The 72089-nt window shown below is 38.5% G+C and overlaps 2 protein-coding genes across 2 annotated transcripts; one reads left to right on the top strand and one right to left on the bottom strand.

The window, feature by feature from the left end:
• Nucleotides 1-25011: 25011 nt before the first annotated feature.
• Nucleotides 25012-28885, bottom strand: zic4 (zic family member 4). The gene is made up of 2 exons (XM_053630538.1): nt 27577-28885; nt 25012-25409 (listed from the first exon to the last, which is right to left on the bottom strand). Exons 1-2 carry the CDS (start codon nt 28742-28744, stop codon nt 25012-25014), a joined length of 1566 nt encoding a protein of 521 aa, XP_053486513.1. The 5' UTR covers nt 28745-28885.
• A 4509-nt stretch (nt 28886-33394) lies between these two features.
• Nucleotides 33395-37065, top strand: zic1 (zic family member 1 (odd-paired homolog, Drosophila)). Its single transcript, XM_053636713.1, has 3 exons — nt 33395-34517; nt 35097-35260; nt 35847-37065. Exons 1-3 carry the CDS (start codon nt 33515-33517, stop codon nt 36042-36044), a joined length of 1365 nt encoding a protein of 454 aa, XP_053492688.1. The 5' UTR covers nt 33395-33514; the 3' UTR covers nt 36045-37065.
• The last annotated feature ends 35024 nt before the right edge of the window (nt 37066-72089 follow it).

The following is a 72089-nucleotide window of genomic DNA, read 5'->3' as shown; positions in this document are numbered from 1 at the left end:
CTAAAGCTAATATATATTAAAAAAAAACAAACAAAAAAAAAAACCTTTTTGCTTATTAACGTCAAGATAGAAAGTCAAAAAGAGAGGATAGTACTGAAGTGACTGTTTGTAGCTGCTTTAACATAAGTTATAACTTGTCTTGCGGATATTCCAGAATATTAAACGTAACTATAAACGGATAAAAGACATAACGTGTCATTCATTTCTAAATGTAAAAATTGTAATCTTTGCTAAATGGTGCTGTATAAGTGGATTAAAACATGGGTCTGTTATTGGATATTATATTATTTTCCTATAATCTGATTGGTGGAAAAGCAGGCAAATGTAGCATAGTTTTTATACAGATGTGAAATTTCTGACTTTTTATCATTACCTGTGCTTAAATACAGATGTTAAAAAAGTGACCCTGAAAGTCTGAAACATCCTTAGCAGAATTTAATTATCATCATCATCTCTTCCAGATTATCACCGTGTCACTGAGGCTTGAGTTGTCTATTGCTGTAAGCCATTTCTAACCAAATAAACAATCAAACTCGGTGCATGACTTACAGTAACACACTGTGATGTAAAAAGTCTAAAAAAAGAACGTGCCTCTTTAAAACCCAAACATGTGCAACGGCATGCATCTGCTACTGTCTGATAACGACCGGCGGGATTTTTGCCTTCTCTCCTTTCCTCGTTGTGGCATTTTGAAGAGCACAGCGAATCTCTGGGTGCCAAATTAAGCGGCGTGCTGATCCACGCTGGCTGCACGGGGTAACGAGCAGGCCCAGAGGATATTTGCAGGGTCACACAAAGGAGGTGCTGGGGAAGTGCAGAGGAAATCGGGGCTCCAGCAGGAAGCCTCACCAAGTCACTAAATTCTGCAAGCCATCCTCGGTCGCTTATCAGCGCTTAGAACGAGATCTCATTGGCATGAGCCAAGCCTGCTTCCTGCTACCTCAGACCGATGGCGAAAGTGTGTTTCAGTCATTTGTGAGAAAAAGGTTAGGGAAGGCTGAGGAACTGTGAGGATGCTGGATTTCAACAGAGTGATGCTTTGCTTCAATCCTTGCGGCCCAGTGTAGCTCAGCACCGCTTTTCATCATGCTGTATGAGCGTTTAGCACAAGAAAATGTCACAAACTGCATACATTTTGTCTATTATCTCAACAAAGAGCCATTTTACGACTCCACCATGACACTGAATCGAGTCCCACTGTTTTGTCAGTGTGGGGTATAATGGAATTAATAACATCAACTGTGCGTTGCCGTGAGCCCTTGCAGCTTTTTTTTCCCCCTGTTTTATCTCTGAAGCATATACTATGTGCTCACAGGGGAAGATTTACTGTTGGCAAGAAGCTAATGATGCTTCTCTGGTGCCAAACACTGCATCAGTGAAGCCTGCATTCTCTCCAGCAATGATTGTTTTGGCATTAAGAGTCTGGACTTATTGTGACTGCCTTTTGTTCTGTTCCTTTAATAAATGGTGTTGTTGCCTCATACTTCCAATTTGGAATAAACACATCCTTCCTTTACAAATATTTGACACCTAAGTCATTTATGGAAGCTGTAATTAATGCAGTGTTTGTTATACAGTCTATAAAGACTTATACATGCTACTGTTCCCTTTGTTTTGTTAAAGTAATTATGGGTTCAGCTATCTGTATACTTGATGAGTTTTTTTTTTTTCTCTTCTCGTTTCCTCAGTGCTGCCTGATAAATAACAAAATAAGTCAAAGCCTGCTTTGTATTCGGTAATTAAAGTGAAAAATATAGCAATGCAAATCTTTAATTGGACTCCAAGAGAGAGATTCAGATTTTCTCTTTAATGATAAGAGATGACTGGGGACAGAAAAACAAAGTGAGTTGAAATGTGATGGTGGAAGTTCAATTAATCATAATACAGAAAACAAGCAATTTACCATACAGCGTTCTTCTCATTCAGGGAATCTCACAACCCAGGTAATGTTCTTTTAATCATCTCAGTGCGACATTAGCCATCTCGTAGAACAACAGATGGATTTTTTAAAAAATCATGCCCTCACATAGAGCAAGAGTAATGTTTAACCGGCTGCACTGAAGCAATCAGGAATGATAATCCTCAAGAATTTCCTGATGTGCTTTTTGTTATCAAAGTGAGTCTTGATACAAAATACCAGCTTTGGCTCAGAGTAATGGCATTCCCTTAATGCTTCGGTTGGGTTAATTAAATGTTTTGGGCCTGTGTGTATATGTAGTAAATTAAATGTAAATGATTATTAAATGACCTCACCAAACACGTTCATCCTTTTCATCTGCACTTGCTCGTCTTGTTGTCTCTCTTGCCGTCCATCAGAGATAAAAGTTCATTTGAAGTGTTGTCTTTCCACTCATTAAAGCTGAATTCCACACCATCTGTGAAGTGACACAAACACACCTGCTCTGCTCCCTGCCGCCTCTAATGGCTTTTCACAATGTGCAGGCTAGCTCACAGAGTCAACGGAGCTCCATCAAACAGCCACTTCACTCCATAATTACACTTTTCAGATAAACAATCGGGTCTTATTCTTAATAGAGAGTTAATAGCTGAAGTAATAGTATACCCGCATTAAGTATGACAGGACGGCGCAGCTGTGTAAAGAAGACCACTGAATAATAGTCATGGATAATCTCTCAGTGCTAAACCTCTTAAGACCATGGCTGAGGAAGTCTTGACTGGAATTGATGAACTTGCGGGAACCCTGGGTGTGTGCTGAGAGCAGAGGAATCAGTGCTGGACAGCGGATGAAGGGATGTGCAGCAGACTTTGCCCTTTGCCCGCTCGATCTGTTCCCGAGTCGGGGGGAGACAGCCGTACCCTGCTGGGGTCGTCTGAAACCAGAGACTCTTGAAGTGATCGTGTGCACACATCCTTGCATCTTTGCATAAAGCATTGCATAAAGACGTTTGGGACAGTCTGGTCACTGCCTTCCTTGCTTGCGCCCTCCCTCTGGGCATGAACTCCTCCAGGCCAGGGCTCAGACCACCCTGGGCTGGTCAGCAAACCCTGCTTACACCTGCCATAAAACTTGAAAGCCTTTGCTTTGAAGTGTTCAAAGCCTAGCTGCCTGACCTTTGATGCAACTTTGGCCACAACACATGTTTAGCGCAGTGCGTATAAAGCAGCCTGCTCTGACCAAAGACTGTTTGGCTACATGTGTGAGATGTAAGGGTCCATGCATGGCAGCCATGCATGGCCTTCACGCTGTTCCCAGCAGCGTGGGGGTGGGATGGAGGTCAGCAGAAGGAAAGAAAAAGGCCAATAGGGATTGATCTCTACCGAGTCCCTCATATGTTCAGGAGTAACCCATAGAGCCAAAACTACACTCACAGTCAACCAAACGTTTTCTGTCCTCAGCAAGGACTGTTCATAACTGTAGTGGGATTAAAACTACAGGGTGTCCCAAAAGTCTCCATACATAGGGGACTATGTTTGCCAACACCACGGTGGCTGTGCCTTCATCGGTGGATGTTCATGGACGTCCAATTCTCGGGTTGGTCCACAACACGTCCAGGCACGTCCAGTTTAACAGCAGTGTCGTGTGTGATGTGCTTGCCATGTTTCCTGTTAAAGTCCATCGCAACCTTGCGACAGCTTCCCAATCCAGCCATAAGTTCTTCTTTTGTCAAAGGCATTCTTGAAAGCTAGGTGAAAAAAAATGATGTATATAACATTATACATGGGGCAGCCTCTATTATAGTAAGAATGTTAGTATTTGATATTACCTAAAGATCAACATGAGCTTCCTTTTTTTTTTTTTTTTTTTTTTTGCAATCATAGTATGTGTATAGTAATAGTATACATAGCATGTGGTAGGATTGAGATAGCTAAAGATTATTTAAAATAAATGCAAGTAAATTGTCACCGTTTGTTTTCTGTTTCTTTTTTTTCTTCTGTTGCTGCTTTGGTTGTTGACCTGCACAAGGCGATGAATATTAAAAATCCATAAGCAGTTAAAAACACCATTAGGCATAATGAGGGTCATCGGAAAGTTCTAAAGATCTGAAACAGTTGAAAATCTGCCGGAAATTCTACCACATATTGAGGATAAAAATGAAGGAGGCAACGAGAACACAAAAGATCAGAATTGTACGGTTCTAGGGCTTGTCAAATTCACAAATCAGCTCTATTACAACATCCAGCTTTCCTTAGAGAAATCCACTAAAAGCATCACTGGAACTACTTATTTGACTGTGTATTGTGATAAAATGTGACTGGTGTGTAATTTTTTTTTTTTTGCCTCTAGATTATACACAGTGCCCTCCAATAATATTGGCACCCTTGGTAAATATGAGCAAAGAAGGCTGTGAAAAAAAAATTCTTTATTCTTTAACCTTTTTGGGCGCACGGTGGCTTAGTGGTTAGCACGTTCGCCTCACACCTCCAGGGTCTGGGGTTCGAGTCCCGCCGGGACCCTGTGTGTGTGGAGTTTGCATGTTCTCCCTGTGCTACGGGGGTTTCCTCGGGGTAATCCGGTTTCCTCCCCCAGTCCAAAGACATGCATGGTAGGCTGATTGGCGTGTCTAAAGTGTCTGTAGTGTATGAATGGGTGTGTGTGTGTGTGTGTATGTGATTGTGCCCTGCGATGGACTGGCACCTTGTCCAGGGTGTACTCCGCCTTGTGCCCGATGCTCCCTGGGATAGGCTCCAGTTTCCCCATGACCCTGAAAAGGTGTAAGCAGACCTTTTGTTTAAAAAAATACTCTGCTCTCATATATATCAAACAATTGCAAGCAAAACACAGGTTTATCACTAAAATATATTTGTTAAATATAGGTGTGCAACAATTATTGGCTCCCTTTTAGTCAGTACTTTGTGCTACCTCCCTTTGCCAATATAACCACTCTGAGGCTTCTCCTATAATGCCTGATGAGGTTGGAGAATACATGGCGAGGGATCTGAGACCGTTCCTCCATACAGAATCTCTCCAGATCCTTCACATTTCAAGGTGCACACTGGTGGACTCTCCTCTTCAGTTCACCCAACAGGTTTTCTGTGGGGTTCAGGTCAGGGGACTGGGATGGTCATGGCAGGAGCTTGATTTTGTGGTCAGTAAACTGTTTTTGTGTTGATTTTGATGTATGTTTTGGATCATTGTCCTGCTGGAAGATCTGACCACGGCCCATTTGAAGCTTTCTGTCAGAGGCAGTCAGGTTTTCATTTAATATCTGTTGATATTTGATAGAGTCCATGATGCCATGTATCCTAACAAAATGTCCAGGTCCTCTGGCAGAAAAACAGCCCAAAACATTAAAGATCCACCTCCATATTTAACTGTGGACATGAGGTACTTTTCCATATGGCTACCTCTCAGTGTGCTCCAAAACCACCTCTGGTGTTCATTACCAAAAAGCTCTATTCTGGTTTCATCTGACCATAGAACCCGATCCCATTTGAAGTTCCAGTAGTGTCTGGCAAACTGAAGACGCTCGAGTTTGTTTTTGGATTAGAGTAGAGGCTTTTTTCTTGAAACCCTTCCAAACAACTTGTGGTGATGTCGGTGACTTCAGATTGTAGTTTTGGAGACTTTCTGACCCCAAGACGCAACTAACTTCTGTAATTCTCCAGCTGTGATCCTTAGAGATTTTCTGGCCACTCAAACCATCCTCTTCACAGTGTGTTGAGACAATATACACACACGTCCAATTCCAGGTTGATTCATAACATTTCTGGTTGACTGGAACTTCTTTTGTATTGCCCTGATGGTGGAAATGGGCATTTTGTTTGCAGTTGTTTGATATCCATGAGTGCAGAGTATTTGTGTGATTTATTTTAACAAAAGATCAAAAGGTTAAACAATAAAGACAATTGTTCACAGTCTTCTTTGCTCATATTTACTAAGGGTGCCAATATAAGTGGAGGGTATTGTATCTAGCGAAAAAAAACATGGACTACATACAAGGAAAACTCTTGAACTTACTACAAAATATTATGTATTAATAATGCATTTTGTGGCTAGTCATGTGGGCGCTCTTGTTAAGACTGGCGTCATCATGAATTTCCCAAAGTAGCATGGTATTTTTTGCCTGAGTGCCTCTGCCAGGAGGTTAAACTTTGATTAAAACTGTACCTGCCTGCATAAAAGCTATACAAACCTACAGTACAAGTATCTAAAATATTTAAAAATATTCTACATGAAATCATGAGTGCTGTTCCAAGAGACAAGTCTTTTTATTTTTGTTTATTCTCTCCAAGGATAGAGATTTCACCAAACATTAATCATAAAGAGCTGATCATTTTGAAACCAGTGTTTTGGAGAGAAGGTTGTGCTACTTAGGAAAACATTTTATATTTATGTTAAAAGAAAGAGAGACAGCGTGCGAGTGTGTTTATCATCTGTATATGTCCATATATTATTTTGGATTTGATTGTGAAAGGCAACAACGATTACAAATTCTGTTCATGTAGCAGTCCCATACAGGATTTTGCTGAATGTTTTGTGATTGCTGCAGACAAAAATGCTTGATGTTGTTGCGGCTTTACAAAAAATAAAAGAGTTTTTAAAAGTGTGATTTTTTTTGCAGAAAACTACTTGAATTGGCAAAATTTCCACTTGCACAAAATTGTCTTTCGCAGTGATGCTTGTTGGTAAATGACACCTTTTAGCTGTACTCATGTTCAGTGTATGTAAAACGGAGATTGCTTTGGCTGAATGCATGTTGTGATGATGTCACATGTCGTGTCTCGGCCCAAATCTGCAGAAAATCTGCAGTAATTTTGAAAAATTGCAAGCTCCTCAGAATATTGCGATGTTTGCTTGATTTCTCGTTCATTTCTGCGATGGTCAAGTCGTGAAATCCTGATACATGGACTGATATAGATTTTCATTTCCAGGGTCAGTCTTAACGTAGGTCTAAAATATATTTCCAATTCATCACAGATTCAAAAAGTTTTGTCCATTTGTACATGCAGATTTGATGACTTGATCAAAGAGCATCAATTCATTGGCATTTTCTAACTCTTTAAAAGGAAGCTATATGCTAAGCCGGCAGCTCGTTGAAATTTTCCATGCCACCTCTTCCTCACTAAACAGTAAAGCATTATTTGTGAGCCTGGCTTGACTATTTTATATGAGGCATTATATCTCTTTATAAATACCTTGGACCATAACCGCGTAAGGCCCATAATGCTGTGAGTGCTGATCATTGGTCTGTAAATGTCAAACAGGGGATGTTGATATACTGCCCACCTCAGGGTGCTTTATCCTACTGCCGCAGTGACAGCGCCCGAGTGACATAATCCCTACATGAGCCATGCTATAAAGACTGTGCGGTTATATAACACAACGTTCCCTGCAGCACACATGCTCTCTCACTTTCTTCCTCTCTCTTTCTCTATTAACTTTACAGGCCAGCTGCTTGACAATGTTGTACATATTCTGCTTTATATAAAATGAACAAGGCTAGTATTTAGAATGCACAAAAACACACTGTGAGCATTGGCTTAACAGGCATTTTGATTTTTTTATTTTTTTTTTGGCTCAGACATTATTTGGTTATTAGACAGTTTTGTCTGAAAGTAACTTCAGATTGAGGGTAAGTTCAACTTAATGGACTTGCAGAGTGCTTTGAGCCAACATTTATGTCACACATTGATTACAGCACATACCGCTATAGGCCCATCTTAAAATATTGTTTAGGAAAATGACCATTTAACTACCCCACAATTCTCAGTGGAAATGAAGTGGTGCTTCTAAAAAAGCGAGGACATTTATGCTTTTTACTGTACATGCTTACAAATGTGACATGCCCTCGTCTTTATAAAATAGATCTGGAGATCTGTGACTGTAATTGATTGAGTGCCTTGTGCTAAGTTTAGGTATGTAGATTACACCAGAGCTGGCGGCACGGCTCAGACAAATGTTGACTGGGAGGAGGCGTTGAGTCTCTATTCGGTTTGCACTATGACCTTCGAAATGCACGGTCGACAAAGCTTCCCTGCATGTGGAAATTCACTACCATTCATCTGTGTGAACGGCTCGACTACCGTATCACACAGCTCTTATATTTACACTTAACACTTGCCGCTCTGTGAGCATGAAATATTGAATATATCTTGCACTTTGTCTGTAAATAAATAAATAAATAAATAAATAAAGACTACATTTCCAGTAATCACTAGCACATCTAATTAGCAGTGAAGTTACATTATTATTGTCACAAGTGGCCCAGTGTAAAATACAAAACAGCCGGTCTGCCAGAGGTGACCCCAGGGTGCCTAGAGAGTCGACAGTTTGGAAATCTGACTGGGCATGAGCGGAAGAGCAGCGGTGGAATTGTTTGGGTGCGAGGCAGTCCAGTATGGCTGTCAACACCTACGTGTCTGGAGACATGACGACCCCTTTCCGCTGTGACGAGCGTAAATCAAGTGGCGATTCTGAAACAACAGTGTCGTGTAGTTCCCCTGTCGAGCGTGGACCCTCACTCTCGGCATGGGGCTCCATTCCAAGCTTGACAGGAGAAGGGCCCCCGCCTGAAGGGTGCCATACGGAACCAGGCTTCACACATCACCAGCACCAGTGGAAATCCTGAAACACACACACACACACACACCAGCGTTCAGCTGTAGTTGCTTCTCCAAGCTTTTGTATGCCTGACACTCATATTACAGATGTTTAGTTCCAGCAGTTGCCCATGTTTAACCCTTACATGCACATTTTTGGATATTGTGTACACTGTAAAACATGATAGCCCCATTACGTTATGTGAACATATTTCTTTTCTATAACGCTACCTGTCATGACAAGTTTTAGATATTGAACTCAAGTTTATGAGTTTTCAAAAATTAAACTTAAAGTAATCCTTTGTCTTTACTTGTAAAACGTACCTTTTTGACTTGAAACAAAGGTTATCATCAAGTTGAGTTTACTGGCGTCTTTAAGGAAGCAGGTGAACTTTCATTTCTGAATTGAATCACCTGAAATGTTTTACAGTGTATACATTATATGGTGGAATGCTGGAAATGAAATATAAAATGAAATGTTATATGACATACTGTATATATTATGCAGTAGGTGTTGTATACGTATATATTAGCCTGCTATTTATACGGTATTCATTTTAATTGTATTTGTTAATAAGACTTCCAAAGAGTACATGTAAATAATCATGTGTTTATTGGCATATTTCCAAGCCACTGATAATATACAGTATGATATAATGTAGAATAGTATTAATATTCCTGGATGAAATTTGTATTTCTCATGCAATCTGCCAGCGTGTTTACGTCTTAAACCTGAACATACTTGCTTCTCTCTGTTGTCAGTGTCAGACTCTTAAACCAAGTACATTCCAACTCTTGTGTTTGTGTTTGTTTAGGGTTGAAGGTGAGAACTTACACAGGTTTCTTAAGTGACCTGAAATGTTCTGACACCTCATCAAGGACTAACTTCAGTGTTTAATGCAGTGCTTCAAGTGGCTTTAATGATCTACTCTCACAGGTCCCAAACCAGTCTTCTTCTTCTTCTTTTTTTTTTTTTTAAATGCAGAGGAACAGCATGTTAATAACAAGAAAGAAGATGAAGAAGATGATGGAAAAAGAAGAAAAAGAAGATTGTTGTTATTGTTGTTGTATGTAGGTATAAGAAGATTTTTAAAAATCCATTCGATCTATAAACTACATTTTGGAGGAATAATGTCTTGTTGTTTTTTTTTTTGTTGTTGTTGTTTTGTTTTGTTTTCTTGCTTGCTTGTTGTTTGCTATTATAAACAAGCTAAATGTTTTTGTCACTATATCCTTATGCTAGTTCACTAGATCAGTGGCTAAAAGTATCATAAGTCTAAAATCATTTAATTTGATTGAAAAAATTAATTTGATTGAAAATTTAAAATAAATGTTAATTAATTAGGTAAAATATTGCTACATCAGCAATTCGTTAATGTGGAGGACAATAAACATGACATTTGAGATCCTTCTTTTTATGAACATATTAATTTCTGTGGGGTTTTTTTTTTGTCTGTTTGTTTGTTTGTTTGTTTTTGTTTGTCTCTTTATTGCTATACTTTTTTTTTTTTATCTATTCGAATAACAAAACTACAGTATTGCACGTATTGTACATTGGACACAAATGAACACTGCACGCCTTAATTCAGTATTAAAACACGGTGGAAGTGTGTAAGAGTTTGTGTGTCGTGTATAGAAACACTGTGTATCTGCCAGGCACTGAGGCTGCTTGCATGCATACTTTGCCCGTGTTCTGGTGCACTGAGCTGGTTAAACAGGGCAGGAGGGCAGACTCGGGTCACTGTGTAGCACTACAATAGAGGGCCGGACAGCTGTTGTGTCCCGACAAAAAGCGCCGCTCTTATCCTCCGTGCTGTTTACTTAGCGCATTAAAACGCATGTTAGCGGGCTTGTAGGATGGGTAACCCAGTCCACACACACACACACACACACACACCAGATTGAAAATTAGAAGAAGCCTTATTTATAATTAGCGGAATTTCAGAATACCCAAAAAGTAGAAGGAGAAGTATATAAATAAACCTGTATATATATAGCCTAGCTAATATAGCCTGTTATATATATATATATATATATATATATATATATATATATATATATATATATATATATATATATATATGTGTGTGTGTATTTATATACTGATTTTATTTATTTACTTGCGTATTTATTATTTGATTGATTGATTGATTGATTGATTTTCCCCATTTCTTTCTTTCTTTCTTTTTTTTTCTTTCCTCGTGTATTTATTCAGCTTCCTGGGGATAACGCACGAGTTGCTTTATGTCTGAGTTTGCAAAACAGTGAGGCGCTACCGAGGTGGAAAGAACTACTAAATTTGATCTAAGTGTAAATTTATTAACATTATATGCAGACCTTTTAGCCAGTGCAGGTTGCCAAATCATTACACAACCCCCTGTCTTTGACATATCGCCCAGAACATAAAAAAAAGAGGAAAAACATACTGTTGAGAGCAGACCCCGGTCTGTTAGTAAGTCGCTTTCTCTTGCTGAGGCACTGAGGCTTCAGGCTTTGGCTTTCTACCCTGCCGTGGAAAAGGGGACTGACAGTCTTGCCAAAGTGCTTCTAAAAGTCAACACCGCCGTCCATCTTTGATTCACAGAGCCATCCACACTCCCAAGAGCGCTCACTTTGATCTCTTTCATTTTTCCCCTCTTTCTTCTCTCCCTCTTATTTCTCCTCCAGATCTGTTATGCACTAAAATGTCTTTGCTTTGCCATAGAAACTTCTCCTTTCCCTCTGAATATTGATGTTTTCTTCTTCGTGGGGGTTATGACATGCTGAATCAGAGCCTAAAAGCCATGAACAATAGCCACTATTCATGGGCGCTTTTTCGCCCGGCTTTGTTTGGTTTTGTCTTGTTGTCCAAACCATTCCTTTCTCCAAATGAATACAAATATTGTTGATTCTGCTGATGTCCGCGCCTCTAGTTAACTTCAGCTGCTTTTCGCAGCTTTTAAACTCTTTGGTGGAGCAGCAGGTCGCTACTGTAGAAATCATACAATGAATTAAAGCTGGAGGAAGAGGAGGCGGAGGCCCATTTCTTCCACTCTCTTCATCCCTCTATCCCACCAAATCTTCCTCCCTTATCTCTTTCTCCTACTCCATTCTCCAAATGTCCATCTTCCTCTTTCGTTCTTTATTGTCTTATTCTCTTTCTCTGTCTCCTACAATTCAACTACCACAAATAATAATAATAATAATAATAATAATAATAATAATTATTATTATTATTATTATTATTATTATTATTATTATTATTTCACATCCCTGCTTTCAGCTCAAGCTCTCATAACAAAGGTTAACAATTGGTATTTTTCCTTGTCTCTGGGGTCGTACCTGTTTTGTATTTATCACGTGGACGTCTAGTACCTATAATGCGGCAATTTTTGACCTGGGAAGGTCCAAGTGGTATCTTTTTGAGTAAAGTTTTAAAGGTACAATTATGTACCGTAAATTAGTTTGAAAGATAGGCAATAAATGTAAAGAAAAAATGATACAAAAGTACCCTTCATTGTACAGTTTGGTACACTTAGGCTATCTGGTTTACTGGAATAGGCTCCAGGTCCACAGCGACCCTGATCAGGATAAAGAAGTTACTGGAAATGAATGAATCTTTTCTTTTCACTCTCCTCTTTCGTGCACTCTCACTCTGTTGCCAACAATTGATGACACCTGTCATTGGAAATCATTCCTGCACATTATTTGTAGCTGGGAGCATGTTTCAGTCACTCGGGCAGCATTCTCTGCAGTAGATAGTCAGTCAGTTAGTTAGTTAGTTAGTTGGTTAGTTAGTTAGTTGGTTAGTTAGTTAGTGTGCAGGATGTGTTTGGGTCAGAAAGCCATGCGGGGCGCATTGACCCCCAGATGGTAGTCCTCTTTTTCCTCCCATCTCTCGCCTCTACACACATCTTTGCAACATTGATAGTTCTGTTTTCACTCTGAACCGTCATCATGTCACTGTGTACTAAGTAAGAAGGACTAAATGAAATTGCTCTGCTTTAGATTTCCACCAAAGAATGAGGAAATAATCCAGTGATATGATCACCTTGTCCAAATGTTCCAATTAGCAGAAATAAGTCCAGACTGGTCTCGTTTAGATGGAGTAGTTGACATAAACGAATCATAATTGTATAAACAAGGCTAAGCCACGCTATAAAAAAAAAAAGTGTAGCTAATTGTAAAATCATAATAGAGTTTTATTATAGCCATTTTGATACGGAATTCCGGAGATTCCTGTTGCCCTGTTGGCTCTGGCTTTAATATGGCATCCCGGAGTAAGCATTCATTTTGACGTGCAGCTTTTATGTCTCTGGTGTCAACTTTCATGGTTCTCTCTCTGACTTATAGGCGCAATCATCAGGTTACTCCCGCTCTTCATTTCTCTCTCTCTCTCTCTCTCTCTCTCTCTCTCTCTCTCTCTGGCCACTACACATTCATTCATCCAACGCTGTTATCGCTCAAATCTTTTGAGAAACTCTGTTGTCTTATGTGTGCTTACGAAACGCTTTATGATATTATACATAGCATAAGATGTGTATGAAGACAAACCCCCAAACACAGCTCATCCCCCCAAAAAAAGAAAAAAAGAAGGCGAAATTAAGTCTATTGGTAGAGTTTGAGGTTGCAGTTGGAATAAACACAGTATTCATATTTTAAACTGCTTTGCGATATATGTACATATTTTGGGGTGGAAATCCGCAAAAAAAAAAAAAAAAAAATCAGATAGGCAGACAGACAGACAGACAGACAGATAGATAGATAGATAGATAGATAGATAGATAGATAGAGTGCCAATACTTGTAGAGTTGATTATTATAGATAGGCTTATACCGTTCCTAAATATTATAACTGTTTTTGTTGTTGTTGTTGTTGTTGTTGTTGTTGTTTGTTTTGTTTTGTTTGTTGTTGTTGTTTTTAAATCACATGATTATCCGTTTCCGTTCTTCAGTTTTCAGGAATTATTTGCCAGGTATTATGTAAGCAGTTTACTCTTTCCAAGTGATCTCGGTCTTATGCTCCGTTTATGTTCATACCCCGAAATAAATCACATCTCTCTCTCTCTCTCTCTCTCACTCACTCACTCTCTCCGGTAGTCGTAACAACTCATTTAACCTTTTAAAAACACACACTGCATCCCATCTCCTAGGTGTCCAATACTCTAATACTTTCTTAATGCTTTATTTTCACCCATTTTGGGGGTATATTTTATTACAAAAAAAAAACAGACACAGACACGCAAAATAACTATCAAAATACCATTTTCGATAAAGCTTTCCATAGAGATCCTCCTTGAGATCCTGAGCATATTTATGTCGTGATAAAGACCATGTCACGGCAGCGCACGTCCTTTGTGCTTAAGACAAACTTGGGAGTACAAGACAATGCAAAAAGGTCAAATCCCTTTCCAGCTCAAGTGTGTGCGTGTGTGTGGTTGATTAACCTCGCGAGTCCATTGCAAGACGAAAACAACTTTATCTGAATAGTCAAATGGGAATGCACATCTGCAAAAAAAAATCTTCCCTTCTGATCAGTGTAGCACAATGATTTAATTTTCTGCATTTTTTAAGGATTAATAATAAAAAAATAGCATATTTTTCCCCCGGAAAAAAAATATATAATGCATTATTTTAATATATAATTAAAATAGAATAACCGCAGTTTGTTAGTATTTTCCCCCAGATTTATGAATATGATATCATTGCTTCCGCTATTTCTCCACAAGGTCAATTATAGCTTATACGAGCAAATTGACAGCTTAAAGGAACAACTAAGTCCTTAATTTGCACGGCAGGTAATAACAAGCAGATCCAATCCAGCTTCCTCTGTCTATTGAGGTTTTTGTCCACTTAATGAATGACAGGTAAGTAAGGCTACTTCCTGCTTTCACACACGCACAAAAAAAAATCACTTCTCTCTCCCTCTTCTTGGAGTCTAACTGAGTCCGGGAAACAATTGATTTGAAGCGTATAGCTAATTATGTTCAGAAATCAGACAGCCACCATTGGTTCAGACACAGAAGGACTACATGTATAAAGCACTCTTTGAATAATTAGTATATAGAAAATGAACATTCTTACCTTGTTTCTGAAAGATACTTTTTTTTATGTAGCCAGTTATTTTTGGTTTTTTTGAACAAAGATTTAGCATCTAAAATGTATCGGTATGATTTAGACGATAGTTAACACTGCGTCTGATCAGATTGTAATAGTGGGAAATCTCAGTTCCTTGTCTGTGGAGTTTCCTCAGCCACACAAAAGGGGTATTATGAAAAATAGCCTAAGTGCAAAGAATGTCACAGTGGTCGACTTATTATTGAAATCTTTCTTTATATGGAGAGGAGAAGGGGAAAAAAACTTTTTTAGAAAAGTTTTCTTTTGATGAATTAACTCGGGAGCAACAGGGAAAAAATCCTTTTTTTTCCGTTTTTTTTATGATTATGTGAGACTGAAAATAAAAATTAAAAAGCATTCATTGTTTTTGTAAGCATGAATGGAAAAGTAGCTTGCATTTAGAAAAAAAAACATTTTGTGGTATTATTCATTTATTTGTTTGTTTATCATGCATTATTATTGTTGTTGTTGTTGTTGTTGCTGCTGCTGTTGTTGTTTTTGTTGTTGTTGTTGTTGTTGTTGTTGTTGACCACTTCCTCCAGACTTGGATAATATTTCCATGGATCACGTTCCTAATACCATGTTTCTTAATCTAAACATGTTTTTGTTCCATTCGCTGTAGAGCGATAAACATTTATTTCTAAAACTTTTCTAAAGAGACTGTGATTGCTTTGGTCAAATACAGGCACCGATATTACCTTTTATATAGATCATGAGCAATGCGTGACACTTGAGACGACCATCCAAACTGCACAATGTCTAATTATAGTTAACCAACACCGGCCACGTGGAGAGAGAGAGAGAGAGAGAGAGAGAGAGAGAGAGAGAGAGAGAGAGAGAGAGAGAGAGGAAATTAACTCCAGTTGAATGACACACTGTTTGGCCGTGATTAATATTGAACCCTGCTTTCTCTCTCTCTTTTTTTTCCTTTAACTGCACGCAGGTGCTGGTTTCATTTTGCTCAAGGCCTCTCACCTCCTCAACACACAGCACCTCCACGTGTTGTACAGCCTGAAGGCCAGCATCGCAGCTTCATCTGTTCTTACCCGTTCTTAGAAATCAACTGTCTGCAAAAACAAAATAATAACAAAGAGACAACAGACAAACAACTACTGCAACCATAATAATAATAATAAGAAGAAGAAGAAGAAGAAGAAGAATGATACTTTTTGCATAGTGCTTTCGATTGCTTTTATTCCGTTTCTGGGGGTGGGTTTATGTCGTGTAGGCTGTAGGTGAGTGTGTCAGTGTGACAGAGGCCAGTCCTCTCGATGTAAAACTACTTAATAGACCGTGACCAAGCAAAAGACATTAAACATAACAAAGATGTGTCAAAAAAAATAATCAGCAAAACAGCTCGTGTTCATTAGGGTGATCTTGCAGGGTCGTGGTACATTTCATTAATTTGTAATTTCGGAATGTTTGACAAATATTACGGGGTATGTCAATAGGGAGTGGCGTAATGTCTTTTTTCTGCGGGAGATGAAGAAATGACCCAAAAGTCTGCCGTGCTGCTACGCTGATCACACGAATGACGCTCCCACTGCTACTCTTTTACACACACACGCACACACACACGCACACACACATACACACATTACCAAGGAGTCGTGTGAAATAGTGCAAAGAAACCAATGACTTAAAACGTCCCGTTATCGATGCACATTTGCATTTTAAAAACATTTTGCACTTTATGATGTATGATGATACAGTGGCTCTTTAAGTTTGGGGGGTTTTTGCCCCTTTTTTTTAGAGATAGAGAGAGACATGTCTTCTGGTGTTGTGACTTCATAACAAACATTTCTATTCTATTTCGCTAGGTTTTATTTTATTTTGTTTTGTTCTATTCTACTGTAACATATTTATTTGTTTTTCTTATTGTAGCCAATTTGCTTATTCTATTCTATTCTATTCTACTGATATCGTTCTACTCTGTTGTATTCTGCCTTCGTTTATTTCGTTTCATTCATTTCTTTTCTATCTTATTTTGATCCATTCTACCATTTCATTCTATTCTAATTTTAAAGGTGTTGTTGTATGTTGGGGAGAAATGGTTTTGCATGACTGTATAATACATATTTCTATTCTATTCCGTTCTATTCTATTCTGCTGTACTTCTTTTCTCTATTCAATTCTGCGTTGTTTTGATTTGTTGTCTCGTTTCATTTGATTTCAGTTTTACATGGATGTTCTTTGTATTATTACGTGATAGAACTTATATAAATATTTTATATATAGTTCATATGAGCCCTTCTTTATTAATCAGCAGAGGCGAATTCATGAACAGTTAAGGGGGGGGGGGGGTGGATTAGTCGTCACAACGTCTCTTACGATTTCAATCCTATGAAAATTACCAACTCTGGTTACAGTTCCTTAGAATTTTGCGTGAGATTGGGAGGCCCACATTAGTAGACCCTGAATGTTGTTTGTTTGCTTGTTTGTTTGTTTGTTTGTTTGTTTGTTTGTCCTGAATGGCCACGGGTCACTCTTCACTGTCAAATATATATACTATGGCATGACAATTAGGAATAATGTAGTGTACTTATGGCCTCTTGTGCACTGAATGCTGACAAAATTGTCTTTACTATATATCCACTGAATAATTAATATAAAAACACTAAATGTTCAAAGTTTGTATTTTGTCAAGAAAAAAAAATTGTGGATTCCCTGACCCACGTACATTTATTAGAACCATTCCAGTTGTTTGTTTGTTTGTTTATTTGCTTTATTTTTGTTATGTTTTTAATGGTTTCATTTCGTTCTAACTTTTTAGAACTTGATTTTTTGACATGGTTCGGCATTTCTTTGGGAATTCCATAAATAGTACTCAATCAATACAATAAATTCAACCAACATTGCTTGCATTCATGGCTGCAAAATAGTTCAGGGCTATAAAAATACCACACCAAAAATACCAGGTTTACGATCTTGAGACTGTTTTCTAGCTCGTATCCGAAAGTTATACTTTTTACAGGAAGTGATTCTGTATAAAATATATAAACCCTCATATTGATGAGTGGAACGGATCTAGTTTAGCATTGGCCAGCGTGTCAGGTGTGAAATACTTTGTTAAGACACAGTAAGCAGGTCAATGTAAATGATGTCCATTATACCACTGTACATTCCACATATATCACTGTACATTCCGTACACTCCGTCAGTGACTCCCAACTTCTTAAGGCGCTATTTATCTCCTTTTCCAGTCTACTCGTCTTTTCTTTTCCAGCTCCAGAGGTTTCAGCACAGATGTGCGCGGGTAGAAGATGGGGAGTGCATGTCCTCCAGCAGCAGGGGTGCACAGGCAGTAAGTACACCTCTTTGCCTGAACATATAGTATTACCGAGCCTGATCATGATGTAGCACTGCCATTTACGCGGTGACTGGCAGTGAATTATGACCATGCGAAATCTCCCGAATTTCATGCCTTTTGATTTGAGATCTGCGATCCTGGTTTAGTTATGTGTGTGTGTGTGTGTGTGTGTGTGTGTGTGTGTGTGTGTGTGTGTGTGTGTGTGTGTGTGTGTGTAGAAGAGGAGGAAAAAGTTACTCCAGTTCACTTCCATAAAGACATAACAGCAACTTCTTCTGAAGCAGACAACCCCAGAGAAGGATTCGGTTGGATTTCGTGTTAATAAAAACCGTGAGAAATGTTGTGTCTCATGTCTGTCCTAACCATTTATTAAGAGCTTTCTTTATACGAATTGTGTTCTTCGGAATTCCCTCTTCCAGTTCAAGGAAACAACACGAATTCAGGCAAACACCTATTCTTTATCCTCGTGCACATATCAAATAAAATCCATACCTGTCATTTTCTCGAGCCGCTCATTTCACACCCTCACACCCACACACATCCAGCGCCCATATACATATGATATCTAACAAAGATATATGAAGCAAGTGATGATTAATTGTATTACAGCAACACCTAATGTGTTAAGTGCAGATTCCGCCCATTCATTATCACTGACTCAGGAGGATGATGTATAGCTCACTTACACAAATCTGATGTCGCCATAAAAAAGCGATTTCATTACTTTTTAGTTTGCATTACGGTTATTATTGTATTATTGTGAGGCTGCTGTGGAGATGCTGCGTTGATTGATGTCCTGTTTTGTTGCTGGTGCTGTTATGCTGATGTACAGAATAACGCGCAGGGCCAAGCCTAGCCAATCACATTTCTTCTAACACTTACGCCATGCGATAATAAAGATGGGCAATATGGAAATTTGGCATAATTAGATGTGCTTAGATTCTGACCTGCTGAAACATGCATGCTATAGGCTATATGTAATTAAAATATTATGTGCGCTTGATGAGCTTTTCGGTGAGTAAACCTCATGGCTAGTCTCTTCACGAAGCATCAAACGATTTGTCCTTATATACATTTTGCGTCATTTTTTTTTTTTTTTTTTTTTTTTTTGATTACGTGTAAATTGTAGACGTATTACTTTGATAGTGCCATAAGGGATGGAAAAATGGTGCCATAAGTCATAGTCATGTTATAATTAGCATACAGTCGAACACACTTATATGTTGGTTTTTAAAATGGTTAGCCGTCTAAAATTTATAGACACCCTATTTTAATAATGCTAGAGGAATTAACTTCTTTTTTGAGCTTTGCATTTAACAACAACAACAACAACAACAACAAATCAATCGATCTTCCTGTGCACTTTGGGTAAATTTAAAATCAACTTTTTTTTTCTAACGTAGAGAGGAAATCAGACACTTATGACGCTTAAGCGCATCACAGAGGAAAATGAGGACATTTTAAACTCACTGATTATGAAAATGTTTTAACATGAAACAGAAGATTGCACCAACATGATAGGAGATTTTGCATCTCTCTCTCTCTCTCTCTCTCTCTCTCGCTCGCTCGCTCGCTCATGTATACCCCTTAATAGACTTTACGTTTTAATCGTGAATAGAATAAAGTGCTTGTCGCAAACTATAAGAACAAATTAGAGAGGGAAATGTAAGGATCAAAGGGGCTGGAAATAAGCGCAGCTGCTTTGAGATTCAAGGCCAACAAGCGTGTCTCAGCCCTGAAAGAGGCTCCTATTCAAAGCGCAGGTGCGAAGTGCTGTGGGTACATACTGTCACATTATGGCGAGGCTGTTAGAGATCCGTGTTTTCGCGCTGAACTACAGGGGCTGCTTCTCTCGTTTGGGTGGGATGGAGGGGATGGAGGGCTCGTTCATCCATGAAGCTAAAAAAAATTATTTAAAAAAAAAAAGCTTGCCATGTGATATATGGTGATTAATCCGCCTGATTAGATGTAGGCAGCTCATAAAAATTAGTCCTGTCTCACTCCTGCACTCCAGCACTCCTGTACTCCTGCACTACTACTACTACTGCTACTACTACTACTACTACTACTACTGCCCCCACCTTTTTTTCTGACAACACATTCATGGGTGAGGTATTAGGTCACAAGTCCTTACTGTTAACTGTGCAGTTATGCACTGGCAAGATAAGTACACCTTCCGTCTGGTTTTTAATGTCTCACTAGTCTAATAGGCGAATTGCCTTAATATTAATAGACAATAACTCTAAGTTACAGTCATCCAATGACACAGCACAAGTCCTTGGTGTTTAATTAACTCCTACGTGTGTTAAATGATGTGCAGCCGGACACAAATAAACACTTGAACACTTATTTCACCACTGAGGATTTATCTTGTGTGTGTGTGTGTGTGCGTGCATCCCTAGCTGGACGTCCCCGTGCGAAAGCGTGTAAATGGAAATCTCTCGCTCGTATAATTTATATATTACAAATCGCTTTTAGATATTAAAAACTTAGTCACCATATTTTGGGACATTAACTGTTCCTCTGTGGCTATTTTCAACTGACAACATTGGCCATGGTGATTATGTGGATGTCATAAAGTGAATATAAATGATAGGTGGCATCTCTCCTAATAGGTCTTTATTAATATTTATATATTCAGGTATTTGCTATAAATAAGGAAGGGTTTTAATACCTGGCTAACTATACATATAGGCTCCAAGCACTCAAAATTAAGCACTCACAAACTAAATTATTTTTAAATAATCGTTTGGGGTTTTTATTTTCTCATACTACTCGCAACAAGCATCTTACATCCAGGAGAAAATTAATATGTAATGCAGAAATAATTTCTCAGTTTTAACAAGAACAACCTTTATTTCTCAGGCTTCCCTGTACTGTTCATTAGAATTCACGTGGCCCCCTTTATGTGTTATATTTGCATCATTTGACGTAATATTAACGCGAGCTGTGTGGAAACATGACGAAATATCTCAATCACAGGAAACCCTTAAGTGCACAATGAACTCAGCATACAAAGTGCAGGATTATCTGTTGCACTGTTGAATTCACGTTTGATTTCATCCACTGGAGGGATTTTGCTGTGATGAGATGCCTGATATTAATATTACAATGCGACTATATTATTTATTATTAATATTTTTTTCATGTATTTGTTTATTTTATTTATTTATTTATTTATTTTTACAGTCGTGGGTTATATGAAATAGGACATTTTAAAGTAGGGTCCCCTAAGAAGGGAATGAGTGGGAGGGGTGGGGTAAGGGTTGTTTGAATTAATGTTGTTTCTCAGTCATAGTTTGGTCTTAATGGTTAATTTATATATTTGTTGCTATTGCACCTGTCCTGTCATTTAGCATGCGAATTCCAGTCACCCCGTGTCGTGTAATTATGACATGAAATAAGATGGTGAATAGTCAGAGGAGATGAGGAGATGCTTTTTTTTTTCTTTTCTTGGGAACCGCTAATCCCCTATTAAAGGGGCTTTGTTAAATAATGCAGGACGGTTTCCGGAAGTAGGATTATCGCCTTCATTATTTTTTTCCCCCACAAAGAAATGATATTTCACACTCAAGTGAACCCTGGTTCGCCATTATAACAAAGAGCGAAACTAGCCGCTTTTATTTCCGCTCAAGACGCCATTTTTTTTTTTTTTTTTTTTTTTTTTTTTTTTAAATACCAAAGGCAAAGATTACAAATAGTCACGAGAATGGTTTATTAGCTTGCTGGAAGAGGAAGAAATGAATTCAGTGCATGTATCTGGCGAACAAACTGGCTGCCAGCCACCTGAAATGTAGTCTGAAACCTGTTGTGAACAGAAACAGCATTTCAAACGGAAAACTTTTAAATGAACTTAATCATAACCAGTCTTTAACAATCTGGGGCGGGGGGGGGGGGGGGGGGGGGGGGGACCAGGAAGGTCTTGCTCGGATTTTCCTTCGTTTTATCCTTCTCAGAAAGTGGTGATAATGACTACATTAAGCTCCACGGAGGGAAGGTTCCCTAGCAAGCGACATGGAAGAAAATGTGCAAGAAAAGTCTGTATGCGTCTCTGCTGCCACGCTGAGCACATGGAGTGGAAGTGGACATAATAATAATAATAATAATAATAATAATAATAATAATAATAATAATAATAATAATAATAATAATAATTTATTTTAAAAATATATATGTCCAGAAATAGCTAGGACATACATTACATAATATAAAAAGTAAAACTAAATAGTGTCAAATAAAATAAGATATTCATATGTTTCCCTTTTTAAATAACTACGTAAAACGACCCTTCCTCAATTGTCATAAAAGAGAATTTGAAATGTTAATTTTTTTTTTTCTCTTCTTCTTCTTCTTTTTTTTTTTTCAAAAAAAGTCATGAAACAGAAGTGCGCTGAGAGAGGGAGGGGAAAAAAGTGTCTTCGATACTGTCGCGTTTTCAGTGGCTTTGAGGACATGCACACACTCTACTCGAATTCGTTTCCCTCTCAGTTTGATGGGCGGAACTAAGAGCTCGAGACACTTTTTGAAAAAGATGGGGCGATCAAATTGGCGACAAAAGAAGCCTTTTCCGTGTCATGAGCGTCGTTTAGACTACATGCAGGAATCCCTGTGATAATAAGCAACACTTCAAAGGCTTCCTCGCTCCAATTGAGACCACACTATCCTTTTCTCCATTCATGCACGAGAGCTGGTGCTGTGGAGGACTCGACTGTTTAGCCATTTCTCCTTGTGTTTATATTATTCTCTCTCTCTCTCTCTCTCTCTCTCTCTCTCTCTCGCTCTCTCTCTTCTGTCTGTCTATTCAGTGAAGCATTTTAGATAGTGCAAACAACAAGACAATTACCCCAAAAAGAGACAAACTATAACGTATCTCATCAAGCAATGCGTATCCACCCACAGACTCGTGGCATTCAAATGTATAAGGCCAGTAAAGAAATGAAGGATGTGGGCGACGACTTTAACCTCTAGACAGACAGACAGACAGACAGACAGTCAGATAGATAGATAGATAGATAGATAGATAGATAGATAGATAGATAGATAGATAGTGTAATATCTATATACTTGAGTGCAACTTGTTATGGCCCAAAACTTTCCCCCCTTGCAGAATGAAAGAATTAAAAACATTCTCATAGATAGATAGATAGATAGATAGATAGATAGATAGATAGATAGATAGATAGATAGATAGATAGAGTTGTTTATACGTTCGGAAGAACGCGACAAAAAACCAAACAAACAAACAATTTCGTTGCTAACCCCATGGTTGGGAAATGGTGAACTGTTCACAATGCATGAGGGGGGAAATGTTAAATGAAGAGCAAATAGATGGATAGATGGATAGATGGATACTTGTTACACTCCACACTTGTGCCAAAATTTCCGTGAATCTCATTTCGTTAATTTTTTTGTCGAAGCAAAGGTTTTTTGTTTTGTTTTTTTCACTTCCGAAATGAAGTTTCTAACCCTTGGGTAAAAAATATTGCTTTTTTTGTAAAGAGCCTTTAAAGTGCACAACCTCGGTCCCCATATTAGTGGAGTCTGACTCAGCGATTGCTATAGAAATACTAACTCACCATGAAGATTCACCGTCGTGAAGAAATCGCTCTTTGTATAAAACTTTCTTTGATGTCTGGATGAGAATACGGAGGCATTTCATGAAATACTCTCCACATAATCGGAGTATAAAACAGGGGTACCTATGTGGATATAAAAAAAATATATAAAGGGATAACAAAGGCGAGTCATGGCCATGGAAAAGGGGTGGGAGTTATGTACAACGCTTTTTAAACGGACAATGCATTTACAAAAAAAAAAAAGAAAGAAAAAAAAGAAAAGAAAAAAATAAGAAAAAAGGAAAGAAATGTTGTGTATCTTTTAAAACTGATTCAGTTGATTTGTTTATTTATTTATTTGTTTATTTGTTTGTTTATAGATTTTATTTTTCCTTTTGTATCTTAATTTTTATTTATTTAGTTGGTTGGTCTGACATAAAATACCTCACTTATCTATCTATCTATCTATCTATCTATCTATCTGTCTGTCTATCTATCTATCTATCTATCTATCTGTCTATCTATCTATTTCTTCCACAACGCTGGCTTAATGAATTTGGTGCACACTATTATAATTGACTTTCCTTTGCAGCTGGAATATACTCGTTATTGTTTTTGCATGTTATTTTACACATTTTATTCAAATTACTGACAACTTACAAGGCATTTCGGTACACATTTTAAGGTTTCGTGTTTTCATAAAAATGGGTTGTTGACGAGGTTTACAAAAATCACCAAAAATAATGCTCACATTGCTCAGAGGAGAATAGTAAATAAAATGTCATATCAAATACAATAACAATGCTTCCATCAAATTGTATCGGCTGCATAAAACACAAGAGAATATTGTCTACGTCTTTATGAAATTCGAATTATTCAAATAATACCAATATTATATATATATATATATACTTTTTTCTTTTACAAACAATAGTAGCAAACATTTTAAAATAGCTGAAATACTGAAACTTACAAAATTAATGTTGACACACATTAAAACGTTGTAGTTTACATATATACATTTTTTTTCATATTGAAGCACTTTGGTTCGATAATACAATAAAAAGATGAATAAATTCAGTACTGGTTCAAAAAAATAAATTAAGAGCTTATTGAAGACAAAAAGGGAAAAAAAAATCACGATTTGATAAAATAAAACATCTTTATGCATACACAAATAAACCCTTGTGTTGAATGAACACCCTCGGCATTGTATTAACACCTGTAGTGTAAAATTAAATCTTACAGTGTTGAATTAACTTCTACAGCATCCAAATATAAACACTCTAGGTGTGAACACAACACTGGCGCTTTTTGGTGCGACTGGTCAGTACACCATTACAATAAAATGGACACTGGTGGTGATAATAGTTCATATTCAGTCCAAGTGGGAGACAAGTTGGCCACCTCCGTTTTGTGGTTTGGCTGTGACATGTATCTGTCAGCGAGCCAGTGCATTGGGGCCATTGAACACCGCTTTTCTGACTCTCACATGGCCCGGGGCACGCTTACAAAAGTAGCCACGAGCACGCGCTTAAAATGCATGTTTTCAGGAGTTCTGATACGGTGGACCCTCTGAAGGGTCCGGGCTGGACGATCCGCTCTGCGGGGTGTGTGTGCCGCCGGGGCCCGAGCTGTGACACACGTACCACTCGCTCAGATTGGCGGCCTGTGACCCCGACAGAGTGTCTCGTCCCAGATCCGACGACGGAGACACGAGAGACGGGGTGGAGGACTCGTAGCCCGAGCTCGTAGGAGGTGGAGACTTGCAGTGTACTTTCATGTGTTTGCGCAGGGAGCTCGGGTGTGTGTAGGACTTGTCGCAGCCTCGCACTTTGCAGTTGTACGGCTTGTCGCTGGTGTGCACGTGAGAGTGCTTCTTCCGGTCGCTGCTGTTGGCGAAGCGTCGATCACAGCCATCAAACTCGCACTTGAATGGTTTCTCGCCTATGTTCAAAATAAATGGGGGAATTTTTTTTATTGCTGATCAGCACAATTTGACTGGTTTAGTCGACATATATATTTTTTATTATTATTTATTAAACTTGCTATGCAGTAACATAATTATAGACTAGATATGCATTATTAGTCGGACAAATCAAACAAAATATTTTCCAAACGTAATATGAAAAGTATATCAGTGTGCATAACCATCATAACCATCATAACCCAGCCTAATTCCCGACATCCTTTAAAAAATGCAGGGCCTATATGGCGGGCTGTAATTGACTGAAAAGGTCTGTCCTCACATCTCTGTCCCTTGGGGTTTGATATTTAGATTGTTAGCAAACTGTGGAAGTGGGCCCTGGTGTCACAGTTGTTATTAGCAGGTCAGGAAGTGCTTCCTTTCCTTTTTGCAATACCTAATTGTTAATGTCACACGCATCTGAGCACCACGTTTGAGACAAATAGGGCCAAAAACGTACAATGTACATCACAATACCACAGAGTATAAAAGGGAGCAAAAAGAAATAACAAAATATCATATAGCACTTATTTTACTTGATGTAGGATGTGGACTTTACAAAATAAGACTAGGTGACTAAGCGACTATGAATGGTTGAATTAATTACATTCAAACCACAAGACATTGATTTTTTTTTCCGCACTGCAAGCCGCTTATGAGAATATGTAATTGCTGCTGTCTAATTAAACTTGCGTGTTGAATATAAATTCGACCTTCAGCTGTTGGGCTGAGAGAGCCAATCAAGGCTATAGGCTATTAGTGTAGTACAAGCGAGAAACGAGGAAAGACACCCTTGGGAAACTGCATCCATAAGCAAAGATTCAGATTCAGATTCCACCACGTAGGAAAATAATTATGGAGGAAACAGGAGATGGGAGAATATGACAACGGCTTAGGATATAGGATGATGGGACCTGTAGTGTAACTAAATAATTAGTTTTTTTTTGGGGGGGGAGAAAGGTGTTAGCAGTATATATAAATATTAGTAAGCGTATAGGCCTTTTGTCCAAGGAGGACAAAAATATTTTTTTTTCTTTCTTTCTTTTTTTTAATAAAACTATAAACAGTCAAGGTTGAATAATACTGTGACAAAATTTACTTTGTAATGTACCTTATGCAAGAAAGAGTATCCAGTGAACTTCAGGGCTTTAGCGCTTTGCTTTGAACGACTTGTTGCATATCACAGTTAATCAAGACCTTAAGCGTAACCCTTCATTAATCACTACTGCAATAATTAACTTGACTTTGGCCATTCATGCTACTCGCACACTTAATCCTGGAAAATCTTGTATATATATAGTATACATTAAAAAAATAAAATAAAAAGACTACAGTTCGAGGGAAAATAACAATAATATTACTAAAAACTGACACAGTAGCATTTCTATAGGCTATAGTCTAGCTAATCAGGGGTTAATATATATATATATATATATATATATATATATATATATATATATATAAAGTCTATCCTCTCACCCATTCTATATTTAATACAAAATAGTCTCATACAGCATATGAACTACTGCAATTTCTCTCACACACATATATAACTTAAATAAACGATATTGCGACCTTAGGCATTTTTTTGGAGCTTAACCATTTTTTTTTTTTATCAGCAGGCAATACTTTTGGACACACTCCTCAGACTAGGCCCCACACCACACACAAAAAAAATACATGCCTCAGCTTCAAAGATACGCAGTACAAAGAAACTCAGCTTCAGCCATATGCAGTACAGAGACATTTGGATAATCACACATTCATAAACAATGCAATGCCCGAAGAAATTCTTTTCATGTGACTTTTATTTCCCTTCAGATCATGAAGGCAGTAGTAAAGCATAATACTTAGCCTATATACGCTGCATAGATATGAGTATAACATACCAAAAGAAATTAAACTAACAGTAGTGATAGTAAAAACAAAACCAAGAGCAATGCTGTAAAATGTACTTTTTTTCAAGCTAAATAAATTTTCTACGTGATCACCTGATGTTTAAGATCTAACAGTTTTGAATAGCATCTATATTTTTGTTTCGATCAGTTTTAACTAGCCTATGGAGTTGCAACGTAAATAGAATTTGCTGTAAAGCGAGCTGCTGTAAAATGAAGTATTCGCTTTAGAGAAACAAATATAAAAACTAACCTGTGTGCGTCCTCTTGTGGATTTTCAGGTTTTCTGATCGAGCAAACACTTTGCCACAGCCAGGGAACGGACACGGAAACGGTTTCTCTCCCGTGTGCACTCTGATATGGTTCACGAGCTTATATTTGGCTTTAAATGGTTTCCCTTCTCGCGGACACTCTTCCCAAAAGCAGACGTGATTCGCCTGCTCGGGTCCGCCGACGTGCTCGACGGTCACATGCGTCACCAGTTCGTGCATGGTGCTGTAAGTTTTGGAGCAGAGTTTCTTGGCCGAGTTTTCTGGCTCCAGCCACTTGCAGATGAGCTCTTGCTTGATCGGTTGCCTCATGTAACGGAAAAACGCACCGTGTCCATGATGGTGGTGGTGTGTGCTTAGGTTCATGTTCAGATTGAGACCGTGGAGAGGCGAAGATGTTGCAAATGGATCCGATCTGCTGCTCGCAACTTGACTCAAATGATCGGTCCTGACGTACATGTCGCCCGGTAAGCCTAGCCTTATTTGTCCGTTCGAGGCTTGGCCACCCGGTGCTCCGTTGGACGGCTGCTCATGATGGAGTCCAGGGAAGAGAGCATGCGCTCCGGCGTCAGGGTGAAGGTGGCCATAGTGTCCCGGGTAGCTACCTGTGGTCGAGACAAACATTCCGTGGTGAGAGGCGGAACCAGAGGTCTGCTCGGTCAACGCGGGCATGGCGCCTTGAGCTGTCAGATCTCGGCGAATAAGGAAATCCCTACCTGCGGATAGCGCCTGGGCCGCGTGAGACATGGAGTACGGGACCGTTGCCGCAGCCTGCACCGGGCCGAAAGCTCCCGTTGGACTGGAGACCACTTCGCCGTGGCCTGCGATATGATGATTGTGGTGGTGGTGGTGGTGGTGGTGGGGATAATGATGGGCTGGGCTGATTTTGAGGGCCGCCGAGTGCCCCATGGGTTCTGGCCCGAATGGACTCGGCCCCAGGCGGGGTTCCGCCGTGAACTCCCCAGGGTGCGCGTGAGCCATTGAGTGCGCGTGCCCGCCAAACCCCGGGAAGCCTGTCACGCTCTGAGGGGTATGGTGGTGATGATGATGGTGATGGTGGTGAGCCCCTGCCAAGTCAACTAATCTCAGTGCCGTGCTCCGTTTGGAAAACGCAGGGTCCATCACGGGGCTTCCCAACGCATCCACGCTCATTACTCCTAATTTTCTTTTTTAGAATAACTTGACAGCAGGCAAAATAATAATAATAATGATGATGATGACAAATATATTTTAATCGCGGTGGGAAAAAATACAGAACGAGAGCAAAAAAAAAAATTATATATATATATATATAAATATATATATAAAACTTGCTAAAGTTTAGTTCTTATCTATCTGCCTACATGGGATCCCATTCGGTTGAGAGGCAGCAGCGGGACGCTTTGATAGACTGAATGGAGATTCATGGCAGGCGCTGCAGCCCGCGGAGCTAAACAATCATTCCGCGCTCTAATTGGTCAGAGCTCGGTGATTGACGTCACTTGTGACAGTTTCCAATGTGAAGGAGAAGGAAAAAATGTTTTCTAGTGACAGCAAGCAGCCAGAGCGCCTGCGCCGAGCCTCAGGCAGCAGTTGTGGTGGAAAAAAAAAAATAAAAGTTTTTTTTTTCTTCTGTTGTTGTTGTTATGCAAAGGCTATTGTACTTATACGTGCAAAGAGTTACATCTAAAAAGCAAAGCAATCGTCACGTGACTGCAAGTAGGTTTTTCTGATATTACCAAAGTTGCTTCTGATTTTTTCTTTCTGTTTTTTTTTTTTTAAGTCGCTTTCAAACTTCTGATCTAACACTACTTACAGCTTGCTACTAGTGCTTTACTCCTTTCCATGCGCTCATTTGATATCCTGCACAAGGCATAGCTTTTCAACTCAACCTCTCCATAGCATGACCATATGTCTAATGTTGAAAATATCGAATATAAAGCAGCATTTTTTGTTTTGTTTTGTTTTGTTTTGTGTCAGCCGCCCACCAACTTGGCTCCGTCGGCTTCGTAAAGGGATCAGTGTCTCAGAAATGCTGTGTGGAAAAGAAAAAAAAGCTCCAGTTATGCGGCGTGTAGTAAAAGAGCTGTTGTTATGATCCGAGGTAATTTAGTTTCTGTCCGAGAGTGGATCATGAGCGCCAGAGGAGGCACTTCATCAGGGAACAGTGTGCAGGGTCAGCAAAGCTAAGCAGGCAACGCATGGCTGCGTAAAGCAGCCCAAAGACAAATTCTCTTGCTTATCTGGTGTGGCTTAATAAATAGGAAATTAAAATACTATCCATTATATTTGTTGGCAAAACAGGCAACACATGGCTGTACACAGTTATCCAAAACGTCATATATTCCTAATATATTATGACTTATAGTGCATTAAGAATTAAAATACTATTGATTGTATGTGTTGGTAGCACGTGGCAGTATATGGTAGCCTCAGAACACGCATACTGGCTATTTATTGTGACTTACAAAACATGAAATGAAAATATTTCTAAGTATATGTGTTGGTGTGCAGAGGTAGGCAAACACGCAAAACATGGATGCTTGTACTATATATAAAAAAACACATATTGCTTATCTATTATGACTTAATAAACAAGAAATTAGAATATTATATCTTATATGGTGGCGTGCATGTCTTAGTTGGAAAATGCAGCCCGACACGTATTTGTGCTTATTTATTTATTTATTTATTTATTTATTTAGGCCTATATCATCTCCATTGTAGCTGTGTGTGCAAACATGCAAGTGGCCTATGGAAACAGATTAACTAATGCTTTGATAGGAAGTTTTTTTTTTTTTTTTTTTTAAGCTATAATCTTGTGATGTTAGAGTTTGATATTAATGAATCTGATGTAGGCTAGAGAGCAAGTTTTTTTTTTTTTTTTTTTTTTTAATATTACTCACATGCACACAACTTTAGGTCCAAATAACCTAATAATCAAAGTCTTGTTGAATGTTCTGGCCTTGATCTGCACTATAGTTGTGTGTAGCCCATGTTAATGAAATCAAACAGGGACTGTGTGTGTGTGTGTGTGTGTGTGTGAGAGAGAGAGAGAGAGAGAGAGAGAGAGAGAGAGATGTGACCCCAAAGGGGTTGAGGGGTCAGACAGTTACCATTAGATTCATGTCACATAGCAGACGCGCAAATGTCTATAAGCATTGGTCGGACTATTGGAGAGAGAGAGAGAATTATGCAGGTCGCTCGATCACTCACTGATTTGTTCCTCTCCAGGAGAGATGAGGCCTTTAATGTCTTCTGACATGTCACACCAACATTTCATAAGCTCGAGGCCAATGTCGCGAAATGTAAACCGGTTTAAGTGCTGCTACATACAGGCTCTTAAGCTTGACAAGCTTTTATGCTTTTATGCGTTATGGATTTCCTTTACTTTGATAGGGTGTTTAATACGACTTCCTTTAAGACCGTGATGCTGGATTTATCTGAGCATATAATAAAATGTTAAGAAGGTAACGTTTCACAACATTTAACCGTATTCCAACCACCGACCACTATTCATGCAGGGATTATTTTAGAATTGTAAAATTTTACACGTCAAATGCAAAAATCTACATGTACACTCCAAATACACACTGCACGATTACTGCTAATAATATTTAATGCGTGTTTAATATTTGATGTAGGTAAATTGCAATTCTCCATTCTCCTGGGAACACTCTTGGATTGATCCATCAGTCCTTGAGTGACAACTCTAGACCATCTCGTGCTAAAAATAAGTAAACATTAGGTAAAATATGACGGATAAATGAACATGTTAACTCCACTAGCTTGTCTCAAATATATATATATATCGAGCTGTTACTGTTGTTGTGTAGCCATTTCACTGGGAACAAATGTATGATGTAGATAAGGAATTTGAATAAAATAACTCATTTTAGTGTATAAAAACTATCAAAAGAACTAGCAAAAGAAAACTGACTGGAGAATGGTGAAAGGTAGACTCAGCTTTTAAATGGTTTCAGCAACAAAGCAAAATTGATGAATGTACAAAAACCGCAGGAGGTATATTAATAAATATTCTAAAAAATAAATAAATAAATAATAATAATAACGGTTTATTTCGTGAACTGTTGAGCTATTTCTAATAGGAAGCAAATGTTGATCATAGCCTGTGGGATTCAGTTTATTCACTTTTTATACTCGTGTTGGTGTGAAAAATCTGTGTTAATCCACTGTCGGAGTTAATTCTGCATGTTAGTAAATGCAACACGATGAGAGTTTTCCATTCATCACTCCAACATATTTTTTTTTAGCATGAAATACGATTCTGATTTTTTTAAAATTATTTTTTACCTATTTTTTTAAAAACTAAAAACAAAACCCACATGCAATTATATGCAGCAAGTCTCTTTTTTAAAAATAAAATAAAAATAAAATCAGATTATCGCCTACTCTGACGTCATTTCCAGCAGCCAAACCCCTTGACCGTTCAGTAACTTCGGCCTTTTTACCATGTTCCACCTGTTGAAGAGACACCATCCATATTTCTTTCTAAAAGCACCGTCAAACAAAAATATTCAAGACAACAGCCTCACCCCCACCCCCTCTCCCTCTCTCTCTCTCTCTCGTTCTTTCTCTCTCTCTCTCTCTCTCTCTCTGGAATGAGGTGGAAAATGTACAGAGCAGAAGGCTGCAGTCCGGATTTGATTTTCATGGCTCGTATGGCTTTGAACTGCAGCCGCCCGGAGTTTCCTGCAGTGAGAGTGCCGCAAATCCCACTTGATAACTTCGACAAGCCACAACTTTTTTTTTTTTCTTTTTTTTTTTTCTTCACGCAACGACCCAAAATTTGGGGTTTGGTTAGCTATACTAGCCTAAAGCATGGGCATATACATTATGAAAGTTGTTTCCACGCCAGTAGAGGAGTGGCCGCGTTTACACACTTCTATAAATACCAATACAGAAATATGCTTATAAATAAATGAAAAATGGCAGTGTGTCTGAATGAAATGGTGTCCTTAGGTTCCGTGGCTTCTCTTTTAATGCAAAACGGAATTTAAAGTGCAGCACAATCAAGAAAAACAGCATAAACAGTATAAACTAATTTTTTTATGGGAAACATCGGAAACATCTGTATTTGTTAAGTAGCTTCGTGGGGTTTTTTTTCAGTAAAAATAATACATTTTGTGTGACTGAGATTACACAATGGCACCTATAATAATAATAATAATAATAATAATGTTTATTTTCAGTGGAATTTTTTTCCGTTACACTTTGTTCACATGGCCCGCAGAAAGAAAGAAAAAAGAAAAAAAAACTCGCACTCTTGGCCTGTGCATCCCCCAAACTCTGACTTCTTTTTTTTCTGAATTTCAGGGTGAAATCAACAGTCAGTCTGCCTCCTCACTATATACAATATACCGCAGATTGATGATGTAAACCGACCAATCGCGCCGGCGCTGAGGAAGCTCGCTCTGTTATTTGGTAAAGGTGAATGTTAGTAAAAGGAGGGGTAGGCGAAAAGAAGCTTACGCTCACCAATGACCGGCCACGCACGGGGGTCACGTGCTACCCCCAGCTCCCTTCCCCTCCCCTCCCCATTCATCAGGGGTGGACTGTGTGTTGTCTTTTCAATTCATTTATCTGCAGGAATGATTGCGACTATCAGTCCGAAGCAGCTCGACTCGCGGAGGAGGAGGTGAAAAGTTGGGGAAGAAGATAAACCTGCAGAAAGGGACAGAGACAACAATAATCGCGCGTGATTTTTGCGCGCGCGCATCGTCGGATGAGCTGGACTTGGGGGGAAATATTTTCCCTCTCCACTTAAAAAAAAATAAAAAAGTGAATAGAAGTAAACAGGAGACTGGAGTTTGTTTGGTTGCATTAAGTCAGAGAGAAATAAACCCAGCAGAGACAGTTGTTATAGAGTTGCTGTTGTCTTGTGCGTGATTTCTCTCGGTCTGCTCCTGTTGCGGGCTAAAGATGCTCTTGGACGCAGGAGCGCAGTATCCGGCGATCGGAGTGACTACTTTCGGTTCCTCCAGACATCACTCAGCGGGCGAAGTGGCGGACCGCGAAGTGGCTTTGGGGATCAATCCGTTCGCAGACGGCATGGGTGCGTTCAAAATCAACCACGGCTCACATGAGCTCAGTTCCGCCGGCCAGGCAGCGTTCTCCTCGCAGGCGCCCGCCGGGTACGCGGCCGCGGCCGCCCTGGGACACCACCATCATCACCATCACCACGCGACCCACGTTGGCTCGTACTCCACGGCGGCAGCTGCGGCGTTCAATTCTACGCGGGACTTTCTCTTCCGGAACCGGGGCTTCGGAGATGCGACAGGCGCGCAACACAGCCTCTTCGCTTCTGCCGCCGGTAGCTTCGCGGGGCCACACGGGCACTCGGACGCCGCCGGGCACCTGCTTTTCCCAGGACTGCACGAGCAAGCAGCGACGCACGCATCCGCCTCGAGTGTGGTGAACGGTCAGATGCGCCTGGGGTTTTCCGGCGACGTGTACGGTCGGGCTGAGCAGTACGGCCACGTGGCGAGCCCCAGGTCCGATCCACACTATGCCTCAACGCAGCTACACGGCTACGGCCCCGTGAACATGAACATGGCTGCACATCACGGCGCCGGTGCCTTCTTCCGTTACATGAGGCAACCGATCAAGCAAGAGCTCATCTGCAAATGGATCGAGCCGGAGCAGCTCAGCAACCCGAAAAAGTCCTGCAACAAAACTTTCAGTACCATGCACGAGCTCGTCACTCACCTGACCGTGGAGCATGTCGGCGGACCAGAGCAGTCAAATCACGTCTGTTTTTGGGAAGAATGCGCACGGGAAGGGAAACCGTTCAAGGCCAAATATAAGCTCGTGAACCATATCAGAGTGCACACCGGAGAGAAACCGTTTCCGTGTCCGTTTCCTGGCTGTGGCAAAGTGTTTGCCAGATCAGAAAACCTGAAAATCCACAAGAGGACGCACACAGGTAACATTCTTCATTTTATATTATTTATTATTGTTATTATTATTAATATTATTATTATTATTATTATTATTATTATTATTATTATTAGTAGTAGTAGTAGTAGTAGTAGTAGTATTAAAGCTGAGTAAGCAAAACAACCCCATAATAATATTAACATTATCAACAACAACAACAACAACAACAACAACAACAATAATAATAATAATAATAATAATAATAATAATAATAATAATGAGATATGTTGGTTATATATTACTTGAAATTATTATTTAAAAAAATACATCTGAGTTTATAAGGCAGTCTATCTTGAATGTAATTAGTTATTAATTAAGGTCAAATGCATTGCCCTCATAATAGGTGTTGTCTTAAACAGTATGGAAATGCTTATTATTATTATTATTATTATTTTTACTATTTTGTTTTAAAGTCGCCGAAATTTGAGAAATATGAGTTGATAGAGTAAAACTGCTGGCAAGATTTAGAAGCAGTTTGAATTGTTTACATTTGATGGTGCAGTTTAAATATAATTATCCAGTAAAGAAAACTGACTGTATTTATGTTTTTGTCGCTTTTGTGTAGGTGAAAAACCGTTTAAGTGTGAGTTTGACGGCTGTGACAGGCGGTTTGCTAACAGCAGCGACCGAAAGAAACACATGCACGTCCACACGTCAGATAAACCATATCTGTGCAAAATGTGCGACAAATCATACACACACCCCAGCTCCCTCCGGAAACACATGAAGGTATGTGAACACATTTGCAATGAATATATGTATGCATTTTTCTGACTTTTTTAACTATGCGTTTTTTCCCGCTATTCTTCTTCTTCTTCTTCTTTCTTTCTTTGGAGTATTATTACGGAGAGAGAGAGAGAGAGAGAGAGAGAGAGAGAGAGAGAGAGAGAATCAATGTTTGCTAGAAAAAAATAGTGCAAAGAATAGATATTAGATCTGTGGCGTGATGGATCTTAGGTTTTCGTTCCCCGTTAATTCGTTCTTTGGATTTTATTTGTTTTGCATAGTACAATTAAACAGAAACAAAATATAAATATACAACAATTATATATATAGCCTAATGTTATACTTTGAAATCGTAATAATGATGAAATGTTTGATGATTTAACGTTTGATTACAGATATTTCGCATTTATTTATTTATATATTTATTTATTTATTTATCTTCACACCGTAATCCCATCACAAAACGTCTCAATACGTGAGGTTTGACCTGACAGTCAGTTTTTTTTGTTTTTTTTTAAATATACGAATAAAAAAAGCATTCCTTCTTTGTCACGTGTTTATATATTTATACTTATATTTCTAATTTCAGGTTCACGAGTCGTCGAATCAAGGCTCTCAGCCGTCTCCAGCAGCCAGCTCAGGCTACGAGTCCTCCACTCCTCCTACCATCGTCTCCCCATCCACAGAGAACCAGGGCAGCAGCTCCATATCGCCTTCAGCCTCCTCCACCGTGCACCACACCACCACCTCCACCCTGGCCTCAAATTTTAACGAATGGTACGTGTAAATATTTTCAACAGCAGAACAACAACAAAAAAAAAAAGAACGAAAGAAAGACTGCAGATTTTAAGACTGCTTGGAAATGAAAACAATCAGCCTGTTCGCAAGGACTCTTAGAGGAAGAGAAATAAAATGGAGAACCCTGATTGTTTTCTGGCTATATAGCAGAAAGAAATGAATGCATGGACGCGGTGCGAGGCCGACAACAATAGACTAAAACGTATTTCCCTAATACACATATATTTTTTAATTTTCCTTTAATTTTTTTTCTTTTTTAATTTTTTAATTTTTTATTCTTTTTTTTTGTTAGTTTTTTTTTGGGGGAGAGAGACTGCTCACCGGGGATCAGTTGCATGCTACAAGCAGGTCGAAAAAAACCTTGCCTTTTTTTGTACATAAAGATTTACCTAGTTTAAAATGTAATATTTTTATTTTGTAAATAGTCATAACACAGTTTAAGGGAATTTGTGAAAAAAAAAATGTGGTCCCTAGATATATGGAAAATGAGATGGCTTTACGAATATTGCGATGATTTAGTCTTGACTGAAAATGGAGAATGTTATAGTTAATGTGTACCAAATGTGAATTACTCAGTATTATACCGTCTACACGTTTACCTAACCGACTATTAGTATTAATGTGCTTTTGTATCCAGTGCAACATTTCGTCTAAAGTCCAGTCTGAGTAGCACAATTGTTGTTATTTAATGTCATGTCGATAAATTGTGTAGTGAAAGCCTGAAACGTGTCAATCTTGTTTATGTAAAAGTGATATAAAAAAAAAAAAACATATAAAAAAAAAGACTGTCTATTGCAATGCCACTTTGCAGGAAATTATGACCTGTATTACGGTTCAGTTTTCCATATTTATCCGCATGTAAAGGATCCGGTAACTCATGTTATAGACATATAGGTCTTATCGATATTTATGGAGAAATGCGTTTGGTAGGGTATGTAAAATTTAGTTTTCCAAATAATGTTTGGTTACAATTTCGTACAATATTAAAGAATTAAACGTACAACATTCAATATGCCTTCAATATTTTTGTTTGCTCAAACATGTGCACTTAAAAAAAAAACTTTATTGAAATGTTAAATTAATAAATATTTTCCAAAAACCACCCCCCCCCCCAAAAACATTAAAGCATTCTGATATTTTTAGAACTCAAAATTATTATTATTATTATTATTATTATTATTATTATAAAAGTGAAGCAGGAATTAAACCGAGTTTGTCGCTAATCTTAAATATTGTGAAATAGCGATGTAAATGTGAAATAACAATTTAACCCTTAACATCTAAACCCCAAACTACAACTCATTACAATGAAACTCATTCACACAATTCAGTCCAGGACACAATGTAAGCTGTCTCTACTCTGCTCAGGACTGGAGGGTAATTGCATCAGATCGCATCGCCCCTTCTTTGTTCGCATCATCTAATTCAGCAAGACGAATTATTTTATTTTTTTTTAAGTAATTGCATTTTCTATTACTATTTCAGTGGAAGCATGAGTCGATCGAATCCCCAGTGTCGTGTTCACATTTGAACCAAAACGACAAGTCGTGACGAATTTTATTTTATTTAGAGTATCAACGTGGCCTCTGCTAATTTGCTGACGTTGCTTAATTGTTATGTCTAATTATGCCCTGATCCAATAGTTTTGCAGAAGTGTGTGCGTGCGAGTGTGCGTGCGTGTGCGTGTGTGTGTGTGTGTGTGTGTGTGTAAAGGGAGGGAAAGGAAAGGGGGGAGGGGGGTGCGCACTTAAAGCCAGAAGTCTGGGAGAGTCAGTGCTATGGGCTTTTGTTCCTCACTGCTTTGCTTGCATTGCGTGCTTGAGCGCCCCATTAGGCAGAGATCACATCAAATAGACGACTCCAACTTCAGTATGCAAGGGGGAAAAAATAATAATGATCAAAAATAACCTTAACCTTAGGCCTAAGCGTGAAATTGTTATATTTATTATTAATATATATATATATATCTATATATATATATATATATATCTCTTTTTTTTTCATTTTAGTTCAGGGTGTAAAACGCAGAAGAAACAGAGAGCTCAAGGATGCAAAGTAAACTCAGAACTCAACACACAACCAAAGCTGTTTAAATTGTCATGTAACTATACATCATTTAAACATTTCCAATTAGTTTTTAGGCTTTTTTTTTTCTTTCTTTAAAACAGTATTTTCACTCTGGTTCGATTGCATAAGATCATTAACTCTTAAAAATCCGATTCAATTCTAACATCATGCCTAATAAATTACCATCAACGTTGTCCAAACGAACTTTTACAATGTCTACCACAACAAATGAACTCTTCTAGACAGCTACCGAGGGTTTTGTGTCCATCTTGACGTATATGAACAATCTACGGTGTTAACGATTTTAAAATGTTTCAAAACACGGCATTTTTTTTGATGTGCTATGTAAAAACAAACAAACAAACAAACAAACAACATCTAGAATATTTAGTTGTGCGCACTACAGTGCAGTGTTTACATTCACCTACCTTAAAGGTGTGCACAAGTGTGCAAAGCAAGGACGACTGAAGAGTGGTGCAAGAAAAAGGGAAAAAAAAATGCTGAAAAAAAAAATTGCATTGGTACAACAAACCGTAATAACGAATACGGTGCGAATGCATGATGTCTGAGGTGATTTTTCCCCCCAATAACATTCATATTCTCTTTTTCACGGGTTATTAGGTCTTGAGATGTGTGAGTGATGGTAGTAAAATGAATTGTTCGACTCTATTTAACACTCTCTATCTATTCTAAGGTTCTGGTACATTTTCATTCATGCACCGTAGACTAGCAATAAAAAAGTGTTATGTATTGATCTATACAATGGACTATGTGTGCGCGAGCGCGCGCGTGTGTGTAGACTATAGCCTATGCTTCCCATTTCCCTGCTATTGGTTTCGTTCAAATAAGATTTTTATTCTTGTTCGCTCAATACCGAGCGGCAGTTTGGCTAAATAGTTATTTTTTTCTTTATTTGTGATATGGGAAAAGTCGATGTGTAGACTACATGTACAGTCTGATACTGAATCAGCGCCGCTTTCTGTCTAAAACGCTTTTTTTTTTCATTATTTTAGAGTTACGCAAATCATTAAACACAAACGTTTTAAAAGCTGAGTAAGCTAGTTTTTTTTCTCTTTAAGTATTTCCAACATTAGCACCAATTTGCAAGTACAAAGTGAGAAAATGATGTTTAATTCACATTATAAGTTAAATTTAAACCTTAGGGAAAAAAAATAATATTTGGATGTTGTAGGCTATGTGACGCTTCGCTTTTACATTTTTAAGAAAGAAAATAAATAAATAAATAATAAATAAATAAATATACTGTAGATATGAATTGAGTCTCCACGCATTTTCAGAGCTCACGCAAAATATCCTGGGTTTTTAGTTTCTAGTCTAAAGCCCGAGCATGATATCTGTGGACTGCTATAAATAACGACATTGTCCGGTTTTTATTTATTTATTTATTTATTTATTCATTTATTTTGGTAAAAGTCCGATTCGCGTTCAAACACTTAAGTGCATATCCATCATGTGCATATGCATCATACATGCTACACACAAAGCAATGAGGTACTGCGACTTTAAAGACAATTCCTTAACAGAAATATCTGCATACGTCCGCAATATTTCATATTCATATGCTTTAGAATTCTTACTAGAGTAGAATTATTTCAACTGTAGTTTAGTGGTTTATTTTAATGTTGCCTATTACCTCGAGCTATCAGTTGAGGCACTTTGGTGTGTGTGTGTGTGTGTGTGTGTGTGTGGTGTGTGTGCGTGCGTGTGTGTGTGTGTGCGTGTGTGTGGTGTTGTGTGTGTGTCGGGGGGGGGGGGGGGGGGGGTTTCTATCGAAGAAGCTATTACAGCACCAGCCCAGTTCATGCGGTTAGCACACAGTCAGTGTTGACTTCCCAACATGGCTGCAGTTAATGTTAGTAATGTGAGCACAGGAGAGAGAGAGAGAGAGAGAGAGAGAGAGAGAGAGAGAACTGTAAAATATCACTTCATAATGCACATGCCTGAAGTCCCACTTATGCACAGCGCTGCTTAATAAACTTCCCTTTATTCGAACTTTGAAGATTTGAAGATGCATTTTATTACTGAACATTACTGAAACAGATAATTAGGTGTTCAAGTGTAAAACTTGAGAGAACAGGGATAGACATGGAATCCAAGCTGCACGAACATTGAAAAAACAAACAAACAAACAAACAAACATGACCTGGAGTATAATGCGTGGGCATGTAAGACATTTATTACATATATTGGCAGTGTAATAAACACATTTATCATATATGTATACAGTGCGCACATTTATTACTATGCATATTATACATTTATTAACACACTTCTTAGTGTGCTGGTTCATTACACAGGGACATTGGTACAAATTATACTTTGTAAATAAATAAATAAATACATTTTGAAGATGCATTATGCATTATTTTGCTCGCTGAAAATTAAAGCTAGCTGGCATTTTTGGCCTCTTGCTCATACCTGACCTTTGGCTGACACCAGGCATGTCGGCTTGGGGTTTGTGTGCTTTTACGACACTTGCCAAATCTTTTTAGAAAAGTCACCAAAGTGCATTCGCTTACCGATCTTACAAAGAAAGCCCTTAACTTTACAAAGAAAAAGTCTTGACGTCAGCGTGGAGGGGAATTCAGATTGGATTTTTAATTATTCAACTGTTCATAGCAGGATGAAAAGCGGTGTGGGAATATAGTGCAAATATCATAGCAATGTGTTTGAGACTTGTGGTATGAAGAATAGACAATGGCTGTTGCTATTTAATTGAATAAATCCATATTAAATGCTGTTTTGAATCAAAAGCAGAATGCTAGTTATTAAAACCATATAAAGGATTTGGAGCAAATCAACTAGAGATCAGTAATAATAAAAAAAAAAATTAAAAAAAAAAAAAAAAGGGGAAACGGAAATGAAATTGAATCCACATGTTTATAAGAATAATAAACCTCTTATTTACAAACATTTATACAATATCAATGATATATCTTTTGTTTTTTTCTTGTTTTCATTCTCCACAACAAACCCTTCAGTTCACACAGCTAAAGAAAGAGCCGTCAACTAACATGAGTCATAAGGGTTTTTTATGACCTCTCCAGCATCAGTCGTGTCATTACGCTTGGACCACAGAAGATTGGTGAAGGCACTCACAAGTGTGTGTTGTCGTGTTCCCTTGACAGTGTTGCTAAATGGGGTCATTCCAATTAGTTGTTTGTGACAGGGGTGTAGACTTCTTGCAGGGATGTTCACACTATATGTCGTCGTGGCGAGGGATTGGAAACGTAGACACCCCAGTGTCCTTATCCAGGAAATATGTGCCATATGTTAACTCACATTTGTGTGTCTGTGAATAATGCATATGCACACATTAGCATATCGAATAGTATCATGATATATATGATATATTCGAGATTTTCTCTAATGGAGGTAACACAATACAAGTGCTTGACCCTTCCATCCATAATGAACGTGATGACACTTTCAGTTGAAAAGCAATACCATACTATACCTATTGCGTTCCTTTACCTGTTCTTTCATCAGAAGCGAACTCCATAAAGACAAACATGTCTCTCATGGCTTTTTTTTTTCTTTCTTTCCATGTCGTCTCATTACGTCAGACGGTATTTTATTTACCCGTCACAGATGAGGCAGCTTGTGGACATCTGCTCTTTTAATTGCATCTCATCAGTATAATAAATGATAAAATCTGGAGGTGAAGCAGTAGATTGGAACACTCGGATAATGGCACTTCAAATAGTGCCTGGAATGGTTATTTGTTAGGGGAGTAATTTGTAAACTTAATGCACTTTATAAAAACAGCATGTTTCGTGTCTCTGTGTGCTTCACTGGACAAACATTAGTATGAATTTATAAGAAATGCATGCGCAAATCCCCGGGATCCAGATTAACAAATACATTTACTATGTCTTGTTTGCCACATTTTTTTTTTTTGCTCTTTACGCTGAAAACCAGCCTCTTGCCAGCATTGTTTCAGAGCGTCAGACGATTTTATATCACACACTTAGCAATCCTTTATGAGCATACTGTTACTACATGATGCACATTTCCACCCCCACCCCCCCCCCACCCCCCAACCCACCATCAACCATCAAAGATGATGTAATAGAACTAACAGAAAGCACTAACCTGACCTACAACTGCTCCAGGATTTATTCAGAAATGCTACTTTATGTGAAATAATACAATATCAGGCATCCAAGGAAGTTTTTTTTTTTTTTTTTTTTTAAAGCTCTTGATTAGAACTGAACACGGAAAACTAATTAAAATATACCATAAACAATTCTCCCAATTAACATAATCACTGACCTCATTAATATTGTGCTCTGAACCATGGAATAGAAAGGTTTATTTATTTATTTATTTATAATTAGACACCGAAGATATGTCTACAACGCCAATAAAAGTGCTGATTTCAGCATCAGACATACCTTTACATCAAAACTGCCATTGCAGAGCAAACATTTGAACTGTGTTTAAAGGGATTGTAACATTGTGCATATTGTTAGGTGATTTTTGATCACCAATTCAGTAGGAACCTTTTTTTCGTGTAGGAAAATCTAGCCTACTTGATTGTGATGACGTCATGGAAGACCTCAGATGTGTATGTGCCATTATGTGTCTGATACTCCTTGCTAGAGGTTCTTCATAATCACAGAATGGTTCTACATGAAACTACAGCACGCTCACAATGAATGGAGACATCATTTTTTTTTTTTCCCCCAATCACATGCTATGAGTCTCAGCCTTAGCAGAAATGCATGGGTAATTATGATCTGAAGTGTTTTAATGTGCAAACCAATGCTCAAATGAGATACATAGAAGGCACCAGGAAAAAAACCTTCAGTGTGTTTAAATGCTAACTTCCACTAGAAACATTTTATTCAAGTCCATCATTTTTAAATTGTATAAGGTTTCAATGTAAGTTTTTTTTTTTTTTTACAGCAAATTCTTCATTTTATATTCAATGATAATGTTGTAATGTTGTATCACGCAGTATAAATAGTTTAAATTGATATGGTGTTGGTGCAAAAATACTAAGCATGCATTATATAACTCACACCACAGCTCTGTTTAATTCTTGAATCTTATTGGTCAGAAAGTGTTGATTCATTTTCTGTAAGAGCAACTCTTATAATAGTTGCAGCTGTTATTCAAATCGCAGGTTTACATTACGCTCGAATACGTTATCGTTTCTATAGTAACGGAAAATTCACAGGGACCGGTATGGCGATTGACTACGAGAGAGGTCTTTCGCGTTTTGTAGTTTCCCAGTCTTCGAGAAAAAGTGAAGCAGCGATTGTCTAGAGCTGCCTCAATGTAAGCGATAACATTAACTAACGTTTTTAGTTGTTAAGGCTGTTTTGTGGACGTTAACGTTAAATGTAAACATATATGGATAAAAAAAAAACAACATGATGTTCTTTAATAAATATATAACAAAACAATTGTTGGCAAATTGCTGTGGTGTAAGAAGAATAAAACCCAACAGGGCATGTGGTTAGAAGATAATCAACAACATGGTATGTGATGTGACCAGAAGCTAAGAAGGTTTACCATTTCCACCTCTGTTCTTGAATCTTCTGGGACCTGAAATAACGTCGATAGCCTGAAGATCATCATCTCGACATCATTCTTCTTCATTCTCTCTTCATGTAAACGTTCCAGTAGAGGTTCTTTCGGGTCATATATACTGTGTAAAATGATCTGCAAGTACATTCAGAGGAATGCATTTGGTGTGCAGAGGAATGCAAGTGGAATGCATTTTCAATGCTTAATGTGTATAATGCATTCATAAGCATTATACACGTTAAGCATTATTTATCATTAACAAAGCCTTACTAGTATTAGTTTATAGCAAATGCTTATAATGCATTATTAATTAAATGTGTAGTGTCTATAACACATTATAATTACATTATAATTATTTATGAAAATGCATTGAACTTATATATAGCTATCTTTATTATACACTATGCATACTATTTTTGCGTTATAAGTAGTGTTCGTAACATATTATATCACCAGCACTCACTTTGCATATTGCATTATGAGAAGATACAATAGCCGTATTATGATGACTAAGCACTACTTATAATGCATTATAAACAATGCCTTTTTCTAAATAGTAATGAAAAGGTTTATATTGATTTATGAATGCGTTATAACATGGTATGAATGCATTCATAATTCATTGTACATATGCCCTTCATAGAAAGTGTTACCATGAGTTCTTTCAGAATTTGTAAAGTCTTGTAGTGTGACTTCCTGATAACGTCTCTGGTATAATTTATTTCTTAAAGAAGAAGAAGAAAAAAAATCAAGACAGATCTTATAACGCAGTATACAAAGAAACCATTCTTTGGTATTGTTGTTATAATGTGTTATGAACACTACTTATAATGCATCATGTTAACAATTTATAATACATAGCTATAAAGTGGAATGCATTTTCATAAATAATTGTAACACATTTGTGCATTATAATGCATTCATAAGTGCATCATGCCTTATGAATGCATTATAACATGATATGAATCTGTTCATTATAGATTATTATGAATATGACCTTCGTAGAATGTGATACCCTATACTGACCTGTGAATATGTTCATAACCTGTTCCAGTTCATTCATAAGGAATAAGATACATCAGTATAATTATTTATTAAGATATAGCAGTGTTTATAAAGCATTATTAGGCGTAGATTATGTGCTGTTGTAAACGTACATGAAAACATGAAGTTCTTCCTGAAGTGGTAAAATTGTCTATGATGGTTTCCTGATAATTTCGCTGGTATTAAAAACAAAGGTGCTTGGTTTCTTTGTTCCTGGAGTTATAATGTGTTATGAACGCTACTTTATAATCTGTAACTGTTCGTAATGTGTAATAAAGATAGCGATAAAATGTAATGCATTTTCATAAAAGATTATATCAACGTGTATAAAGCGGCACGACAGTATCGGCCACAGAATATCTGCAATCATTTACTGAAAAATATTTAACACAGACATCACCAAACCCCAAATCCATTCCTTCTTTCAGCCTTCTTTTGGCCTTGAGAACATGTTCTTCCAGACATCATTATAGGGCTATTAAATCCCCATGATGATTTGAACAGTGTTAGCAGTGCATTGTTCTAAAATAAAACACAGCACAAGAGATATCCATAACCAACATAACAACATTTGGTAGTTAAGTTGAGATTTAAGTTCCTTCATACTACATGTGCATGTGTAATAATGACTTACATAAAACCATACCATTATTAATGCCATGTATATTCATTATTGATGAAATGAAAAGAGGTTTATATTCCTTTTAATAGCAGTCACCATTTATTTGTCTACATGTCACTAAGTAGACTGTAGTAAACATTATTCCTGGATATGTATATGACTATGAAGCCTGCACGAAATGTGGGAAACATAAGGAGCATTAGCAGTCCGTATTCGGCAACCAGAGCATGATTGATAATTATCGTCCTCGAATGCTTTGGCTTGGTCCAGGTGGCACCCATTTTTTATGTTTCTTTCTCTTTGCTCTAATTAATTACTAATTGTTTTTAGCACCTGCACTGGCAGAGTGGGGCCATATTTTTTTTTTTTAAAGGCATTTTAGAAGTGTTGGTTTAGACAAGAAAACCAGAAATAATTTAGAACATAAACTGCTGTTCTCACACCAACCTGACCTCGAAACAGTCACTGCATTATTAATGTGTGTTTTTTAAGTTTAAATTGCTATGTCACATGTGGCTAATGATAGCAATTTTGAATGCTAATAAAGTTAATTCTTGTTAAACCAGAAAAAAAAAAATATATATCAAAGAAGGCAAACAATGCTTTGTGGGTAAGACACACAAATGCAGACGTCTGGGGGAAGAGTGCACGTCGCCTCACCACAGCATGAGACAGTATGTGTGTTTCCATCTGTCTTTGGAAGAAAACAAAATCTGCCCTTCACCAATGACAACAGGAGTCCCTGTTGTTTGATTCTAGTCCATCACGTTATTGATTCTCTGACGGCTCTGAACGAATTTGAGAGAAGGATCATGGCGGATCATACTACTACACGCACCATATGTACACTTTAACATTATATTAATTTATTTATATATATATATTCTCCTCTTTTTTTTTTTTTTTTTTGCATGAGACTTGGGTGAACATACACAATATGGACCGAATCCATGCCAGGAATTTGGTCCAGGAACTTTTCCAGCTGGCTGCGGTGAAAAGCCAGGGCTTCTTTCATAATCTCTGAAGGACAGCTGGGTCATGTAGCCACGTGTATTGCTCTTGCTGGATCACTTCACTGTGTTTTACTGAGCAGGAAATTCCCCACCTAACCAAAGTGCACTGAATCACACCATGATAAACTATTGCTGTAGTGAGTATTATATTGTGCGCAAGGTTGCCGATACGTCTCCTTGCAGAGAGTAGTCAGCGCAAGGTCACAGCTTTCGCTGGTGAAATTAATATGTGGAACTCTTACAAGACTTGTGAACCATCTGTTACGCATAACAGTAACAAGGGATCCTGCTTGGCTATAAAGGTGTATAAAGCCAAAGCTGAGAAATATCTGCAGATGCTGATACAGTAGATGTTTAATACGAGAAATTCTCCAAAATTAACAGAAGTGTTGAATGTCATGATTTAATACAAGTCAGATTTCTATAACATCTTACAAGATGTTTGAGGCCACTACTACGAGATAACAAAGGATGTGGTGTGCTGTTATAGGAAAATAATCAACAACAGGGTGGTGTAAAGCACATCACATCCTGAACTGCTTCATTCCTCTTACACTACAGCAATTTACCAATGATGACTTTTTTTATGTAATAAAAGAATAGCACATTAGACTTTTTATCCATTTATAGTTACATTGAATATTGTGGAACATTTACACATGTTCTCGGTGCTCGGTAACACGTTCATATCTATAATAAACTATGAACATGTTCATATCATGCTGTAATGCATTCATAAGGCATTATACACATTGTCATAAATATTTAAGAAAATACATTTACCTTTAATATGCATTGTGAAACGCTAAGCATTATAAAGTAGTGTTATAACGCACACATTTATATAATTACAGTGCCCTCCACCAATATTGGCACCCTTGGTAAATATGAGCTGTGAAAGAAGGCTGTGAAAATTTGTCTTTATTGTTTAACCTTTTGATCTGTTGTTCAAAAACTTCACAAAAATACTCCGCTCTCATGGATATCAAACAATTGCTACCTCCCTTTGCCAAGATAACAACTCTGAGTCTTCTCCTATAAGGCCTGGTTTGAGAATACATGGCAAGGGATCTGAGACCGTTCCTCCATACAGAATATCTCCAGATCCTTCAAATTTTGAGGTCCACGCTGGAGGACTCTCTTCTTCAGTTCACCCCACAGGTTTTCTATGGAATTCAAGTCAGGGGACTAGGATGGCCAGGGCAGGACCTTGATTTTTTGGCCAGTAAACCATTTTTGTGTTGATTTTGATGATGTTTTGGATCATTGTCCTGTTGGAAGATCCAACCACGGCCCATTTGAAGCTTTCTGGCAGAGGCAGTCAGGTTTTCATTTAATATCTGTTGATATTTGATAGAGTCCATGATGCCATGTATCCTAACAAAATGTCCAGGTCCTCTGGCAGAAAAACAGCCCAAAACATTAAAGAGCCACCACCATCTTTAACCGTGGGCATGAGGTACTTTTCCATATAGCTACCTCTCTGTGTGCGCCAAAACCACCTCTGGTGTTTATTCCCAAAAAGCTCTATTTTGTTTTCATCTGACCATAGAACCCGATCCAATTTGAAGTTCCAGTAGTGTCTGGCACACTGAAGACGCTCGAGTTTGTTTTTGGATGAGAGTAGAGGCTTTTTTCTTCAAACCCTTCCAAACAACTTGTGGTGATGTAGGTGACTTCAGATTGTAGTTTTGGAGACTTTCTGACCCCAAGACACAACTAACTTCTGCAGTTCTCCAGCTGTGATCCTTGGAGATTTTTTGGCCACTCGAACCGTGCTCTTCACAGTGTGTTGAGACGATATAGACAGATGTTAATTATTGCCCTGATGGTGGAAATGAGCATTTTCAATGCTTGTCCTATTTTCTTATAGCCACGCCCCATTTTGTAAAATTCAACAACCTTTTGCTGCACATCACAGCTATACTCCTTGGTCTTACCCATTGTTATGAATGACTAAGGGAATTTGGCCTATGTGTTACCACATATTTATACTCCTGTGAAACAGGAAGTCATGGTTGAATAATTTCCTGTTCCTAGTTACCCAGGTGACCTAAAAATTTTAAATATCAATGGGAATATACTTCCAATATATTTTTCTTATGTGAATTCATAGGGGTGCCAATAATTGTTGCACACCTATATTTAACAATTTTTTTTGATAAACCTGTGTTTTTTGAATAAAATATCAAAAGGTTAAACAATAAAGACAATTTTTCACAACCTTCTTTACTCATATTAGTAAGTTCATTTTGTTGTCATTTACATTATAGCAGCTACCAACATAAAAAAAAATCGAAAAGAAACAGCTTGTCATATCAAGAAACTGGAATAGTACTGGCACTGGAGACTCCTTCCATAACTTTTAAATAAATCTCCTTATAACAAACAAACAAACAATTAAATAAATCAAAATCTGATTGCAGGTCCCTGATGTCATACAGGTCCCTGAGAATTATAGAAAAAATGATAATCTATTAGAACAAGTGCCTTAATATACACCTACGATTTGCATTGTAGCTGGAAATACTGTCTGATTGGCAGTCATAGTCATAGTCAAGTAATTAACACCTTCTGAACAATCTGATATGATAATTCATCATTGCTGTCATGTGCAAGGCTAAACCTAGTAGATAGATTTGATTCAAAATAATAATAAACATAAAGCACAGCACAGAAACAGAACAGGTCACCTTGATATCTCAAAGCTCCAAGGTTCAGGGTTTGATCCTGTGGAGTGTCACATGTTCTCTACATGTCTGCATAGCTTCTCTCAGGGTTCTTTGGCTTTGTCCCATCTCCTAAAAACATGCTGGTAGGGCTAGGTTTACCACTTCTACAATAGCCTCCAGATCCACCAAGACCCTGAACTGGATGAGGTTATGGACAATCAACCTTTAAGATAGACAATTAAATAAATATATAAATATTTAAAGAAAGAAAGAAAGAAAAGGCAAAATGAAGAATGGAGCAGATAAAAGGAGGTTTTCATTCATGATCCTTGAGAAAGAAATAGCAGATATTAAATTCAAATTTTTTTTTTTTTTGTCCTAAGTGGTTTGGCTCTAGGTTTCTGAAGTTGTAGTAAGTTATGGTTTGATGAACAGTGCATACACTGGGTTACCCAAACGCTGGGTTGAGCCTTTCAGGTCATTTAATTGGGTTATTTTCTCAGTCTTGGGTAGTATTTGGGTAGTCTTGTGTAACCCAACCGCTGGGTTAGTGGCTGGGTCATTTTCACTGACAGTTGAATCAGTGCACCCCTCCCCCACCCCGATGCCTCAGCCCAGCTCCTAGGGTCAAATTGAATCAGTTTGAATGTATAGGTAGCGTTTTTCACTCAGACAGACTGTTAGATTTATTTGGAGAAACAAGGTTCGTATTAATATATTTATCCATAAAGCCATTACTGTACACTAGAAAAAGCAAAAATGTGTGAACAGTCCAGTTTACATGACATTAAATGCACCGCCATCTTCGTTAGCTTTGGCTTAATTGTTTGTAACGCCCACTGGATCATAAGTTGGTTACTCAGTTTTTTTTTTGTGGATGTTTTAAACGTCTCCTTTGATCAAAATCTGACATTTTCATCTGAAATACATGACTTATTTGAGTCATTTACTTCAAAGTCTATATATAAACACCACTTTAGCAGCTTTACATTATACATTACATTTCTGAACACCGTCTTGTGTATAAATAAAGGAGATACCATGTCGGCATATTTGTTTATAATGTGGTGGATTTGACATTTTCAAAGGGTAAAAATAACCCTGAAAATGTGAACCCATTTATTAAATAAAATTAACCCAGCATTTTTTGTAAAAATGATACTATACTTTGGGTTGAAAAACAACCCATTTGTTGGGTTAAAATTAACAACCTAACTTGATGGGTTAGTTTAGCCCAAAATGTGTTCTGTCTGATATTTACCCAACCGTTTGGCTAAAAATAACCCAATTTGGGTTGTTTTTAACCCAGAGTTTTTTTTTTTTTTAGAGTGTAATCCAATAAACTGAAGTAAACAGTGACACACCAGACTGTTCCTTATCCGTGCTTTTGCAATATCTAATACCATCGCTATGTAATTAGTATGAAAATTATTTTTTTCAAACTTCACTTCATCCTATTCTGGTTAATTTTAGAGCAGACACCTGCACCAGAGCTGTGACAAAATGTTCTTCAGCTCCAAATACTTCATCAGAGGCAGCAGCTTGTGTTTGTGAAGAGTTCATGAACAGTTTAGCAGCTTCCACATGCATGACTGACTCATCTGGGAGGAAAATAAAAGTCGCAATGTGTCGTCTGACGTGTTTCTATCCAGGATGGCAGAAAAACAATGAATGTTTGTTGGTAAATGTTGAATAAATTATTAAAGGATAATGTTAATGTGCTTATTCATCATGAATTTTGCTAGCTATGGTTCTACTGTAGGTTTGTTAAATACAACTATAACATCAGGTTAGCGCAGGGTGCATTCAAAAATGCAATGCTAGAAAATGATTAATAAGTCAACTCGTCAACTCGTTCCATCAATTTCATTGAGTAATGGGGTCTCCCAAAACATGCATATTTAAATTCACTTAACTTGGTGCTCATGTAGACTGTACTTCAATTCATACGTTCGCATAACTTGGTGTTCCTATAGTGTACTTAAATAATTAATTTAATTTAACTTGATGTTCATATAGTGTACTTTGTAGTTTACCGAAAGGAAATTGAGCTCGGGTGCTGCATGTTAGCCGCTAGTCCACCAGGGAATCTGTGTTTAACTAATTAAGTTCACTTAACTGCGTGTTAATTTCAAGTCTACTTAAATACAGGGTGTCCCAAAAGTCAAACACACACGGAGTCATCGCTTCTACTCATGACGAACTTCTCGAATTTCACTACAAGGGTACCAGCAACAGATGAAACCAAGAGGATTGCTTTTTGGAATGATCTACCAGTCAGTACATTAGTTCACTTGTTGCCAGGTGGAACTCCTTGCATGGCCAATCACATGAAAGAAAGACCAGCGTGAGCTATTTTTTATAAATCATGACTCTGAGTTGATAACACTTGAATTCTAAAGTGCATGCATTTTGTAGTTAAATAAGTTAAACCAACTTAGATTTTTGATTTATGGGTCCAAAATGTAACACTTATAAGTAATGTTTAGTCATGATTACTTGATTGTTTAAGTAAAGACAACATTAGGGTTTACAGTGTTAGTGGTAGATATCATATGACAAAAAAAAAAAAAAGGATAAAATGTAAAAAAAAAAAAAAGGTTATTTATTTATTTATCAGCTGAATTGCCATAACTGATCTCAGGTCCCCCTTACAAAATGATAATATGTATATCTATTTATTTATTTATTTATTTATTTTAAACACAAAACATATTTTCATAATATTTGGCATGCATTTTGATAGTCACATTCAGGTTATTTTGTATTATGTATAAAATACCAAATGCTCAATAGATTTGCCCGGTGTCACCTGGTCCAAGATATGTTTAAAGCATCTTTTCGTTTCATTTTAGGAAAGAATGTGCATTTAGGAAAGAGTTCTAGTGTACGGCAGCCATTTTCTTCTACCAAATCAAATATCCATGGAAAGATCTCAAGTGAGGATTTACTGCCTAGCAAGCACAAAAAGCATTTTTCCTTCTTTTCCTTCTTCCTTTGTAGTGCATGCCATAGTATCAGCTTCACCTTACTTCCACAGGGGAAATAACTCACACACACACACACACACACACACACACACACACACACATATGTTACGTCCATAAACTCATGACAATTCAAATCAAGATGAAACAGCAGATTCAACTACTGTCTAGAGAAAAGAAATGTTTGTGTATCTTTTCACAATACAAAACTCTATTCTGTCATTTCGGTAATGCATAATTCAAACGTTAATCATGATTTTAGCAGTTTGTCTCAGAAAAGTGGAAGAAGTCGGGTCATTTTCTTGGGAAAAGGAAATATTTATTTAATGAAATCTACACATATCTATTTAATAATATCAACAATCTGGTTCTCTGGAATATAGTTGTGGGTTATTAATAGAAACCCGAGTGCGGAATACCGTACTCTAAAGACTGTGCCAGGAAGACATTCCTTCATGTTATGGTGTCAGTAACTCATAAATAACTTGCCATTTAATGGCTTTATAAGCTATAAATCAAACAGTGTACCATACAGATGGCACATGGTCAATGTCTCTAAAGCATGGCTCTATTAGCATATAGGAATAAAGCTAGACTAAACAATTGGATATGAATTTGATTTCATCTTAAATCTGATTTAACTCGTATTTGCACTTGTCATTTAAAAAAAAAAAAAATATTTTACAGAGATTATGAATCCATTTACAAGTCAGATGTTCAATAAGCATTCCATTGTGGGACATTTCATAACACAATGAATGGCAAGGGAAGAGAGGAGACGAGTTTTTTTCCCCTAAATTAAATAAAGGCGAGAGGGGTCTCAGGAGTCCTGGGGTGTGTGTGCTGTGGGAATGAGATTAAGCAAGACTCCCCAGGTTATACTATCTGCATTTTTATGCATTTATACAATTACACGAGCTCGCCGAAGCACAATATGGACTTACTTTGTTCAAATAGAATTTAATTTGCATTGTCAAAAAGTCCAGGCCTTTGAACGAGTCTGAGTAAATTATAATGAGAGTTGATTGTGGCAACTGTAGACTGATCTATTTATGAGTTATTAGTACTTTATGAGTGGGAGAAAATTATATTTTAGACTGAGTCATGTCGATGAGCATAATATAATAGTCGGTTGAACGACATGGACAATTTTCTGTGCAAAATAGTTTTGGACCTGTACTTTTATTTTAAGATGTTGTTCAACATGCCGTCACTTGAATAATTACACATACACTGTGTTGCCTTTTACAACAGAATAACGCAAATGGAGGAAGAATATAAGCCCAGAAGTTGCAGAAGTTCTCCAGAAAGAAAGCCTAGTCGGAGTTCTGTTTTAAACTTGTCCCGCAACTTGTCGCTCTTCCTGTCTAACTAAATGTGTGAAAGCCTAGCCAATACATAACAAGTTTTTAAGTCGTTTATGAGATAAGATGTTCTGACAGGCTTAGCTCATTGTATCTTCACATGACAATGTGCATCACTTATCCATCTCCTTACGTATACGCTATCCACTTATCTTACTGCATGACATATCAGAGCAGAACAGCCTGATGCAGAATACACACAAATAAAATGAATCATAAATATTAAGAATCAGCAAAAAAAAAAAAAAAAAAAGACTAAGCATAAGAGAAAATAAAGAGAAATTAAATAATTCCCTAACTCTTTTCATTTAGACTGTGTTTTTAAATATTATTGTTATTATTAAAAGCTATGCTGTTCTAGGAAAATAATCAGCGACATGCCTGACATGGAGAAGAATTACAGTTACCATGCTGAAGTTGAATATTTTCCTATAACAGCGTGTCTGAAGTGTTTTGTTCCTCTTAGATGATAGCAAATTAACCCAGAACTACAATCGTGAATGAATTAAAAAAAAAAAACAATGTGATACTTTTATCCATTTATAGTTATATTTTGACATTGTGTAACAAAGCTTTATCGGTCTATAGTTACATGTGAAAGAAGTTAAGAAGAAGAGGAGGAAGAAGAAGAAGAAGACTTTATTGTAATTGCACTGCTGTGCAAAACAGCAAGGTTATAATGGTATTCCCCGAGTTCTTCAGACGACAACATAAAGCAACAGTATATCGAAAAACAGACACGTAAATATAAATTAAACAAAGTGTTAGAGTAAGAACAAAGTTGTACGAAGCTAGTTCCTGTTCTCACTTTCATTCTAGCAGTAGAATAATAGTCGCTACTCTTGTTTTCTCTACTGAAGTTAATAAGAAATAAAAAACAGGGGGGGGGGGGGGCATGTTATCAAGGAAACATAAGTGCTGACACTGAAGACTCCTTCCATAAATGCTAAATAAATGTCTCCATAGAGAAAATGTCACCGTATCAAAGGTTATACTTTTTTGTCCACCATACAAATCCCTGTGAATGAGCTGTTACTATAGAAACAATAACATATTATTTGAATTACTTATGATTTGTATTGCAGCCAGAGCTATTGCCAGAACTGCCATTATAGAAAAATGATTCATCACCAATCTGCCATTTCATCAGAATTACATTTTCTTCATACCAAATTAATATGTGCTACCTGCTCATTTGGTGAAGGGAAAAAAAAAAATAAAAAATCCTGGCACACATAATGCAGTAACATGGAGGAGATCACGCACTACACAACTGGATTTTCCTCATCACTTCTACATGCCAAAGTCAATTTCTGCTCTCAGCATGCTCCTCTCCTGACCTGCGACTCCTGACAATCCCATCAACCACGTGTGGAACCGGGATATAGTCTGTCATCGATGACAGAACCTTCTCCTTCTCCATAGGACTTCCCATGTGATTTTTTTTTTTAATAACACATCACACTTTAAGTTATCATAAAATAATATTTATGGCTAAAAGTTAATTATGTTTGAGTAATTAATGCACATCTGCAAACATTTTGAGTGATTATGGAGAGCACGTTTACCAGCAGGGTTTTACATCAATTACTCATCAACAGTCCCACTGCCTCTTACAACACCACCCACCCACACACACAAACACACACACACACACACACATCAATGTGTGAGAGCTCTTGGCAAAGAGACAGCAATCTGGCTCTCCTAACCACCTGACTTTACTCTCATTAAAGCTCCGTATATATATATTCCCACACCTCCCTCACCTCAGTACCTCCGTGTCCTGTCATTCAGACAATCTAAAATAAAAAATGACATAAAAATGCTGCACTTCCACTAGGCCTCCAGAGAGGACGGTAAGCCAACACTAGGGACGCTGCTGGATTTATCGGATCAGCAAAGACACGGTTATTTATTCCCCATGTGTCATATTTTCAGTCGGCCACCCGGGCAACAGAATCTAAATTCACCAGGGCATAGCTGAAGTTCCTTGGCCATGCAGTGCATCGTAAACTCACTCACCACAGTGGTTGCCAGAGCCTCAAATCAAGTTCCATATTCAGCGAAGACAGTATTAGAGTTAGACTTGATGCTGTGGATATGTAAGACAGATAACCCACCTCCAGCCTTTCCTTTCCCAATATACAACTCTCTACCTTTCTCAATTGTTACTTTGGCTTGATTTCACGCTCATTAGCATGTCCCATTATCTCCAGGAATATTCCAGGGACTCTCTCTGCTCCCTGCCTTTTCAATTATCGTAACAGACAATGTGATTTAATGGTTTATGACTTTCAAGTTGTTGGAAGAGTTTCAGATTTTTTGTTTTTAAGCCAAGTTCTGTAGTCACACGTGGGACGTGTTTTTTTTTTGTTGTTGTTGTTGTTTTGTTTTTCTGAAGGGCATCTGGTTCAGTCTATTCCAAAGGGAAGAGAAATGGGGGGGGGGGGGGGGGGGGGGGTGCATTAAAACCTGGAAAGATCCACCTAGCATTTGTTGAATCAAATTCGTGCACCTGGATATAATTGTTACGCCGCTGTGCAGGGACTTTGTGCAGTTAGATACTTACAAGGAGAGCAAATTAGTGGAACAAGAAATGTCTTCCAATGGTGAGATACGAGCTCACCTGGCATCATATTTTACCAGGAAAAGAGCAAAAATATTTGGCTAAGCACATTTGCTCACAGTTAAAAGGGGTGGGGAGGTGGGGTGGGTGGGGGGGGGTTATTACAGGATGTTGAATAATGATGAGGGTATTGTATCAACTGCATAACTTCTGACAATACAGTACATTTTAAACAAGCCCAAATCTATTTAAACGCTTTTTTGCTAGTTTCTTATTAAAGTTCCATTACCTAGTTTCCCAGGGCTATTCAAATTTGAGGACCACTTTAAAAAAAAAAAAAAAAACCCTTTTGATGAGCTAGTTAGTTTACAGCTTCTGTTAGCAAAATGATTATTTATAATAAGTTTTAAAGCAGTTATTACTCCAAAGCAGTATTCCTGCTGCAAATATTCTTGTGGTTTGGGTTTGAGAGGGACATGTGTGGTTTTAAGAGAGAAATTGGTACAGATAGCTTGTTGACTCAACCTCAAAGTTGTTAGCTAGCTAGCAATTTTGAATAATAAAAAAAAAAAGCTAGCAATCCAAGGTAGCTATCTCTTCTGTCACAGAACTACAAAAAACAACATGTATACACTGAATTTCTTGCAAACAAATGCAAACATTCAGAGCCTCACAATCAACTCCAAACGTATGGAGTGTGTGGTCCGACATTTCTTCACTTCACATGGAAGAAAAATTTACAACCACGGTTTCATCTTATCCTGTCATATACGTACAGCCTCTCTTTAGAGACATTATAAAGAAATAAATACATGTTGGAAGGAAACAGTGGAGATCATTGGTGCCTCTGGTTGAGTGGACATAGCTAGTACAATGAGCTTGATTTGCTAATCTGCAAATGAAGCTAAAAAAAAAAGCCTGGCATCCATCTTTCCGTCCTTTTTCCCTACTGCTTATCCAATACAGGGTTGCAAGGGAGCCTTGCAAGGGAACACGCGGCACAAGGTGGGGAACACCCTGGATGGAGTGCCCACTGCACACACGTTACGGACAATCTGAAGAAATGCCAATCAGTCTTCAACGCATGTCTTTGGACTGGGGAGAACCTGGAGGAAACCCCAGAAGCACGGGGGAGAACGTGCATATTCGGCCCACGCAGGGTGGAGGTGGGACCCCGAGGCAATCATGCTAACCATTTAATGTGTTTGTATGAGGTACGCTATACCTTAACAAAAATAACGTTAATACACGGCCACAAGAGACAAACTACAAGTGACACAAGTGACTTACTGTGAGGTCATCCATTATAAAAAGGAAAGAAGTAATGTAGAAAACATCTGGGGAAAAGTAAATACTTTTTTCCTTATATATATATATATATATATAGAGAGAGAGAGAGAGAGAGAGAGAGAGAGAGAGAGGTGAAATTAAGATCTTGGCATAAGGTGTATCTCTCAGCAGTGTGAATGTGGGCCAGCTCTCTGGCAGTGCTCATTACACACCTAAAAGACTAGTGGCACACTCAAAAAAAAAAAATATATATATTTTTTTTAAAAAGCAGAAATTCCATCCTTGACATGCCAGGCTCTAATCTCTCTCTGTCTAAGATCAAGCAGCATTTTTTTTTTTCTCTTTCTAAATGTTATGAATCTAAGTTAAACAGGCTAAACTGAGGCAGGCTCAGAATCACTTTGATGAAGAATGTGTGCAGTCTCCTGGTGCACGGCGCTCAGTGTAACTGCTCATGTAGAGGGAATGGAATTACACCTCCTTTACTAAATTATACAGTTTACCCAGACAAGGAAAACTGATTAGAGCTAAATGAAGAGGTCGGGGAATATTTCACAATAAAAATGAATAAGGCCCTAAAGTCAATAAAGAAAATAGCTTATGCATTGTAAATTCATGCGTCTTATCTCCATATGCATCGAATAAAGCTTAATCTAACTCATCTCTCTCACTGACGAATACATAATTACACGGCTTGATTCACTTTTAAACCGTGCTAAACCCATGTTAGAAACTGGATCTGAGATGTTTGTATTGATTGACAGGCTGTGTGGTCTCTGGGCTTGCCAGCAATCCGGCATGTGAGGTTTGGTTTGTGTGTGTGTGTGTGTGTGTGTGTGTGTGTGTATGCGCCACCAGGGGCAGAGGCTGTGATGGGCTTGGTGGAGGCTTTGTTTCGCCAAGCGTCGAGCATTAGACCTCTGGGGAAGACACGCAGCGGGGGATGGATTAGCCCCTAGTTTACGCCGGAGCATGCCTCTCAGTGCATGGCAAACTCGCTCTCGCTCCACCACCATCTTATTAGAGTGAGAGAGAGAGAGGGAAAGCAAGGAGAGAGAGAGAGAGAGAAAGAGAGAGAGAGAGACCACCTGGGACGGTTGATTCCAACTCCACTTACCTTTACTCACTCGTTTCACACACTTGTCCCATTAACCGTCACTCACCTGTGATTTACATAATTGAGTCGAGTCAGGTTAGCTCCGCTTTTTAAATTAAAGCACAAATTCTTGCAAAATGTATGAAGTAGTCTCCCCCCGCCCACACACACACACTTTTGGCTTAACCGAACAGATTAACCAAAGCACATGGACTGTTTTTAGTATTCTCTGAATTCAGCCTAATCTTTCAGCTTTGTTAAGAAACGGAGAAAACCGGGGATCACTTTTCACCCACGCATGTTTGCTCTACGCTAGTGCACCTGGAAGGCGCTTGGGGACCAGGTTGCGTGCGGATCGGACTCGACAGAGATCGGTATTTTTTCACTGGCTGGCTCGGTGTGACATCGGCAGGCCAAACAGCTGGCAGGTGTTCCTGAGAATTTCTTCCTCTGCCATAGCCATGTCTGTGTTTTCTCCTGTCTTGGAAAGCATGTATAACACACTGGCTTAAGGAAAATTTCTGTTACTGTACTAATTCACTTGAAATTACACGACTGAGAGTAAATAAGCCACCTGGTTTAAAACTACTTCAATAATTACTTTACAAATGACTTTTTTTTACACGTCTGCAATTGACAACAACGACATGAACACCACCTCTGTTATCAAAAGTATCCACTATAACAAAAGTTAGCTGGCTAGCTAACTTAGCCACATGCTCTAGGGTTTTCAGTAGCTTTCTAGCTTCATTAGCTAGCTAGCTCGCTAGATCATGAGAATTTTGGCATGTTTCTAGCTCACCTGTCTCGCAATAATACATTACATATTATACATATTATCCTGAACATATTTAGCAGCACATATACACTATATACACTGTATTCTATTTAAGTCAACAAACAATTGCAACTAAATATCTTAAATTTAAAACCAACTAAAGAGCTTAATAAAGAGCTTTCATACCGTAAAACTTCAAATGATCTGGCTAGTTAGTCTAGCTCACTGAGCTAGCTAATGGCTTACCTGTACATGTTTGATGTTTAGCTAGCTCCATGGGTTTTGGCTCACATAATTTGCAGGTCATTATCGTACTGTTTCTTTAAGCATTTAAAACCGAAGATAGCTGATCAATTGGAGGGATCCTCATCTGTCTTCACGGTCTCAGACATTGCTGCTAAGGATTTGCCGCTTGAAGTGTAGGGTTTTTGTCAGGGAGCTGTTTTATTTTGATCGGTCTTCTAAATTAAATGGTTTCAAATTTGCCCATACTGTCTTTTAATTGGTTTGTAGTCCTTCAAGGTGAAAAACTTCATTATGTTTTTAACGGAGACCAAAAATAAATGTAATCGGAATAGAGGAATGAAATATCAAATATTTTACTTTTAAAAGACTCAAGTAAAAAAAAAAAAAGTACTATGATTTAATATCGTGCTTAAAATATCCTTTTCCGTGAATCATCCATTCGAGGTTATGAGTAAATAATATTTTTAGTCCCACAACATTCACTCAACCCTATTACCTGAACACATTCACCCCTATTGTTATATATGGCGTACTCCACAAGTCACATGTCCAACAGGAAGTCGCATCGTCTGACTTTCCTGAAGATCATGGGAAGAAGAAAAGTATGTTCTCATATTCTTTTTTCTTTATTTTCGATGATTTTGTGAGACGGACACGTAGTTAACAACCCTGTTACTGAAAAATTTGATAAAACAACAGAATTGAATTAGAATGAGAATGTCCTTAATGTCCTCATGGCATTAGCACGAATGCTACATTTTGTGCATTTGCTAATTCTATGCTTAAAAACTCAACACTGTTACTCATTTAAGAGGAAAATGGAGCCTGTCCGCAAAAAATGAGATTGGATAACACATTTTGGAATGGTTAAATGCGTGCTTTGTGAGGATTTGTGTTAATAAATAATTAACAACAAATTTTATTTAATATGGTTCAACATCAACTTAGCATTTTTTTGTTGTTGTTGTTGTTGCTTTATTTGTATTGTCCAGTTTCTCGCTCTGGATGATTAGTAGCTTATCAATAGACTTATCAACTCACCCCAGGTCCTATCACAATTTTAAATTCACTTCACGCTACGGATACATTCTATGACATGGCTGGATGATAAAAAAATCACTTGACGTTATTTTTATGTTGATTGTTTGGAGTGTTTAAAGCAGACCATGTAAATAAAGTGTATCCAATATTCCTCTGTAGTGTCTTGGGTCAGTTGTCTTCAAGCTTCAGAGGTTCCTGAACTATCAGTGTGCTTGTTACTCGCTTTCACACCGACATCATTTTCACAGCTCTCTTTTGACTTGTGCTCATTGTGCTTTAGCACCAGAGGTGATGCTAGGTGTTACTAGGTCTGGAAGATTTTCTGTATTGCCTGCCAAACTCTTTAACTACCACATCTTTCCCCTCTTCTCTCTGTCTTGCTCTATGGTCGTTTGGAGAGATAGCATTTCCAGACTGATCCAATTTCTTTCTTTTGATTACCGAAATACTTAATTGTGACTCATTGCTTTTTTCTTTCTTTCTTTTTATTTGTTATTGTAAGCTAATTGGCTACAAATGCCAGCAGCTTGGAAAGCCCTGATGTAAAGTCAACAAAACGAATTAAATGGTTACTTGAATCAAAGCAGTTTTATTTAAGTAATACTAATGTGGCTATTAATAGGCAGTCTTTAGGAGTTAAAGTCTACAAAATAAGTTAGTTCCTGTAATCACTTACATTGGAACAGCTATAAACAGTTCCCCCACCAGCCTCTATCAATGTCTCTCTCTCTCTCTCTCTCTCTCTCTCTCTCTCTCTGTGTGTGTGTGTGTCTCTCCGTTAACAAGACAACACAGCTTGTCATGTTACCAAGAAAGGGCTTCATTCTGAAGACATTCCTGTGCTGGAATTTGTGTTAGTAAGGTGTTGATCCACCAGAAAAGTTTCAGTGCTCCTTGGCATTGATTCTACAAGTCTCAGGAACTAAACTGAAGTGATGAACATTATTCTTGTAAAAGATCCTCCATCAGTTGGTGTTGTGATGATGGTGGTGGAAAGCCCTGTCTAACACGCCACTCCAAAATCTCCCTTAAATGTTCAGTTGTGTTGAGGTCTGGTGAGTGTGAAGGCTATAACATATGGCTTATATCATTCTCATCCTCATCAAACCATTTAGTGAGCCTGAGATGGAAGTCAAGTCATGAGTCTGGGATGGAAGACTCCATTTAGTAGAGTCATCCTGGAAGAGACCACGCCCATCAGGATAGAAATCATGGTTTCATCATAGGGTAAAGCTGATCAGTCAGAAGAACTTTGGATCTGTGACAGAAGCTTTTCTCTGAGGGGACAAGACAAGTGGACACAAAGTACGGCAGCCAAATAAATAAACACCCCCTATAGTGTAATTTATTTTCCTTTAATTTGTCAGTCATCTATATATATATATATATATATATATATATATATATATATATATATATATATATATATATATATATATATATATATAATGCGAGAGAGATAGATAGATAGATAGATAGACAGTTACAAAATATGTACGCAAACCTTCTCTTCTTCATTCTTCATTGAATGTTTTGGTGCTTATCTATCTATAAAGATTTAGCTGCAAACACACACACACACACACACACACACACACACAAATCCACTATGTAACACTGCTGCTTACCCTGCAATCCACAGATCACACTGCTTGTCAGTCATTACAGTAGCTTCAGTCCACAGATCACAGCTTGTACAGGTAGCATTACACACTCTGAAAGCTTTTACACATCCACTTCAGCTACAGACACGCAGTCCCTGGTCCCTGGGGCCGAGTGTTTCACCAGGCTGGGATTTGATTTGTCGATTTGGGGGCGTTGGGGCAGAGTGAAGGCCATGCTCTAATGCGGCCGAGACAATAGGCCTTCACTAATCAGGGACCTCAAGGTTGCCGTGAGGTTAATTGTAATGCAGGTGGTACATGGGGAGGGGGTGAAAAAGAAGTGTTGACTGCTTTACTGCCCTAGCTCACATTGTGTTTTTAACGTAAGGCCCCTGGGGCCAGGATTTGCCTTTCTGTCCCCTGTTCTCTCCCCTGTGTCCCCTTCACCTTTTAATCTCTTATTATTCACCCATTCTCTTTCGGCCCACCGTGTGTTAAAGAAAACCTTTCACAAACGTCAAAAAGGAAATATAAATATTTAGCCTGTCCTGCTTCGCAGTGGCTGTTGTGATGCGAAGAGAAGTCATTGTTGGCCCTGCAGGGGTCTCAGTACTGCGTTTTACATTCACCGGAAGTGACCCTTTGTATCTTTGTTATTTGTTTAAATTGACAGGATTGAAAGAACGTCTCTAAATAAGAAGGTGCTGGTGAAAAGAAGATGGCATGGCTTCCCTCGGCCGTTTACGTTAGCTTTGTTAGGCGTCTTAGCATCAGCCTCTACTTAGTTTGCTTTAGCCTCAATGGGTTATAAGGACTTATCTTAATTAGCGAGTTGTCAATGTTTCAATAAAGCCAGTCCTTATTCTTTAGATTCTACAGCAGTGCTATATTGTTTAATGCCTTTCAAAAGTTAAGATCCATATATTTACAAATTCTATCTATCTATCTATATATATTTGTTTGTCTTGCATTTTTTCCCCAATGAACCAAGAGAAGAGATTCTGTGTTGCATGTTGATTTTTTTTTTTCACATTGAAGAAGGTCAATCAGTGTTTCAATGAACAGACTTTGAATACACCCTGTTAATCCCATCACAATGTGTGTCCAGCTCATTGATTAGCATTTATTTCACTAATACACTACGTCAATGATAGAAACAGACAGTTAACCTTCTTCACTTAATGGGCAGCTCTTCATGCCTGTTAAGTGACTCTCTGTCCCTCCCTCTCCGCATCTTTGTCTGTCCCCCTCCTCCAATCCCCCCCTTTTTCCCTTCTTAGTCAATAAATACTGTGACGACACTTCAAAGCTCTCTGTCGGTGTGATGCCTTTTATGTTAAATGTGTTTTAGTAAGACCCAGTTGTTGGCAAGAATGAACTAGCGTTAGCAAAGGAGAGATAAAAGGCGAAGCGCTTGCCTCATCTTATGAGAAGAGAAGAGAAGAGAAGAGAAGAGAAGAGAAGAGAAGAGAAGAGAAGAGGGGGGAAAAAAAGACAAATATGGCCTTGTGTGCCAACCTGGCTGGCCAAATGTTCGGTCTGTTTATTCAGCTGAGAATTGGATCGTGGCCAGAGCATCTCAGTCTCACGCCATCATCCTCCGCACAGCACATGTGGGCAAAATACTTATAAGTTTGCATTTGATAACATGACAAATGAGATGGCATGGAGCTGCAGGGGGAGACTCCGGCGAGACAGTGGAAAAGCGAAGCGGGAGGACGGGAGAGTGCCACTTTATTTCTGCTGAGCCCTTCTCCTGTCAGGCCAGGCGCTTTGAGAGGGCCATTTTGCATTCAAGTCACTGTTGTTTCTTTTCATAAAACGTTCTGGGAGAAAGACATGCTCAAAGAAAAAAAAAAAAAAGGTGGTCTAAAAGAAAGCAAGAAAGTGCCAGGGAGGGGGGATGAAGAAAAAAAAATGTTACAATGTTTTTTTCTTTTTGCCAAAAAAGGCAAACAAAGGCACTGTAGAGTGAATTGTAACAGACAAAAACATGAGTTCCAGTAGGTCACGGAGTCGCTGAAGACACAGAGAGGATCTTGTGCCTGAGCTTAAAGTCTCTGGGGCTCGAGTGGGCTGCATTACTCCCAACCGTTTTCCCTGGCTCCTAGTGACCACATTTTGAGCCATCTCCTGCCTGTGCAGGAATAAGAAATTATTCCTGCACAGGCACTGCTTGCAAAAAATAAAATAAAAAATGTGTATTTTATTCCATGCTTTCAGCTTAATTTAACTTAATCCAAAAGTTTTGATCATTCTAATAGTATTAGCATGCTGATTATGTATGTTAAAAGAGAGAGATATGATCCACAGCTTTCATGTCTCCTCTACCTTCTGGGACAGAGGTGTGTGACAGACCTTGATAAAGAAAAAAAAAAGTAACACTGTTTTGCCCATCATCTTATGTTTTACAAATGAAATTGGGACATGTGACAGAAAGAGGGATGGGAAAAGCCAGCAGTCTGATTAAAGAGGCATCATTACCTGTGCATTTGAGACATCCGGCACGTCTCCATGTATCCGTCTGGCACAGGCATGGGCAGGAAATCCGTCGCTCCTTCTGCTTCTTAAATACGTCTGAAATCTAATATGTTGCTACACGAGTCACTTGAGAGATGAGAGAGTCAAAATCAGAGAAAAATCTGCATACTTATGGTACCTGAGTAGATCAGGTTATGCCAGGTGCGAGTGCAGGGACCGGTTTGATCAACCTGACATGATTTTTTTTTTTTTTTGGACATTTAATTTTTTTTTTTTTTGACTGCACTCATCACCTCCTAATCAATATGAGGATTTGCTCTCCTCTACCCCACCAATGCACTCACTTTATTAATATTCATACGTTCATTAGCATGAGGCTGACACCGGAGCTGGTGCAGTCTAAGGGGTGCGCTAATGTAGCCACTCAATGCAAACATTGTTTCTAGGGAAACCGGTTTAATGAGGTGCCCACAGAAAGGGTGAGACTGTAAACTGATAACACCTTCTTACAGAGCTTTGCTTACCTGAGCAAACATGCTCTCTCTCTCTCTCTTTCTCTCTCTCTCACTCTGCCTCTCGAGACGGCACCTGCAAGGTGCAGGTTACCATAATTTCAATTTAAAAGTGTGAAATCCCTTTGCATGTCAACTCCCTTTGCAATTTACCTGCCACCCGACTACATCTGCCTGCTTTAATCATATAAAATGCTACTAACACTAAATTAACCTCAAACTGATGCTATGGGTGGATGGATGGATAGATGGATGGTATTGCTGGGTGAATGGATAAATGGTATCAATAGGTATGGGTGGATGAATGTAGGGATGGGGGATGTAGGGATGGGGATGGAGATGGGTAGATAGATTGATGATTAATTAACGGTATAGGTGGGTGGATGGATGATGGATAGATGGATGGATGAATGGATGAATTTATGGATGGTACAGGTGCATGGGTGGGTATCGATGGATGGATGGGTGAGCGAATGGAAATGTATGGGTGGATGGATGGATGGATGGAAGGATAGATGGATGGGTATGGGTGGTTAGATGGGTATGGGTAGGCGTATGGTGAAAGAGCATGGATGGATGGGTTGGTATGGACGGAAGGATGCATGGATTAGCATGGGTGGATGGTGGATGAATGGATGGAGAGGTTACTGGAGGGATGGATGGAGGGATGGATGGATGGATGGGTGGATGGATGGATGGATGGAAGGATAGATGGATGGGTATGGGTGGTTAGATGGGTATGGGTAGGCGTATGGTGAAAGAGCATGGATGGATGGGTTGGTATGGACGGAAGGATGCATGGATTAGCATGGGTGGATGGTGGATGAATGGATGGAGAGGTTACTGGAGGGATGGATGGAGGGATGGATGGATGGATGGGGGGATGGAGAGGTTACTGGATGGATGGTTGGATGGATGGAGAGGTTACTGGTTGGATGGATGGATGGTTGGATGAATGGATGGATTTATGGATGGATGGATGGAGAGGTTACTGGATGGATGGTTGGATGGATGGATTCATGGATGTATGGATGGCGAGGTTACTGGATAAATGGATGGATGGATGGAGAGGTTACTGGATGAATGCATGGATGGATGGATGGATGGATGGAGAGGTTACTGGATGGATGCATGGATGGATGGATGGATGGATGGAGAGGTTACTGGATGGATGCATGGATAGATGGATGAATGGGTGGATGGGTGAATGGAGAGGTGGGTAGGTAAATGGCAGAGTGGAGAGATAAATAGACAGACATATATAAACAAAAAAAACAAACAAATAAGCAAATAAAAATACTTGCTCATGTCCAGATTTCCATAACACCAGTTTTACGCCAAGATTGGACAAAAAAAGAAGAGTGATAGTACAGCATTTGGAATTTTTGCTTGCAGTTGCCTGAACAGTTTCAAACTAAACCAATCAGTGTGCTCTCCCTGAGGTATAACACCATCCCACTCGGAATATGCAGTGAGTGTAAGGAGGCTTGGGATAATAGGAGCGGGAATAATAGCCTGGGAGAGACAGAAGCTCGGGGAGGGGCGAGAGTAAAGTGGAGCTGGGGAAGCACTGTAGGTTGGGCTGGATAATTGTGTCTGCTTAGCCGATAAACGATGTAGTAAAAGCCATCTGGCATACATCATCCAGGGATTTAAAAAAGAGAGAGAGAGAGGGATAAATGATCCTGCTGAAAAAACGCGTCCAGCTGAAGGAAGGCAAAAAGGTGCGCTGATGGGAAAAAAATAACAGAAGTGTGTAAATATAATATTCACTGAATAAAGCTAGTGATATAGATGTCTATATTTACATTTCTGTTTGTTGATGCTCTGTGGGGAAAAGGGATGAGTGATGAACTTGTGTACTATAATATAACACGTAACGAATAAAACTTAACTGAAAAAAAAAAAAATCTATGTGTAAATTGTAACGCATAAGGATTTCCCATAAAAACAGATCATGAAGTATTTTATACCTCTTATACCACAGCAATTTTCCAATGATTTATTCATTTTTTTTAGTAATTAAAGAACGTCATACTTTAATCGTTTTAAGTTACATTCAATGTTGTGGAACATTCACAAAATGAATTGGTTCCTGTTATCACTTACGTTTTTGCAGCTATAAACAGTCCCTCATTGGCCTCTCGTATGTTTTTCCTCTTAAAGCTTATAAGACAAAAAAAAAATAAAATAAATAAATATATAACTTTTCAAGTTACAGTAAAGCTACAAAGTATAGAGTTCTCTGTTCTGAAGACTTTCCTGTGATGGAAAACCTTTACAAACCACTGAAACTGGAGACTCCTTATAGAAATCTTCTCTATATAACAGTTATACGTTTTTCTTTCTTACGTTAGAGTTCTTGTTAAGCTTAGATTATGTTACCTGTGATTGGCAGCTGCACTACTGTCAGAGCTGCTGTTATAGAAAATGAATCAGCACCAATCCCATTCAAGAATTCTGGCGTATAAAAAAAATATTATACACTGGTACCTCAGTGTCTAACATGATATAAATGTTACTTCAGAGACTAAATTGCATCCTCACCCTCCTGATGGAACACTCTTTAGTTGTTTTCAATTGTATTGCTGAATATCATTTTTATTTATGACAAATTCTAAATTCATTAAATATGTTTGTTCATTTTTGCATCATAAGCCATTTATATTACAGCATGGATTAGACGTACAACCTGGATAAAACCCATACATAACCGGCATGGAGCCCTGAGCCAGACACACCCACTGTGTACAATATCATGTCCCCATTTGCAGTGCTGTAAACAGGTAAATTAGGTAAGAATGCTGGCATAAAGTTATTCTTCAAACCAATTTTTTGTTTACAAAATCTCACACTCGGAGATCACCGTTCAAGCATGTAAAACATGCCAGCTTTGTCTCTAAACACTTTAAAAGATGTATGGGATCTCAGTGCATGGGATAGTTTATTAGTATCCTGTCAAGATTCCCTTAGACTAGTGAAAAAACAAAAAGATTTTCTGATTGACCCAACCGATGTGATAATATGGTTTGGGTGTGTGTATACTCTTTATTCAAATTTGGTACCAGTCACTCATTTATTCTCATATCATATGTACTATAAGAAAGTAAACTATAAGAAATTAAGCCCAAGCCATAAATAACCAAATAAACAAATCAGAATCATTTTAGACATTTGTCAAAACTATTCAACAACACGTTTTGTTTCCATTCAGTACTTTTCAGAAGCTACCTAAGATATTAACATGCTTCCTAGAAGACAAAATAATAACAATTTATACTGATCGTCATGTTCAAAAATTTACACCCCCATCCCCACACCCCGGCTCTTAATGTATCGTTTTGCCTTCTTGAGCATCAGTGAATGTTTGCACCTTTTGTAATAGTCATGTACGAGTCCCTCAGTTGTCCTTCAGTGTGAAAAGATGGATCTCAACAAATCATATAGTCACTGGAAAGAGGTCAAGTACTGTACGGAGAAGATGCAGGAAAAGCAAAGAATGTGCAGGACCTGGAGGATTTTTCTGAAGAACAGTGGGCAGTTTAACTGTTCAGGACAAACAAGGGACTCATGAATAACTCTCACAAAACATAAACACATGTAGTCGTTAATCATCCAGGTAACAACACACAGTATTAATAATCAAACGTATGAAAACTTTTGAAATGGTTCATTTGTGTAAATTCAGTTATTATTGTGTCTTGTGGACTACAGTGGAGGAAATAAGTATTGAACGCGTCAACATTTTTTTCACTAAATATATTTCCAATGAGGTTATTCACATGAAAGTTTCACCAGACATCAGTATTAACTCAAGAAATACGGCAATATAAAGAAATACAAACGTTTAAGTCCGTAAATAAAGTTATGTGTAATAAAGAGGAATGACACGGGTAAAAAAAAGTATTGAACACGCCAACTGAAATGTATTTAATACTTAGTGGAGAAGTCTTTGTTTGTAACGACGGCTTCAAGACGCTTCCTGTATGAAGAAATTAATGGGCCGCAGTATTCAGGTGTGATTTTGGCCCGTTCTTCTAAAAATATTGTCTTTAAATCTTGTTCAGTTGGATTCGAGTCAGGTGATTGACTGGGACATTCTAACACCTTGATTTTTTTTCTCTGAAACTAATTGAGAGTTTCCTTTGCTGTATGCTTTGGATCATTGTCCTGCTGGAAGTCCACCCACGTCTCATCTTCATCATCCTGGTGGATGGCAGCAGATTCTTCTCAAGAATCTCCTGGTAAAGGGCTCCATTCATCATTCCTTCAGTTATATGGAGTCTGCCAGTACCATGTGATGAAAAACAGCCTCACACCATGATCCTTCCACCTCCAAACTTCACTGTTGGTATAGTGTTTTTAGGATGATGTGCAGTGCCATTTCTTCTCCAAACACAGTGTGTAGTATGACAGACAAACAGTTAAATTTTGTTCTCGTCTGACCAGACTACACGCTCCCAGTGTTTCATTGGCTTGTCCAAATCAGTTGTAGCAAACTTTAAACGAGCTTCGACATGCCTTTTCTTAGTAATGGAGTCTTGCGGGGTGAGAGTGAGCAGCGGAGTGCATTGCCTATTGTTTTCTCTGTGACGATGGCACCTGCTGCCTCTAAGTGTTTCTGGAGCTCCTTCCGAGTGGTCCTTGGCTCTTGGGCTACTCTTCTGATTGTTCTTCTGATACCTGGTCAGAAATATTACGAGGAGTTCCTGTGCATAGCCGGTTGATGACGGAGTGATGTTGCTTCCACTTGCAGACAATGGTCCCAGTGGTGCTTACTGGAGGATTCAGAAGTTTTGAAATACGTCTGTATCCGATTCCATCAATATGTTTTGCAACAATAATGTTGTGAAGGTCTTGGGAGAGCTCTTTGCTTTTACCCATCATGAGATGTTTCTTGTATGACACCTTGGTAACGAAAAGCCTTTTTATAGACCATCAATTTACTAACCCAGCTGATATTCATTTCCACAGATAGGAGGAATAATTACTTGCGGATTTCAGCTGGTTCCTTGCCTTACCTTGCCTTGCCTTAGAGAACTTCTTTTTCTTAGCGTGTTCAATACTTTTTCCCCGTGTCATTCCACTTTATTACACATAACTTTACTTATGGACTTTAATGTTGTGAATTCTTTATATTTCCAGATATAATTTTATAATAAATTTCATGTGAATAACCTCATTGGAAATATATTTACTGAAAAAAATGTTGAAGCATTCAATACTTATTTCCCCCACTGTATATGTAAACATCTGTTTTTTAAAAAAATGCAATTTTAATGATCTCTCTTATTGTTTTTAAATTATAAACATTTTGCAGATTCTGCAAGGGGTATGTAAACTTATCATCAGCCAACATCATCAGTGCGTACGCCCCGACACTATGCTCCACTCCAGATGAAAAGGACCAGTTCTACGAGGCCTTACATGTAGTGATTTCCAGGATACCCAGTGTTGAAAGCCTTTATCTACTTGGGGACTTTAATGCTAGGGTGGGAGCTGATCATGAGGCCTGGCGCACCTGCCTCGGTTCTCACGGATGTGGAAAGATCAACGAGAATGGTCAGCGACTGCTAGAATTGTGCTGCTTCCACGGCCTCTGCGTCACAAACACCTTCTTCAAGTGTAAGAAGATTCACAAGGTGTCTTGGAGGCACCCACACTCCTGCCATTGGTACCAGTTAGATTTAGTCATCACCAGGAGTGCGGACCTTGCAAGCGTTCTCCTCACCCGCAGCTATCACAGTGCAGATTGCAACACAGATCACTTCCTGGTGGCTAGCCAGGTGCGTGTATCGACAAAGAAACTGAAACATTCCAAAAATAAAGGTCGCCCTTGCATCAACACCTACTGTATAAACAATCCAGACAAATCTGAGCGGTATGTCAGTAAGCTGCAGGAAGCCCTCGCTGAAAAGTCACCTGACAGTACTATTGACTCCAAATGGACACACATCCATGAAGCTGTGTATAACTCAGCGATCAACGCTTACGGTAAGAAGGAGCAGAAAAGTGCAGAGTGGTACGAAGCCCACTGGGAAGATATGGAGCCTGTAACTGATGCGAAGTGGAAAGCTCTTCTGGCATACAAGGCTGCGCCTAACCCCAGCACATTGGAAGCCCTCAGGGTTGCTAGAAGAAATGCCCAGCAGACTGCCCACCACTGCACAAACATCTACTGGCTGAATCTCTGCAGCAGTATACAAGCAGCTGCCGATACCGGGGATGCAAGAGCAATGTACGAAGGCATCATGAAGGCGACTGGACCCTCTATCCTCAAGCCTGCCCCACTCAAGTCCAAGACAGGAGAAGTCATCACGGATCAGGGGAAGCAAATGCAGTGCTGGTTTGAGCATTACCTTGAGTTGTACGCAACCCAGAACATTGTTACAAAGACTGCACTGGATGTCATCCCAGACCTACCAGCCATGGAGGAGCTAGACACAACGCCAACCATGAAAGAGCTCAGAACAGCCATCGACCGCCTTGCCTGTGGTAAGGCTCCAGGGAGCGACGGCATCCCGTCAGAAATCTTGAAAAGCGGGAAACCTGCACTACTCCAGCCCCTGCACGAACTTCCACGCTTGTGTTGGGAACAGGGATATATCCCGCACGACATGTGAGACGCAAACATCGTCACGGTATATAAAAACAAAGTGGACCGCAGCGATTGCAACAGCTATCGGGGCATCTCCCTACTGAGTGTCGTTGGAAAGGTGTTTGCCAGGGTTGTCCTGACACGTCTGCAGATCCTAGCCTCTCGAGTCTACCTAGAGTCTCAGTGTGGCTTCCGAGCTGGCCGGTCAATAGTAGACATGATATTCTCACTACGCCAGCTTCAGGAGAAATGTCAAGAGCAGCAGATGCCCCTCTTTATTGCCTTCATTTATCTGAGCAAGGCGTTTGACCTGGTTAGCCGGAGCGGACTTTTCAAACTACTGAAGAAGATTGGATGTCCACCACAACTTCTGGCAGTTATCGCCGCATTCCATGAGGACATGCACAGCACAGTCTGCTTCAACGGTGCAACGTCTGACGCTTTTCCAGTTAGCAGCGGAGTGAAACAAGGTTGCATCCTTGCGTCCACAC

The sequence above is a fragment of the Ictalurus furcatus genome, chromosome 1 (assembly GCF_023375685.1).
Source record: "Ictalurus furcatus strain D&B chromosome 1, Billie_1.0, whole genome shotgun sequence".
NCBI classification, from domain to species: domain Eukaryota; kingdom Metazoa; phylum Chordata; class Actinopteri; order Siluriformes; family Ictaluridae; genus Ictalurus; species Ictalurus furcatus.
The sequence above is the reverse complement of the archived record's forward strand: the minus strand, read 5'-3'. Positions and strand labels throughout refer to the sequence as shown.

Bases quoted from the DNA above. Each gene is read 5' to 3' on its own strand.
- zic4 (XM_053630538.1), bottom strand. From the start codon at position 28,744: ATGAGCGTGGATGCGTTGGGAAGCCCCGTGATGGACCCTGCGTTTTCC. The intron at 25,410-27,576 runs GTTAGTTTTTAT...TTTTGAACATAG, and splicing joins CCACAAGAGGACGCACACAG to GCGAGAAACCATTCAAGTGC.
- zic1 (XM_053636713.1), top strand. From the start codon at position 33,515: ATGCTCTTGGACGCAGGAGCGCAGTATCCGGCGATCGGAGTGACTACT. The intron at 34,518-35,096 runs GTAACATTCTTC...GCTTTTGTGTAG, and splicing joins CCACAAGAGGACGCACACAG to GTGAAAAACCGTTTAAGTGT. The intron at 35,261-35,846 runs GTATGTGAACAC...TTCTAATTTCAG, and splicing joins CCCTCCGGAAACACATGAAG to GTTCACGAGTCGTCGAATCA.